Source organism: Anser anser (assembly GCF_964211835.1).
Source record: "Anser anser genome assembly, contig: SUPER_W_unloc_2, whole genome shotgun sequence".
NCBI classification, from domain to species: domain Eukaryota; kingdom Metazoa; phylum Chordata; class Aves; order Anseriformes; family Anatidae; genus Anser; species Anser anser.
The window spans coordinates 78,208-150,296 of NW_028154230.1; the positions used below are offsets into that span (position 1 = coordinate 78,208).

Here is a 72,089-nt window from a genome sequence, read left to right on the forward strand (position 1 = left end):
CAAGCAGATGAAGCCCTTTAGAGACAGACAGAAGCAGCCTCATATTTGCAAGTCCTGGTCCACATGGGCGACTTCAGCCACCCCGATATCTCTTGGAGGGACAGCACAGCAGGTCATAGGCAATCGGTGAGGTTCCTGGAATGCGTTCATGACAACTTCCTTCTCCAAGTGATAGAGGAGCCAACAAGGAAAGGTGCTATGCTGGATCTCGTTCTCACCAACAAGGAGGGGCTGGTGGGGAATGTGAAACTCAAGGGCAGCCTTGGCTGCAGTGATCATGAAATGGTGCAGTTTTGGATTCAGAGGGCAGTGAGGAGGGAGCACAGCAGGCTCGCTACCCTGGACATTAGGGGAGCAGACTTTGGCCTGTTTAGGAGACTGGCAGAATCCCTCGGGAGGCAGTCCTGGAGGGCAAAGGAGTCCAGAAAAGCTGGAGACTCTTCAAGAAAGAAATCAGAAAGGCACAGGAGCAGGCCGTTGCCACATGCCGAAAGATAGGCTGGCATGGAAGAAGAACGACCTGGCTGAACAGGGAGTTGTGGCCAGAGCTCAAGAAGAAAAAAAAAGGGTTTATGACCTTTGGAAGACCTTGGCCACTCAGGAGGACTACAAAGATGTCGTGAGGCTGTGCAGGAACAAAATTAGAAGGACCAAAGCCCAACTGGAGCTCAATGTGGCTATTACTGCCAAAGACAAGAAAAAATATTTTTATAAATACATAAACCATAAAAGGAGGACTAAGGAGAATCTCTATCCTTTATTGGATGTGGGGGGGAAACATAGTGACAAGAGATGAGGAAAAGGCTGAGGAACTTAATGCCTTCTTTCCCTCCATCTTTAGCAGCAAGACCAGTTGTTCCCCAGGTACTCTGACCCATGAACTGGTAGATAGGGACGGGGAGCCCTCATAATCCACAAGGAAATGGTTATCGACCTGCTACACCACTTAGAGGTATACAAGTCTATGGGGCCGGATGGGATCCACCCGAGGATACTGAGGGAGCTAGTGGAACTGCTTGCCAAGCCGCTTTCCATCATTTATCGGCAGTCCTGGCTATCAGGGGAGGTCCCAGTCGACTGGCGACTATCAAATGTGATGCCCATCTACAAGAAGGGCTGGAAGGAAGATCCGGGGAACTACAGGCCTGTCAGTCTGACCTCAGTGCTGGGAAAGCTCATGGAGTAGATTATCTTGAGTGCCATCACACAGCACTTAAAGGACAACCAGGTGATCAGGCCCAGTCAACATGGGTTTATGAAAGGCAGGTCCTGCTTGACAAATCTGATTTCCCTCTACAACAAGGTGATGTGCTCAGTGGACAAGGGAAAGGCTGTGGATGTGGTCTACCTTGACTTCAGTAAGGCATTTGACACAGTTTCCCACAGCATTCTCCTGAAGAAGCTGGCTGTTCAAGGATTGGACAGGTACACTCTTTGCTGGGTTAAAAGCTCGCTGGCTGGCCAGGCCCAAAGATTCGTGGTGAACGGAGTTAAATCCATGTTGTGGTTTAACTGGTCACCCGCCAGCCTGTACCGGTGCTTGGGGTTATTCCTCCCTAGGTGCAGGACCCTGCACTTGACCTTGTTGAACTTCATGAGGTTCCTCTCGGCCCAACCCTCCAGCCTGTCGAGGTCCCTCTGAAAGGCAGCACAGCCCTCTGGGGTATCAGCCACTCCTCTGAGCTTCGTGTCGTATGCAAACTTGCTGAGGGTGCACTCCATTCCATCGTCCAGATCACTGATGAATAAGTTGAACAAGACTGGACCCAGTACTGACCCCTGGGGGACACTGCTAGCTACCATACCCAGTCACAGAAGGAGATGAGATTGTTCAGGCAGGACTTGCCTTTCATGAACCAATGCTGACTGGGCCTGATTCCCAGGTTGTCCCGCATATGCTGCCTGATTCCATTCAAGGTGACCTGTTCCATCACCTTTCCTGGCACCAAGGTCAGGCTGATAGGCCTGTAGTTCCCCGGGTCCTCATTACGACCCTTCTTGTAGGTGGGTGTCATTAGCAAGTCTTCAGTCATCCGGGACCTCTCCAGATGACCATGACCGCTGATAGATGATGGAAAGTGTCCCAGCAATCACATCCACTAGCTCCCTCAGCACCCTCGGGTGGATCGCCTCTGGCCCCATGGACTTGAGACAGTCCAGGTGTTGCAGCAGGTCTCTAACTGTTTCCACCTGAACTGTGGGGGGATTTCTTCTGCTCCCCGTCCCAGACCTCCAGGTCGGGAGGCTGAGTACCCCAAGGATAAATGGTCTGGCTAGTAAAAACAGATGCAAAGGGGGCATTCAGAACCTCAGCCTTTTCCTTATCCTCAGTAGTCATGTTCCCCTCTGCATCCAGTAAAGAATGTAGATTCTCCTTGGCCCTCCTCTTACCATTAATATATTTATAAAAACATATTTTTGTTGTCCTTATCCATAGTGGCCAAGTTGAGCTCATGCTGGGCTTTGGCATTCATGATTTCTTCTCTGCATATGCTGGCAACTTCCTTGTACTCTTACCAAGTTGCCTGCCCCTTCTTCCACCGGACACACTCTGATCAGATCTGCCATTATCTCAAACCTTCGGGCCCCATGTTGGCCATCAAAAGGTCTGTAGAAGTTTAACTTGGCTGGCAGCTAAGCACCACTCAGCCGTTTGCTCACCCTCCCCCCTCCCTCTCTGGGATGGGGCAGAGAATCAGAAAAAAATAAATAAAATGAAAGCTTGTGGGTTGAGACAGATACAGTTTATTAGGGTAAAAAAGAAGGGAAAATAATAATAATGATAATGGAACTACTACTAATAATGTGTACAAAGCAAGTAATGCATAATGCAATTGCTCACCACCTGCTGACCGATGCCCATCCTATTCCCAAACAGCCAGTCCCCCCCACTCCGGAAAGCTACCCCGTATAATTGCTCAGCGTGACGTCAGATGGTATGGAATATCCCTTTGGCCAATTTAGGTCAGCTTCCCTGGTTCTTTCCCCTCTCAGCTCTTGCTGCAAGCCCAGCCTGCCCGCTGGCAGGACAGAGCGAGGCCTTGCAGAAGTCCAGGTATACGACATCGGTAGGTCTTCCCTTGTCGACTGATGCAGTCACTCCATCACAGAAGGCCACCAGATTGGTCAGGCACAATTTGCCCTTGGTGAAGCCATGCTGGCTGTCTAGGATAACCTCTTTGTCTTGCATGTGCCTTGACACTGATTCCAGGAGGATCTGTTCCATGATCTTTTCCAGGCACGGAGGTGACTACAAACTACTGGTCTGTAGTTCCCTGGGTCCTCCTTTCTACCCTTTTTAAAAATGGGAGTGATGTTTCCCTTTTTCCAGTCACCAGGGACTTCAGCTGACTGCCAGGACTTTTCAGATATGATGGAGAGAGGCTTGGCAACTCCATCAGCCATTTTCTTCAGGACCCTGGGATGCATGACATCAGGCCCCATAGACTTGTATCTATTGAGTTTCATTAGGTGGTCTCGAACCTGCTCTTTGCTTACAGTGGGAGGGCCTTTCCTCCACCAGCCCTTATCTACAGGTCAGGGAGACGAGCGGCGTGGGAAGTCTGACTGGCAGTGAAGACTGAGGCGAAGAAGTTGTTGAGTACCTCAGCCTTCTCCATGTCTGTCGTTATACCAGTTCACCCTTCTCATCCATCAGAGGGCGTACACACTCCTTGGCCTTTCTTTTCTGAGCAATGTATCTATAGAATTCCTTCCTGTTATTCTTTGCATCCCTTGCCAAGCTCAGGTCCATCCATGCCTTGGCTTTCCTGATCCCATCCCTGCACATTCCCTTTTTTTACGCAGGGGGATAGAGAGTTCTTGAGCTCTAAGGAAAAAATCCTTAAAGAGTTGCCAGCTCTGCTCATCTCCTTTGTCCCTAAGGACAGTGTTCCAGGGGAATCTCAGCTACTGGGTCTTTAAATAGCTTGAAGTTCACTCTTCGGAAGTTCAGGGTCCTGAGTTTACTCTTTGCCAGGACCGTATTCCTCGAGATCACAAACTCAACCAGGGCGTGGTCACTGCAGCCCAGACTGCCTCCAGTCTTGACCTCTTTAATGAGCTCTTCTGCATTGCTGAGCACCAGGTCAAGAAATACTTCTCCTCTGGTTGGCTTGTCTAATACCTGGACCAGGAAGTTATCCTCAGCATTCTCCAGGAATCTCCCGGATTGCTTACAGCCTGCTGTGTAGTTTTCCCAGCAGACATAAGGGTGGTTGAAGTCCCCCATCAGGATGAGAGCGTGCAAGCATGATGCTTCTTGTAGGTGAAGCAAGAATGCCTCATCCACAGGCTCCCCTTGATCAGGTGGCCTGTTGTAGACACCGACCGCAAGGTGTCCTTTATTGGTGTGGTTCTTAGCTTTCACCCACAAGCTCTCAACCCGTTCATGGCTGTTTCCCAGAGGCATCTCTTCACAGTCAATCCCTTACCTAATGAAGAGGGCAACGCACCTTCCCTTCCTTCCCTGTCTCTCTCTTCGGACGAGTTTGTAGCCCTCTATTCTAGTGTTCCAGTTATGTGACCCATCCCACCACGTTTCCATGATAGCAATCAGGTCATATGTGTCTAATTGCACCATGTTTTCCAACTCCTCCTGTGTGTTTTCCATGCTGCATGCCTTGGTGTAGAGGCACTTCATCTGAGCTATCGGTCACATCACATTTCTAGAACTCTTCCTGATTGCTGTCCTAGTTTCCAGTTAGGACAGAGTTAATTTTCCTCCTAGTAGCTGGTAGGGTGCTATGTTTTGGATTAGGATGAGAAGAGTGTTGATAACACACTGATGTTTTAATTGTTGCAGAGCAGTGTTTACACCAGGCCAAGGACTTTTCGGCTTCTCGCTCTGTCCTGCCAGCGAGCAGGCTAGGGGTGCAGCAGGAGCTGGGAGGGGACAGACCCAGGACAGCTGGCCCCAACTGGCCAAAGGGGTATTCCATACCATCTGACGTCATGCTAAACAATATATAGGGGTGGCTGGCCGGGGTGGGGGGGCCGGCTGCTCGGGGATAGGCTGGGCATCGGTCAGCGGGTGGTGAGCAATTGCATTGTGCATCACTTGTTTCATACACATTATTATTATTAATACTATTATCATTATTATTATTGTTATTATTATTTTCCTGTCCTAATAAACTGTCTTTATCTCAACTCACCGGCTTCACTTTCCCGTTTCTCTCCCTCATCCCAGAGAGGGAGGGGGGAGGGTGAGCGAACGGCTGTGTGGTGTTTAGCTGCCAGCCGGGTTAAACCACAACAGTGCCCCAGAATGCATTACTCCAGGTGGAATCTCACGAGGGCAGAGTAGAGGGGGACAAACACCTCCCTCGACCTGCTGGCCATGCTTCTTTTGATGCAGCCCAGCATATAGTTGGCTTCCTGGGCTGCAAACACACACTGCTTGTTTATATCGAGCTTCTCATCAACCAACCCCCCAGGTTCAGGGCTGCTTTCAATCCATTCACCACCCAGACTATATTTGTACTTGGGATTGCCCCAACCAAGTGGAAGGACCTTGCCCTTGGCCTTGCTGAACCCCACGAGGTTTGCACAGGCCTACCTCAAGCTTGTCCAGGTCCCTCTGGATAGCATCTAATCCCTCCAGCGTGTCGATCACACCACGTATCTTGATTCTATCCAAAAAGTTGCTGAGGGCATACTCAGTCCCTCTATCCATGTCACCAACAAAGACATTAAACAGCGCTGGTCCCAATACCCAGTGCCCTGGGGAACAGCACTTGTCACTGATCTCGATTTGGACAGTCAGCTGTTCACCACAGCTCTTTGAGTGTGACCTTCCAGACAGTTTCTTACACACTGAGTGGTCAATCTATTAAATCCATGTCTCTCCAGTTTAGAGACAAGAATATCATGAGGGACAGTGTCAAATGTTTTGCACAAGTCACAGAGTCACAGAATCACAGAATCACAGAATCACAAAATCACAAAATCATAGAATCATAGAATGGTTTGGGTTGGAAGGGATCTTAAAGATCATCTAGTTCCAACCCACCTGCCATGGGCAGGGGTGCCACCCACTAGATCAGGTTACCCAGGGCCTCATCCAACCTGGTCTTGAAAAACTCCAGGGATGGGGCATCCACAGTCTCTCTGGGCAACCTGTTTCAGTGCCTCACCACCCTCCGAGTGAAGAATTTCCTCCTAACCTCTAATCTAAATCTCCCCTCTTTTAGTTTAAATCCATTCCCCCTTGTCCTGTCATTATCTACCTGAACAAAAAGCTTCTTTCCATCTTTTTTATAAGCCCCCTTTAAGTACTGAAAGGCAGCAATGAGGTCACCCCAGATCCTTCTCTTACTTAGGCTGAACATCCCCACCTCTCTCAGCCTTTCTTCATAGGAGAGGTGCACCAGCCCTCTGATCATTTTAGTGGCCCTCCTCTGGACCCACTCTAACAGATCCACATCTTTGTCGTGCTGGAGGCCCCAGACCTGGATGCAGCACTACAATGGGGCATCACAAGGGCAGAGTAGAGAGGGACAATCACCTCTCTTGACCTACTGGCCGCTTGTCTTTTGATGCAGCCCAGGATGCAGTTGGCCTTCTGGGCTGCAAGCACTCACTGCTGGCTCATGTCAAGCTTTGGAGAGCTGGACCAGGAAGTTATCCTCAGCATACTATAGAAATCTCCTGGATTGTTTACAGCCTGCTGTCTGTTTTTCCCAGCAGACATCTGGGTGGTTGAAGTCACCCATTAGGATGAGAGAGACACTTCTTGTATTTGAAGCAAGAAAGCCTCATCAGCAGGCTTCCCTTGATCAGGCAGCCTGTAGTACACCCCAACCACAAGGTGTCCTTTATTGGTGTGGTCCTTAACTTTTATGCCCAAGCTCAATTTGTCCATGGCTGTTTCTCAGAAACATCACTTCACAATTCCAGGTAGATGATGTCAGTTGCTCTTCCCCTATCCACCAGTGCTGTAACGCTGTTGGAAAAGTGTATTGGATATATGTGGCAAGGTTTTGGTAGTGGGGGGCTGCAGGGGTGGCCTCTGTGTGAAGAGTCCAGAGGCTGCCCCATGTTAGATAAGGGCCAGTTTCAGACGGCTCCAAAAGGACCCACCACTGTCCAGAGCCGAGCTGATAAGTGACGTTGTTTGCACCTCTGTGAGAACATATTTTAGAAAGGGGAAAAAAACTGCTGCACAACAGCAGCTGGGAGAAGGAGAAACAGCCTTGCAGACAGCAAGGTCGGTGAAGAAGGAGTGGGAGGAGGTGCTCCAGGTGCCGGAGCAGAAGTTCCCCTTTGGTCTGTGGAGAGGACCATGGTGAAGCAGGCTGTCCCCCTGCAGCCCATCGTGTACCACAGCGGAGTAGATTTCCACACTGCAGCCTGTGGAGGAGACCACAGTGGAGCAAGTGGATCTGCCCTGAAGGAGGTTGTAGCCCATGGAGAGCCCCACCGGAGCAGATTCCAGGACGGAGCTGTAGCCCATTGAAAGAAGCCCACGCAGGAGCAAGTGACCTGGCAGGAGCTTCTGCCCATGGGGGACCCAGGTTGGAGCAGTTTGCTCCAGATGGATGGACCCTGTGGTACAGACCCATATCTGGAGCAGTTCTTGAAGAGCTGCTGCCTGTGGGAAGTCTATGCAGGATCACTTCGGGAAGGACTGTATCCTGTGGGAGGGACCCCATGTTGGAGTAGGGCAAGAGAGTGACCGTGAAGGAGCGGCGGAGACAAAGCATTACAGACTGACCGCAACCCCCATTCCCTATTCCCCTGTACCACTTGGGGGAAGGAGGTGGAAGAGGGTGGATGGGGGAAAGGTGTTTTGAGTTTGCTTTGTTAGTTTCTCACTGCTCTAGCTTGTTAGTAAGAGGTACTAAATTACATAAATCTCCCTACTCTGAGTCTGTTTTGCCCATGACAATAATTGTTGTGATCTCCCTTTCCTTTTCTCAACCCTTGATCCCTTTCCATCATATTTTCTCCCCCTTCCCATTTGAGGAGGGGGAGTAAGACAGCGGCTGTGGTGGAATTCACCTGTCCAGCTGAGTAAAACTACCAAAAAAAATTCACCAGATTTGTCAGACACGATTTGCTCTTAGTAAAGCCATGTTGGCTGTCACCATTCACCTCCTTATTATCTGTGTGCCTTAGCATAGTTTCCAGGAGGATCTGCTTCATGATTATGCCAGGCACAGGGGTGAGATTGACTGGCCTGTAGTTCCCCAGGTCTTCCTTTCTTCCCTTTTATAAATGGAGGTTGTGTTTCCACTCTTCCTGTCACTGGGAACTTCACCGGACTGCCACAACTTCTCAAATATTGATGGCAATGGCTTAGCAAGTACATCTGCCAGTTCCCTCAGGACCTGCAGATGCATCTCATCATGTCCCATGGACTTGTGCACCTTCAGGTTCCTTAGATGGTCTCAAACCTTATCTTTCCCTATATTTGCTGGTTCTTCATTCTCCCAGTCCCTGCCCCTGTACTCGGCTCTGGTGAGGCCGCACCTCGAGTACTGTGTTCAGTTTTGGGCCCCTCGCTACAAGAAGGACATGGAGGTGCTCGAGCATGTCCAGAGAAGGGCAACGAAGCTGGTGAGGGGTCTGGAGAACAAGTCTTACGAGGAGCGGCTGAGGGAGCTGGGATTGTTCAGCCTGGAGAAGAGGAGGCTCAGGGGCGACCTTATCGCTCTCTAGAGGTACCTTAAAGGAGGCTGTAGCGAGGTGGGGATTGGTCTATTCTCCCATGTGCCTGGTGACAGGACGAGGGGGAATGGGCTAAAGTTGCGCCAGGGGAGGTTTAGGTTGGATATTAGGAAGAACTTCTTTACTGAAAGGGTTGTTAGGCATTGGAATGAGCTGCCCAGGGAAGTGGTTGAGTCACCATCCCTGGAGGTCTTTAAAAGACGTTTAGATGTAGCACTTAGTGATATGGTTTAGTGGAGGACTTGTTAGTGTTAGGACAGAGGCTGGACTAGGTGATTTTGGAGGTCTCTTCCAACATAGATGATTCTGTGATTCTGTGATTTGCTTTCTACAACTTGAGTTATGTTTCTAGGGATCTTGCTGGTGAAGACTGAGGAAAAAAATGTTGTTGAGTACCTCAGCCTTCTCCATATCCTGAGTAACCAGGTCTCCTGTTTCCTTCCAGAGAGGGCCCATGGTTTCCCTAGTCTTCCTTTTATCACTGACGTCCTTGTAGAAGCCTTTCTTGTTGCCCTTAACATCCCTGGCCATATTTAATTCTAATAGCGCTTTCGCTTTCCTAACTTCATTCCTGTATGCTCGGACAAAATCTCTGTATTCCTTCCAGGCTATCTGTCCTTGCTTCCACCCTCTGTAGGCCTTCTTTTTCTTCTTGAGTTTGGCCAGGAGCTCCTTGTTCATCCATGCAGGTCTCCTGGCCTTCTTGCCTGACTTCCTCTTTGTTGGTATGCATTGCTGCTGAGCTTGGAGGAGGTGATCCTTAGCCAGCTTTCTTGGGCCCCTGTTCCCCCAAGGGCTTTACCCATGGTACTCCACCAAGTAGTTCCCTGAAGAGGCCAGAATCTGCTCTCCTGAAGTCCAGGGTAGAGAGCTTTCTGTGCTCCCTCCTTGCTGCCTTCAGGATCCTAAACTGCACATTTTATGATCACTTACAGCCAAGGCTGCCCTTGAGTTTCACCAGCCCCTCCATGTTGGTGAGAATGAGGCCCAGCATAACACCTCTCCTCGTTGATTCCTCTGTCACTTGAGGGAGGAAGTTAGCATCAATACACTCCAAGAACCTTTTGGATTGCCTATGCTCTGCTGTGCTATCCCTCCAACAGATACTGGAGTGGTTGAAGTCACCCATGAGAACCAGGGCTTGTGAACATGAAGCTGCTTCTATCTGTCTATAGAGGGCCTCATCCGCTTTTTCTTCCTGGTCAGATGGCCTGTAGTAGACACCCACTAAAATGTCACTTGTCTCTGCCCTCCCTTTAACCCTTACCCATAAGCACTCTGTCAGCTCCTCATGCATCCCTAGGCAGAGCTCCATGCACTCCAGATGCATCTCCTAAGCTAAATAAAGAGTTAATATTTTGTTTTTTCTCCCTATTATCTCCTAATACTCCTAATACATACAGATTATTCTAAAAAGTTTATATAAAAATTATAAACCAATAACTTCTAGGAAATATGTACATGAGGTAAGCATATAAAATGACACAAACATTGAAATTTATATCTTTATAACAAAAATTAGGTGCCCAAGCATGTAACTTCTACAAGCATTAACATATATTAATACTCTTTATAAGCTTTTACTTCATAGAATCACAGAATCACAGAATGGTTTGGGTTGGAAAGCATCTTAAATATCATCTAGTTCCAACCCCCCTGCCATGGGGAGGGACACCTTCCACTAGACCAGGTTGGTCAGGGCCTCATCCAACCTGGCCTTGAACACTTCCAGGGATGGGGCATCCACAGTCTCTCTGGGCAACCTGTTCCAGTGCCTCACCACCCTCAGAGTAAAGAATTTCCTCCTTATATCTAATCTATATCTACACTCTTTTAGTTTAAAGCCATTGTTCCTTGTCCTGTTGTGGTGGTTTTACCGTGCTAGGCAGCTGAACTCCACCACAACCACTCTCTCACTCCCCCTCCTTAGAAGAGGAGGGGAAGAAATAAAGGAAAGAACAACTCACAGGTTGAGATGAGGATAATTTAATTAAATGGAAAAATAATTATTAAGGAAAGATTATTATTAATTAAACGATTTAACTAAAGGGAAAAAAAGGAAAGGGGAAAAAGGAGGAGGAAAGGGAAAAAACAAAACAAAACAAGTAAAGGCTATGTGGAAGTGCAGAGGAAAGAAATTACTCTCTACTTCCCACAAATGAGCGATGCTTGACCACGTCCTTGAAGCAGGGCCTCAACGCACGTAGCCGGTGTTCGGGAGGAGGACAGACGTTTTCACAATGAGAGCCCACCCCTCCCCTCTTCCTCCTTTTTCCACCTTTTATTGCTGAGTGTGACATCATATGGTATGGAATATCCCTTTGGTTGGTTTAGGTGAGCTGCCCTGGTGATGTTCCTTTCTCATATTTTTGCCCACCCCTAGGGGGGGTTAGAGAGAGTCCTGATGCTGTGCCAGCACTGCTCAGCAGCAGACACAACACTGGTGTGATACCATTGCTGTTTTAGCTACGAGTGCAGAGCACAGCACTGTATGGGCTGCTGCAGGGAAAGTTAACATCCCAGCCAGACCCAGTACACCTATCACTACACTCCCTGACGAAAAGTCCCTCCCCAGCTTTCTTGTAAGCCCCCTTTAGGTATTGGAAAGTTGTTATAAGGTCTCCCGAGAGCCTTCTCTTCTCCAGGCTGAACAACCCCAACTCCCTCAGCCTGTCTTCGCCGGAGATGTGCTCCAGCCCCTTGATCATCTTTGTGGCCCTCCTCTGGACTTGTTCTAATACTTCCATGTTCTTCTTGTGCTGGGGGCCTACGGTGGTTTCACTCAGGTGGGCAACCGAGCTCCACCTCAGCCGCTCTCTCACTCCCCCTCCTCAGATGGAAGGGGGAGAAAATACGATGAAAAGGACTCAAGGTTGAGATAAGGATGGGGAGATCACTCAACAGTTACTGTGACGGGCAAAACAGACTCAGAGTAGGGAGACAGTAAGATTTATTGCCTATTACTAACAAGCTAGAGAAGTGAGAAACAAAGGAAAGAAACCAAAAACGCCTTCCCCCCATCCACCCTTTTCCACCTCCTCCCCCTGAGCGGTGCAGGGGAACGGGGGAATGGGGATTGCAGTCAGTCTATAGCACTTCGTGTCCGCCGCTCCTTCTCGGTCACTCTCTTCACCTGTTCCAACATGGGGTCCCTCCCATGGGATGCAGTCCTTCCCGAACTGGTCCTGCGCAGGCTTCCCACAGGCAGCAGCTCTTCAAGAACTGCTCCAGATATGGGTCCATACCACGGGGTCCATCCATCAGGAGCACACTGCTCCAACCTGGGTCTGTCACTGACAGCAGGTCCTTCCAGGTCACCTGCTCCTCCATGGTCTCCTCTCCACGGGCTACAGGTCCGGCCCAGAGTCTGGTCCATCGGGGGTCCTCCACAGGCCGCAGCCTCCATCCGTGCAGGTCCACCTGCTCCACTCTGGTCTCCTCCATGGGCTGCAGGGGGACAACCTGCTTCACCATTGTCCTTACCACAGGCCGCAGGGGAACTTCTGCTCCAGTACCTGGAGCACCTCTCCCCCTCCTTCTTCACTGACCTTGGTGTCTGCAAGGCTGTTTCTCACTCCTCTCTCTCTCCCACCTGCTGTGCCCCAGCATTTTATTTTTTTTCCCTGTCTTAAATATGTTCTCACAGAGGCGTAAACGACATTGCTTACTGGCCTGGCTCTGGCCAGCAGCGGGGCCCTTATCTAACACAGGGCAGCTTCTGGATTCTTCTTGCAGAAGCCACCCCTATGCCCCCCTACTACCACAACCTTGCCACGTAAACCCACTACAGGGCCCCAGAGCTGAACGCAGTACTCCAGGTGGGGTCTCATGAGAGCAGAGTAGAGTGAGACAATCACCTCCCTCAACCTGCTGGCCACACTTATTTTGATGCAGCCCAAAAAATTTGCGTCAAAATCATCAAAGGTCAAAATCTTGCCCTTCACTACTCAGCCACATTTTATCTACACTAGCCACTGATCTTGATTTTATTTCTATTTCCCAAACTGACAAAATGGATGTCTGAAGTGGATATGTAAGTTGGGGAAATGAAATTCAGTGAAAAGATAGAATTATAGAATCACAGAATGTTTTGGGTTGGAAGGGATCTTAAAGATCATCTAGTTCCAACCCCCCTGTCACAGGCAGGGACACCTCCCACTAGACCAGGTTTCTCAAAGCCCCATGCAACCTTGCCTTGAACACTTCCAGGGATGGGTCATCCACAACTTCTCTGGGCATGAGATGGCTTTCAGCTTTTTGCTTAATCTAAACAAGAATATATCTCCACAAAGAAACTGACTGAATCTGTATTTCATGGATTTTCTCTAGATGAAGATAATTTTTTTCTTGGTTTTAGTCATTATGATATTATAACCTAGGTTAGTTTAGCTATGCTAGTTAGCATGATGAATTATCTTTTTTTTTTGTAGTTTTTATCTCATGTCTATTTCTTTTTTTCTTCCTTTTAAATATGTACCTGAATCTTGTCTCTATGGGAAATAAGGACAACTTCTGTTCTCTGTAACACAAATGTAAAATAATCTATCCAAGTTCAAAAATGAAATATAAAAATTCATTTTCCCATTATTAAGTTATTAATTATTTTTTGACATTTGAAAATATAGTTGCAATATCTGATATTCCCATATTTAAATCTTGTGCCGTGCTTTCTTAGAAGTCTTATAATGCAGTAATTTTTTCCTTTATACACTTGGCTTGTTTTTCAGTGCACATGCACCTGCAGACATGCAACTCCAATGAAGCATCTCAGAACATCTTAAACCGGAGGCTACATTGCATCAGATCCCCATTCATATATGAGAAAACGAACCCAGACTTCAACTTCCATGAAGCAATATTAGAGCATGGAGAGATATAATTTAATAAAAATAACCCCCAAACATTTTTTGTTTTGTTTTGTTTTGTTTTTTCCAAAGGAAAATTAAAGCATTTCAGCAAACCCTGAAATTTTCAATGGTAAAGTTTTCCCATGAGATTTGTTCCCAATCACTTTGATTCCCATGTTCTTGTCTTTTGACCTGATTCTGAAAAGGCATAGTAAATGCCTTTAGTGAAAGTAAGAATCCTTCAATAATAGCTAGGTTAGAACCACATGTAACAAATATACAGTATATTTGTACCGATACTCTGCAGCTCAAAATTTAGGTCCCATGCTTGGCTGTTTTATCAGCACTACTCAAAGAGTTTAGATATCCACACGGTATATTTGAGTCTTAGGAGAAAAAAAAAAAAAAAAAGCAACTGCATTGCTCACTCTTAAGCTACTTCCAAACAATATTTACGATAAGCAAATCAGATACAAATCTTGCCATTTAAAATATGTCCAGGACCAGTTTATTAATATATACAACTCAACCATATCATAATAATCACAAATATAAAGTAGATTTGTTTGAATATTTTCATATTATCTCTAGTAAATTAAAGCTCAGGAATATTTTTTTCTTACTCTTGCAAGAGTTTACTGTGCTATAATATTTATCCCCCTGATATGTTATGATAAAGGGTTCAGCACTTCAAAAGAAACAGGGATTCTAAACTTGATTCACTTGTATGATAACACATCTCTCTGTCTCCATGGGGAGAACACTAGTTAAACTCTCTTGGATTGCTGGGAGAACTGAGCATACAATAAGAGAGCTAATTAGCCACTGTATAATGATTTGTTCATATTTATATAAATTTATTCATATTTATATAAATTTATTCATATTTATATAGATTTATATAAATTTATACCAGCATCAGAAGACAAAGAATTTACAAGGGGAAATGGAAGCACATCCCAGCTCTTCTGCTGGCAGTCAGCAGCAAATCTCCCACCCTTCATTTTTCCTTTATTTTTTTTTTCTATTGATTCTGTGGTTGCCATATACCTCAATATTTGTTGTGGTTTAACCCGGCCAGCAGCTAAGCACCACACAGCTGTTTGCTCACCCCCGCCCCCCTGTGGGATGGGGAAGAGACTCGGAAAAAAAAGTAAAACCTTGTGGGTTGAGATAAAGACAGTTTATTAGGACAGAAAAGAAAATAATAACAATAACAATAACAATAACAATAACAATAACAATAACAATAACAATAACGTGTACAAAACAAGTGATGCACAATGCAATTGCTCACCACCCGCTGACTAATGCACATCCCATCCCTGAGCAGTGGTTCCCCCCCACCCCAGCCAGCCACCCCATATTAATTATTCAGCATGACGTCAGATGGTATGGAATATCCCTTTGGCCAGTTTGGGTCAGCTTCCCTGGTTCTGTCCCCTCCCAGCTCCTTGTGCACCCCCAGCCTCCTCACAGGCAGGGCGGTGTGAGCAGCTGAAAAGTTCTTGGCTTAGTGTAAGCACTGCTCTGCAACAACTAAAACGTGTGTTATCAACATTATTCTCATTCTAAATCCAAAACACAGCACCCTACCAGCTACTAGGAGGAAAATTAACTCTATCCTAGCCGAAAACAGGACAATATTAAAGCTCAAAAAGAAATGGTAAGAATTCAGATGCAGATGAAACAAAATTCACCTGGCTAATGTACAAAAAGTTTCAAGAACTTCAGTATCTACTTAACCTGTGTATGCTGTTTTGGTTGAGTTCTTTTCCCTTCTTTACAGAATTATTCTCCCCAAACTTAAGAGAAGGAACTCTTACAATCATGTATAATTTATTCTAATTCAAGTAGAGAATTCTTCTGCTCTTAAAGGTGTAAAATCCTCAGTTGGGTCCCTGGAGATTAATCTAAAACATGTCAAACTTGAACTTGAACAGAACTTGAATTAAACTGTCAAGCTTATGAATAAGGTTGTCTTATGCAACATGAGAATGATTCTTCCCTTAAGAATTTTTTTTCTTGATTCTTGTTTTCAGAGATGAATTTCCTGGATAAACTTATCATAAGAGTTACGCCTCCATAGGCTTTGTATGATGGTCTAGTAAAATATGTGCTTGAACCTAGTAACAGGGAGATTCTAGTATGCAGTTATTTGCTTTCATATTTAAGTTATTCATAAAGTTGCAGCCTTTATCCTGAAATCCCATTTCAGTTGTGTGCCTTACTGAAAGGATAATGACACAAGTTTATACTCCTGCAATCACCATTCTGTCTGAAGTACTAACAAAACACTTTTCCCAGATGCCTTAAAATGAGATACACTTCAGAACAATCTTTGGGTTAAGAGTTCTCTGTCTGCTCCAATCAATTAGTGGAAAATCTCAAAAAGAAAAAAAAATAACCTCTGTAGATTTATTTCACTTGTTAATTTATCATGTTTTGCTAAAATAAGCAACATCAGGACTCTCCAAAAGTTGATGGTCTTTCCCATAAATATTGAAGATAAATATTTGAATTTAATTTTATCTTTAACTAAATTAATATCTAATTTACAAAAAAAAAGTGGATAGTATATTGCTATCTAAATGGACATTCAGATAATATTCTTGATGTTATTCGGAAGATCTTCAGGCTTATAATGCTCTGCCTTGGAATGGATTTCAAGATAAGATACTTTGAGGTGTTTTAAAAATCTTTTTGGATCAAATGAGTCACTGACACTCAAGTTTGGCCCCTGTAAGTTTATTTGAAACTTGCCAAAGTTAATTTATTTACTTAATCATTAATGACCAATTCAAACCATGAGTTTTGCTTTCTATGAATGTTTACCTACTAAGCTGTTGTGGTTTAACCCGGCTGGCAGCTAAACACCACACAGCCGTTCGCTCACCCTCCCCCCTCCCTCTCTGGGATGGGGGAGAGAAACGGGAAAGTGAAGCCTGTGAGTTGAGATAAAGACAGTTTATTAAGACAGGAAAATAATAATAACAATAATAATAATAATAGTGATAATGGTAATAGTATTAACAATAATAATGTGTAAGAAAACAAGTGATGCACAATGCAATTGCTCACCACCCGCTGACCGATGCCCAGCCTATTCCCGAGCAGCCGGCCCCCCCACCCCGGCCAGCCACCCCTATATATTGTTTAGCATGACGTCAGATGGTATGGAATACCCCTTTGGCCAGTTGGGGCCAGCTGTCCTGGGTCTGTCCCCTCCCAGCTCCTGCTGCACCCCCAGCCTGCTCGCTGGCAGGACAGAGCGAGAAGCCGAAAAGTCCTTGGCCTGGTGTAAACACTGCTCTGCAACAATTAAAACATCAGCATGTTATCAGCGCTCTTCTCATCCTAATCCAAAACATAGCACCCTACCAGCTACTATGAGCTACTTAACTCTGTCCTAACTGGAACCAGGACATAAGCAGTCCTTGAACTGAAGAACATTGAGCCTGCAGTTTCTTTATTTTGCATAAGTTGGACAACTGTCTTTCCTAGGCTGAAATATTAGGACCATAGAGATGAATATTTAGTTCTCTACAGTTCTGTTAAAGAATCTCTTGAAATGTTGCGTATATTATCTTTTAATTCAAAAGTCAAAGATACCTCTTCTTAAAATGTCTCAATTATTTGAATTAGCCAAGTTCTCAAAATAAATAAAAAAAATGATCAAGAGTCTAACTGATTAAAATTTATTTTCCTCTCTCAGTTGGCCTGCTTTCAATTCTTTCGCTCTTTTGATGCTATCATTCTACTAGCTGTCAAGTTGCCATAAGACTGTCTTCACTGAAGTTAAGCCAATGTTAATAATAAAAGGTGTCACCAAAATGTGCAGCTGAGTAAGCTAATAATATTTATAATAATATTATAATAATAGTTGCCCATATTCACAAAACTAAAACATATCATTTAAGAGCAAATACCAAACTGGCTCTTAAACAATGGTGAATATGGTTTTGTTCCATATATGCTTTGAGGTCATGCCTAAACTGGAGACTCATCTGTAAAGAAATTAAATCAGATGTTCTTAGAATCATAGAATCATAGAATATCCCAAGTTGGAAGGGACCCACAAGGATCATCGAGTCCAACTCCTAGGTCCCCAAAGGACCACCCAAAATATCAGACCATGTCTCTGAGAGCATTGTCCAAATGCTTCTTGAACTCTGGCAGGCTCAGTGCCATGACCACTTCCCTAGGAAACCTGTTCCAGTGCTCAACCACCCTCTCGGTGAAGAACCTTTTCCTGATATCCAGCCTGAACCGCCTTGTTGCAGTTTCAAGCTGTTCCCTTGGGTCCTATCACTGGTCACCAGAGAGAAAAGATCAGCGCCTGCCCCTCCGCTCCCCCTTGTGAGGAAGTTGCAGACCGCAATGAAGTCTCCCCTCAGTCTCCTCTTCTGCAGGCTGAACAATCCAAGTGACTTCAGGCACTCCTCATATTCTTCCCCTCTAGGCCCTTTACCATCTTTGTTGCCCTCCTTTGTACACACTCTAACAGTTTTATATCTTTCTTATACCATGGCGTCAAACAAATTGTACACAGTACTTGAGGTGAGGCCGCATCAGAGCAGAGTAGAGTGGGACAATCACTTCCCTCGACTGGCTAGCAATTATATGCTTGATGCACCCCTGGATATGGTTGGCCCTCCTGGCCACCAAGGCACACTGCTGGCTCATGTTCAGCTTGCTGTCGACCAAAACCCCCAGATCCCTTTTGGCGGGGCTGATCTCCAGCATCTCATCCTCCAGTCTGTACATATAGCCACGGTTGCCCCTTCCCAGGTGCAGAATCCGGCACTTGTTCTTGTTAAACTTCATATAGTTGGTGATTGTCCAGTTCTTTAATTTGTCCAGATCTCTCTGCAAGGCCTCACCACCCTCGATGGAGTCAAGTGCTCCACCCAATTTGGTATCGTCCGTTAACTTGCTCAAAAAACCTTCAAGTCCTTCATCCAAATCGTTTATAAAAACATTGAAGAGGACTGGTCCTAAAATGGGGAGCTGGGGAACCCCACTAGTGACAGGTCACCATCCTGATGTAACCCCATTTACAAGAACCCTTTGGGCCTGAGCCATCAGCCAATTGTTCACCCATCTTATTATGCTTTTATCTAACTGCATTCTGGTCATTTTGTCCAGAAGGATACCGTGAGAGACAGTACTGAAAGCTTTACTGAAATCCAGAAAGATTATATCAACTGTCTTCCTTTGGTCAACTAGATGGGTGATCTTGTAAAAGGAAATTAAGTCTGTTAAACATGACCTTCCCCTTGTGAACCCATGTTGGCTGTTACCAATGACTGCACTGTCCTTCAGGTGTTTATCGGTAATTCCCAGAATAATCTTCTCCATAATTTTACCAGGCACTGAAGTGAGACTGACAGGCCTGTAATTGCCAGGATCTTCTTTCTTGCCCTTCTTGAGAATTGGGACCACATTTGCCAGCTTCCAGTGAACTGGGACCTCTCCAGATTCCCAAGACCATTGAAAAATAATTGAAAGAGGTCTTGCGATGACATCAGCCAGCTCTCTGAGTACTCTGGGATGAATCCCATCAGGCCCCATGGATTTATATGCATCCAGGTGGAGCAGCAAATCCCGCACAAGTTTGGGGTTGACTGGGAGTTTATTGTTCCCGCAGTCACAGTCCTCCAACTCAAGGCAGCTGGGGTCCCAGAGCCCATTGCTGGTGCTGAAGACAGAGGCGAAAAATGTCCCTGTTTGTGAGGTGACCGTCCTCATGAAGTATCAGACCAATGTTTGCTCTGGTCCTCCTTTTCCTGTTAACATACTTTAAAAGGTCTTTTTTATTGTTCCCCACATTGCTGGCCAGCTTCAACTCTAATTGAGCCTTGGCCACACAAATTCTCTACCTGCAGAGGTGAGCAGCATCCCTGTAGTCCTCCCATGTTGCCCAACCTTGTTTCCAGTGGCCATACACTTTCTTTTTCCGCCTAAGCTCTTGAAGAAGATCCCTGCTCAGCCAGGCCAGCCTTCTGCCCCTCCTGCTTGACTTCCGACATTTTGGAATTGCCTGTTCCCGTGCTCTTAGAAGGTAGTACTTAAAAATCGACGAGCACTGCTGGAATCCAATGTTTTTAAAAGCAGTAACCCAGGGGACCTCATTACCTAGTTCCCTGAGCAGTCTGAAGTCTGCTCCCCCCCCACCCCCCACCCCCAATCCAGGGCTGAAGTTTTGGTGTCAGTTTTCCTCCTTTCACCGAAGATTTTAAACTCGACTACTTCATGGTTGTTATGGACAAGGAGGCTACCTATCGCCACTTCACCCACCAGACCCTCCCTGTTTACAAGCAACAGGTCTAGGAGGGCACCTTTCCTAATGTTCACTAGTTAAAGAATACTAATAACCTTCATAAGCTATAATGAACCTTAGCTCTTTACTTAAATATTCTTGCATAAATAAGTTCAAAGTTAGACATCTGCAATACCAACACAGTTGTACCAGTTACTGACTCAAGCTGATATCAACAGATACATTTCCCAGTGAAAACATAAGAATTTAGATTCTTCAAGGAAGGCAGGAAAAGAATTTATAATAATAAAAAATTAAAAACTTTATATAAAAAAAAACAACAAACAACAGTTTTCTCAGGCCTTTTAAAACTATGGAAAATTACTTTTTTTTTTTCTATCACTGGTAAAAATAGTGTTCTCTATCAAGTTCTAGTGAAAGAAAACATTTACAGAATAAAGATTTCCCTGGTTGGTTGGTTGGTTGGTTTTTTTTTTTTTTCAAAAAGAGCAGTCAGCCTCACAGCTGAATGTATCTTATTTTAAGATTAATTAATAAATGTGTATGAAGGATTTGACATGTGAAGTATCCTCTCTCTATATACGTATAGACACAAACACACAAACATACTGTACGTTATTATAAGGATGTTGTATTACTTGGAATGCGTTTCAATATTAAGATAGGAAAAACGGTTTTATTTTCATTCTAATTTGTATCAAGATCAACAGAGTGGAATATTTCAAAATTTTATATTTTAGAATATGTCATAATTTTCTATTTTTATTCAGCTATTATAAAATTACATTTCATGGAATATTCAAAATCATAATCAACATATACAGACAAATTTTAAAAGAGATCAGAATTCTTCTCATATCATAACTAGTTATGATAGAAATTGTTATTTTTCACAGTTATTTTTCCACTTTTGTGAAAAAGCCTTAGGGTTTTTTTGGTGAAATCTTGATTATTAATTCTTCTATAATTTGCCTCCAATTTATTCTATATAAAGGTTCATTATTAATTTATAGACAGTTTTTATACCTAATTTGAAGTAAGACAATGTAGCAAACCCACAAATCATGTCATATTTTTATTTTGTTAAAGTTACTCAAGTTACTCAAGAAAAGGGAAAAGATATTTCTTTACTTACTGGTTAAGTTTCATACCTCAGTGTTTTAGAGCAACAGTTAGAGATCTCTGCAAGCTTTGTTGTAATAACACCTTTCTAGTCACATTCACAATAAATTAAATACAATTTCATCTGGACTTTTAACATATATCTAAGAAAAATAAATTTCATAAATACATAGCAGAATAAGTTTTCATAACAAAATTATAAATTTGATTTCTTATTGTCAATCACTGTTGAGACATGCTCGATTATTGTATACATTTTATTCTTAGCTTTGAAATGCTTTACATTCTGACTGGATGAAGAGTTTTGAATTTGTATAATAACTGCAGTTACTTCTCTTTAGGTGTATACCATTCAAATGCAGGCCTGCTGTTTGGCAGAGTTCACCAGTAAATGAAGTAGGATTTGCATAATCTCTATGAGGTTATCTTTCAACAATCATACCTTCTACCATCAGCTACTATATTTCTTTTTAGATTAGTTCTGGAATACAAACATCTCAAGCTCTTGGCTTCAGTTTATTGCTTATTTAAATACTGCAAATATGCGTGAAGGAGGAAACCTGTTCCCATTGGAATAAAAACAAAAGCAAAACGAGGCTGGCAAAACTCTGAAAGAACGATACTTGATTCTGTTTTCTCATTTAAATCATAGCAAAATCATATTTAATTCTATTAACATCAGTGGAGATAAACGATGTTAAAAGGTCAGAATATGCCCTGGTTTGTATAGGTTGAATTCTATCACTAATGTCCATAATGCAGCATACTCTTCTCCGGAATCTTCTTCTTGCATCCCTCCAGGGGTAACTGCACCTGCTGCTTCCCTAAAGTGCCTGTATACCAATGCGCGGAGCATGGGAAATAAACAGGATGAGCTCGAGATCTGTGTTTGGTCGCAGGGCCACGATCTTGTTGCAATCACAGAGAGACATGGTGGGACAGCTCACATGACTGGAACGCTGTCATGGAGGGCTATGTCCTTTTTAGGAAAGACAGGCTGGGGAAGCAAGGGGGTGGGGTTGCCCTTTATGTGAGGGAGTAATTAGAGTGCACCCAGCTCCACCTGGGGGAGGGTGAAGAAAGAGTGGAGAGCTTGTGGGTGAGAATTAAGGGGTAGGCTGGTATGGGGGACACTGTTGTGGGGGTGTACTACAGGTCACCAGATCAGGAGGAGGAGGTCGATGAGGCCTTCTACAAGCAGCTGGTAGTAGCCTCGCAGTCACGAGCGCTGGTTCTCATGGGGGAGTTCAATTATCCAGACATCTGTTGGGTAAGCAACTCGGCCAGGCACGCGCAGTCCAAATGGTTCCTACAATACGTTGAAGACAATTTTCTGACGCAGGTGGTGGAGGAGCCGATGAGGCGGGGGGTGCTCCTGGACCTTGTCCTTACCAACAGGGATGGGCTTGTTAGGGATGTGAAGGTTGGGGGCAGCTTGGGATGCAGCGACTGTGAGATGGTGGAGTTCAAGATGGAACTTGGTGGAAGAAGTAAGGCTAGTAGCAGGATTGCTACCCTGGACTTTCGAAGAGCCAACTTTGACCTCTTCCAGGACCTACTTGGCAATATCTCATGGGCTAGGTTGCTAGAAGGCAAGAGTGCTTGTGAGAGCTGGGCTACATTTAAACAGCACTTCTTCCAAGCTCAGGATCGGTGCATCCCTAAGAGTAGGAAGTCGGGGAAGGGGGGCAGGAGACGTGCGTGGATGAGCAAGGAGCTCATTGGTAAGATCAAAAGGAAGAGGAAGGTCTATGAAATGTGGAAAAAGGGCCTGTCCTCTTGGGAGGAGTATAGGAGTGTTGTGAGGGCCTGCAGGGACATGATGAGGAAGGCTAAAGCCCACCTAGAGATGAGGCTTGCAAAAGAGATAAAAGATAATAAGAAGGTTTTTTTTAAGTATGTAAACAGTAAAAGGAAGACTAGGGATAATGTGGGTCCCTTACTGAATGAGGGGGGTGTCCTGGTAATGGGAGACGCCGAGAAGGCGGAGATACTGAATGCTTTCTTTGCTTCAGTCTTTGCTTCAAGGACTCCCCCCCGGGACTCCTGGACCCTGGAGGGAGAAGAAAGGGGCTGGGAAATGGAGGGCTCCCCCCTGGTTGAGGAGGGAGTGGTTCGGGAGCATCTGAGTGGGATCAACACACACAAATCCATGGGCCCCGATGGGATGCATCCACGTGTGCTAAGGGAGTTGGCAGAGGTGATTGCTGAACCGCTCTCTATCATCTTTGAAAGGTCCTGGAGAACAGGAGAGGTGCCTGAAGACTGGAGGATAGCCAGTGTCACTCCGGTCTTCAAGAAGGGAAAGGAAGAGGATCCGGGAAACTACAGGCCAGTCAGTCTCACCTCTGTCCCTGGAAAGGTGTTGGAACAGCTTGTTCTGGATGCCATCTCCAAGCAATTGGAAGAGAAGAATGTTATGAGGAGTAGTCAGCATGGATTCACCAAGGGGAAATCGTGCTCGACCAACCTCGTTGCCTTCTATGATGGCATCACCAGCTGGGTAGATGGGGGGAGAGCAGTGGATGTCATCTACCTTGACTTCAGCAAGGCTTTTGATACTGTCTCCCATGACGTCCTGCTAGCAAAGCTGACAAAGTGTGGGATAGATGAGTGGACGGTAAGGTGGGTTGAGAACTGGCTGACTGGCCAAGCTCAGAGGGTGGTGATCGGCAGCGCCGAGTCCGGCTGGAGACCTGTGACTAGCGGCGTTCCCCAGGGGTCGGTGCTGGGTCCGGTCTTGTTCAGCATCTTCATCGACGACCTTGATGAGGGAATAGTGTCCACCCTCAGCAAGTACACCAATGACACAAAGTGGGGAGGAGTGGCCGACACGCCAGAAGGCTGTGCTGCCATTCAACGAGACCTGGACCGGCTGGAGAGCTGGGCAGGAAGAAACCAAATGAAGTTTAACAAGAGCAAGTGTAGAGTCCTGCACCTGGGAAGGAACAACCGCATGTATCAGTACAGGCTGGGGACGACCTGCTGGAGAGGAACTCTGAGGAGAAGGACCTGGGGGTCCTGGTGGACGACAGGTTGACCATGAGCCAGCAGTGTGCCCTCGTGGCCAAGAAGGCTGATGGGATCCTGGCGTGCATAAAAAGGAGCGTGGCCAGCAGGTCAAGGGAGGTGATCCTCCCCCTCTACTCTGCCCTGGTTAGGCCTCACCTGGAGTACCGTGTCCAGTTTTGGGCTCCCCGGTACAAAAAAGACAGGGATCTCCTGGAAGGAGTCCAGCGGAGGGCCACAAAGATGATAGGGGGCCTGGAGCATCTTCCCTGTGAGGAAAGGCTGAGAGACCTGGGTCTGTTCAGCCTGGAGAAGAGAAGACTGAGAGGGGATCTTATTAATGTTTACAAATATCTTAAGTGTGGGAGTCAGAGGGATTTGGCCAACCTCTTTTCAGTGGTTTGTGGGGATAGGACAAGGGGTAATGGCCAAAAACTGGAGCACAGGAAGTTCCGCACCAACATGCGAAAGAACTTCTTCACGGTGAGGGTGACGGAGCGCTGGAACAGGCTGCCCAGGGAGGTTGTGGAGTCTCCTTCTCTGGAGATATTCAAGGCCCGTCTGGACACCTACCTGGGCAGCCTGCTCTAGGGAACCTGCTTTGGCAGGGGGGTTGGACTCGATGATCTCTTGAGGTCCCTTCCAACCCCTTCAATTCTGTGATTCCGTGTGATTCTGTGGTACTCTTCTATTATACTCTTCCTTGTTATCCTTAAAGACAGTAACATTTTTGTCCTAAGAGTAAAAGCTATGTATTTGCTTGTTTTGTTTATTTACGATAACAGAATCCTTCTCCCTTCTTTCCGACAGTTCTGAAACACAGTGTAAACAAATATGTCTTGCTGGTCCTCAGGACCTGCAGTTGTAAGGAAAGACAATAAATGTGGAAAAAAACATAAGAAATGATAATAGAAAAAGAAAATAATGGAAAATAGAAAAGAAATGAGGAGAACTGGGGGGGGGGGGGAGTTCTGAGGGCTAGATCCTATAAAGAAACAAAAACCTAAAATCACTGAAGTACTTGCTTATCTAAGTTGGTGTCCTGAAAATTGTCATGCAACTGCAATTTAGTCCTGAAGGCACTTAAGCTATGCAGGCACCTTATATTTTTACTTTACATTTCCATAGCACTCTAGGCTATACCCAAAACTGTACCAAGCCTTTGTTATTTAATTCATGCCTACATCCAGCCGGGATCCTGAAACTAGGCATAGAAGTATGCCAGTCATTAGAGCAAATAAGATTATATGAGAAAACATGGAAACGTTCTCTAGACTCAGGATTAGAATCTGGGTCTCCTCAGTGTGTGCTCAAACCCTTGAAATACAGAACCACTTGACTCTGTTCTGTTTTTCTCTGCCCAACTGAGATTCCAGTTATTTCCCCACACAGTGGCATGGCACAGCTTCACCCAACTAGCGGCTGATACCTAAGACACAGATGTAGCAGAGGAAGGAATTGAACCTTTGATTGCAATTTTCTGAAATTTCTCTCTAATTTAGCAAACAATCACAATAAGAAATTCTACACTAGGGGTAAACTAACTATATGTATATGTATAAACTGTATATGTATAAAATACTGTATATGTATAAAATACTTGGCTTGTTATTCTGTCAGTGTCTGTCCATAGACAATAATTTATAAATAGTTTGAGACTCAATCTTTTAATTTCATACAGACATTCATAAAGAGATGTTGATCTTGCACAAGCATCAGTCATTGATTTCCATGGAAAGATACAAGAGTATTTAAAGGAAAATGCAAATTTTCCTGACACTGATATTAAAATATATCTATCTAAAAGCATTTTATTTATAAACATCTTATATATTGATGTCCTGGTTTTGACTGGGATAGAGTTAATTTTCTTTCTAGTAGCTGTTGTGGTGCTTTGTTTTGGATTTAGGATGAGAATAATGCTCATGACACACTGATGTTTTAGTTGTTGCTGAGCAGTGCTTACACTAAGTCAGGGACTCTTCTGCTTCTCATATTACCCTGCCAATGAGGATGCTGAGGGTGCACAAGAAGTTGGGAGGGGACAGAACCAGAACAGCTGACCCAAACTGACCAAAGGAATATTCCTTACCATATGATGTCATACTCAGCGATAAAAACTGGTGGGGAGTTGGCCGGGGGGGCCTGCCGCTGCTCAGGGACTGGATGAGCATTAGTTGGCTGGTGGTGAGCAATTGTTTTGTGCATCACTTGTGTTGTTTCTTTTTCTTTCACTGTTTTTTTTTTTCCCCTTTTTCTTTCTTATGAAACTGTCCTTATCTCAGCCCACGAGTTTTTGGACTTTCACTTTGTTTTTTCCCCATTCTCTTCTCTATCCCACTGGGGGGTGGGGGGTAGGGGTGAGCAAACGGCTGCCTGCCGTTAAACCACAACATTTGCTATAGAATATAATATAATAATGCATAACGTGATATATTTGTAATTCACCTGTGTATTGGATTTATGTGGCAAGGGTGGCCTCTGTGAGAAGAGTCCAGAGGCTGCCCCATGTTAGATAAGAGCCAGTTTCAGCTGACTCCAAAAGGACCCACCGCACAACAGCAGCTGGGAGAGGGAGGAGTGAGAAACAGCCTTGCAGACAGCAAGGTCAGTGAAGAAGGAGCGGGAGGAGGTGCTCCAGGTGCCAGAGCAGATTCCCTTTGCAGAGCAGTTCCCCTTTGGCCTGTGGAGAGGACCATGGTGGAACAGGTTGTCCCCCTGCAGCCCATGGTGTACCACATTAGAGCAAATTTCCATGCTGCATCCCATGGAGGAGACCATGGTAGAGCAGGTGGATCTGACCTGAAGGAGGCTGCGGCCTATGGAGAGCCCCTGCTGGAGAAGACTCCAGACTGGACCTGTAGCCCATGAAGAGGAACCCATGCAGGAGCAGGTGACCTGGCAGGAGCCGCTGCCTGTGGGGGACCCAGGTTGGAGCAGTTCTTGAAGAGCTGCTGCCTGTGGGAAGCCCATGTAGGATTGGTTTGGGAAGGATGGCATCCCATGGGAAGGACCCCATGTTGGAGCAGGGGAAGAGAGTGACCATGAAGGAGTGGCGGAGACAAAGCATTATGGACTTAGTGCAGCCCCCATTCCCCATTCCCCTGCACTGCTCAGGGGGAGGATGTAGAAGAGGGGGGATGGGGGGGAAGGTGTTTTTAGTTTTTTTTGAGTTTCTCACTGCACTTGCTTCTTAGTAATAGGTAATAAATTAAATAAATCTCCCTGTGCTGAGTCTGTTTTGCCCGTGATGATAATTGTTGAGTGACCTCCCTGTCCTTATCTCAACCCTTGAGCCCTTTCCATATTTTCTCCCCCTTTCCCTTTGAGGAGTGTTTGTAGTGGAGCTCTGCTGTGCAGCTGAGTAAAACCACCACAAATGTCTGGAGTCATTGTACTCATTCCTGGATGTCTTTCTGGTATTTCTCCAGTCCACCGGATTTTGAAGTGTGTTTATGTAAATTTTTCACTGATAAATAAATTACTATAATTGTAGTTGAAATACTACTAAAAATTTTAAGACCATTGCATCTAAGTAATATATTATGAATTACTTATTTATCAAGACTAATTCAAAATTGCTGTAGGGCAAAGCATAAATTTCTTCTTAAATAGCCTTTTTTTGCAACAGGTACAAAAATGTTCCAGATGTCAAAAAAAAAAAAAAAAAGAGAGATCAAAGTTTCCTTTATTAAATGCAAGACTTATATTTGGATTATTAATATTGTTACAGTGATGCTATTATATTGTGACCATGTAATCAATGTCAGTCAATATATACAATTTATATTAACAGGATTACAAGAAGGGAACAATTAATGTGGGTGAAAAGTGAGTGTATATAACAGTAACATTGTTAACTTGCACTGAGAAATAGCGAGGGGCTGGCAAGATTTTGTGCGGCTATAGATTTAGCAGTAAGAGTCAGAGAGATATAAAACATTGCAAAATTAAATTCATGGGCTATGTGTATTTTAAATGTAGCATCCAATGCTAAATGTGAAGTCTCAGTGAACTGACTGGTGGTTATTAGCAATACTCGAGTGCTTTCAGGGAGGCCATTTAACTGTACTTGTCAAAGAAAGAACTTTTTTTTAAATCTTGTGTAGTTTCTACTTCTAGACTGGGTTCCAATCATCATGTAGAAATCATCATAGGTATCATAAGTTTGCAGTGTATATGCAATAATTTTTATTTTTCCTTTTCACAGCAGACCTAATGAAATATTGATTGCAGAAAACCTGCAAGGGCATATTTATTGTACCAGATATAGTAAACCCCATTTGATCCATTAGCATTTATCCATTTTATGCAAATTTAGTGAGAAAATAAATCATGTATATGATTTAATATGCATCATTGATAACTCATAGCATCCTTATAAGAGGAAAGAAATTTAAAAAATAGAAAACTAGACTAGTGTTCCTACATGGTTAAACATTATTAAAGCATTTTTCAGTGTTTTACTTACAATAGTGTTCTCATCATGGTGCCACTATTTCATGACAAAAAACACAGAGGAGAAAACATTCAACTTAAAATGTCTGCTAACACATATCACTAGATTTGTATGTCACTAAATAATGGATGAGCATATATTCGAATACCAATTGTTTAATTAGCACTTTAACTAGCCATACATAGAAAATACTTCATTTACATGCATCATGCTTAGTGATTACGCCGATAAAAAGCTACCAATATTTTGTTTAATGTATGTAGCATTCTAGTGTGCCATCATAAGAAAATCAAAACACGTTATTATTTTAAAAACCTTGATATTCAGAAATTTAATTAAAACATGCGAAGTCTTTATATTTCTCTTAGTGATTTATTTTAAGTATGTAGTTTAACCTTAAGGTTGCCATAAAAGCTGGATACTAATAATTAAGAACCTCAAAGGGCAACAGAAATCCTCTAACAGTCCTCAGTTTAATTAAAAGATATTATTACAAACCTCTTCAACTTACAGTTACAATTACTGACAAATGGTGACTTGTAAATGCTGCATTTGGAAGATACCACTCTTATTCTAAAAACTGTTGATAGATGATGCTGAAACAAAAACTCCCCCAGTGAAATAGTATATTCTGAACATAAATGGAATACATTTGTGAAGCATTTTGCTTAGAAATATTAATTAACTTTGTTCATGCCTCTCAACATTTGCACAGAAAAGAATATCATTGAAGGAAAAAAGTGAATGCCAGTTAATGTAAAAGAAATTCAGCCATTTGAGCACATTTTGCTAATAATGTACAGTATAAAGACAAACATGCTTGCTATACACATGATAAACATAAGATATAATATTTAACACATGTTGAATTTGTTACATTTAGTTTACAATATTATTCCACACTGATCTAAGAAAAACTAAGCTTTGGTGTATTTAACTAGTGTTTTTATAAACAATATACACTAAAGTATCCATAGGAATGTGGTCCAACATACCTGCCAAATCAAAAGACATTACTTATGTATAGAGTCCAATCCTGTAAACTCCCAGTTTTTCAGGTAGTCATTATTTACATGAAGTGTTTCCCTGGTTTAAATGTGGCAGCTCCTATAAATAAGAACTACTAAAACAAATAGAGGCCTAGGTTGTACCTATCATACAGCAAATTAAAATTGCTCATTAATGGATATAAGTTTGTATGCTGCGTTTTCAAACTGCTTTTGACATTTTCTTTCTGTGTCTTCATCCCTGTGGTTTTGTTGCTTCAAATCAAGCCCAAGCCTGTATTTAACTATCCATTAATTGCACAGAATGTTAAAGACCAGATGATATTTGAAGTCTCAGGTGTAATATGACCAGTTCACCTAAAACTGAACAAATATATATCCAATTTTAACGTTCTAATAAATTTACAAATGAACAATATCATTTTTTTTCCAAAAATGCTTGTATAATTATACACACTAATGATTTTAGGGAAGTTTTTTTATTTGTTTATGAATACTGAATGTATAATCTAATAATTTGGAGAGTGTAAATGAAACAGCTCAAGTTACTGTATTTGGAAATGCTGTAGATACTTGTGAGAAAAAAAAAAAAGAGAAAGAATTTTTAAAAATCTAAAATAAAACAGGTTAGTAATATTTTCTGTAAACCAAAATGTAAGAACTAATATGGAAAAAGCTACAAAGTAATGGATGCCTAGGGAAAAAATATCTGAAACACAAATATTCAATGGAAATAGATGCTAAGTAATAGCAAGAGACCTAAGGGTGAAAGTGGGCAGAAAATTAGATACAAAGTTAAATATGATTTGTTAAAAAAGTAGCAACAATAGTTTGTATGCAGGATATATGAAGGCACCATACTGGGAATTGATAATCTCTATATGACATTACATGACAATATATACATGACAATACCAAGAAAACAGCATGTAGTTCAAAAATCTGTAATGAGTCAAATGGATGAGATTCAAAGGTGTACTGGGTATATGCGGCAAGGTTTTGGCAGCAGGGGGGGGGGGGGGGGTGCAGGTGCAGGGATGTCCTCTGTGGGAAGAGGTTGGGGCTGTCCTGTTCCAAATACAGATGATTCCAGCGAACTTAGCAATGGACCCACCACAGGCTAAAGCTGAGACAATTTGATAAAATGTTTTCTAAAGATAAATCTTGATAATTCATTTGCACACTGGTTTTGAGAAACATATATGATAGAGACCTATTTTGATAGTACTTGATGCCCAGGTATCATGATGGAAGTAATAGGAATACAAACATTGGCTTGAAATATAAATTTAAAAACCAGAAATTAAAATGGTTGGCTCATGATACACAGCCTTATGCTGAAGATCCCAAAGTTATACTTATATAAAGGCACATAGCTTCCTTTATTTGACAGAGAGATATCTAATGCCTTTGCCTTTTTCACCATTTCCTGTCAGACAGTAACTGAATTAGTCTTCTCTGTAAACAGGTTGTGGTGGACTCAAGGGTTGAGATAAGGACAGGGAGATCACTCAACAGTTATCATCACGGGCAAAACAGACTCAGCAGAGGTAGATTAATGTAATTTATTACCTATTACTAACAAGCAAGCGCAGTGAGAAACTCAAAACAAACTAAAAACACCTTCTCCCCCATCCCCCCTCTTCCATGTCCTCCCCCTGAGTAGTGCAGGGGAATGGGGAATGGGGGCTGCACTAAGTCCATAATGCTTTGTCTCCACCACTCCTTCATGGTTGAACCTGTAGCCCGTGGAGAGGAGACCACAGAGGAGCAGGTGACCTGGCAGGAGCTGCTGCCCATGGGGGACCCAGCTTGGAGCAGTTTGCTCCTGATGGATGGTCCACGTGGTATGGACCCATATCTGAAGCAGTTCTTGAAGAGCTGCTTCCTGTAGGTGGATGGGGGGAAGGCATTTTTGGTTTCTTTCCTTTGTTTCTCACTTCTCTAGCTTGTTAGTAATAGGCAATAAATCTTACTATCTCCCCACTCTAAGTCTGTTTTGCCCGTCACAATAATTGTTGAGTGATCTCCCTGTTCTTATCTCAAACCTTGAGTCCTTTTCATCATATTTTCTCCCCCTTTCCCTTTGAGGAGGGGGAGTGAGAGGGCGGCCATGATGGAACTCGTCTGCCCACCCGAGTAAAACCACCACATATATTTAAAAAAATTAGTGTTTAGGATGAGTGAATAAATTGCCTTCATCATTACCTTCCAATGTTACATGCCTCAGATTTTCGTAAAAGCTCAAGGAAATGAAAAAGATGCACAACAGACAAGAAACCACCTATATCTAGATGAATAACCTCAATCTTGCCCTGAACTCTATGCATCCCATGATTATTTCTACATTAAATATGTTTACCATTCTGTTATAAATTATTTTACAAATACCTCTATTTACCTCTGTCTCCCATAACATCCTCATAGGCAAGCTCAGGAAGTGTGGGATGGATAAATTGACAGTGAGGTGGATTGAGAACTGGCTGGATGGCAGAGCTCAAAGGGTTGTGCTTAGTAGTGCGGAATCTAGTTGGAGGCCTGTAGCTAGCAGTGTCCTCCAGGGGTCAGTACTGGGTCCAGTCTTGTTCAATTTATTCATCAGCGATCTGGACGATGGAATGGAGTGCACCCTTAGCAAGTTTACAGATGACACAAAACTGGGAGGAGTGGCTGATACCCCAGAGGGCCGTGCTGCCATTCAGAGGGACCTCGACAAGGCTGGAGGGTTGGGCAGTGAGGAACCTCATGAAGTTCAACAAAGGCAAATGCAGGGTCTTGCACCTAGGGAGGAATAACCCCATGCACCAGGACAGGTTGGGAGCTGACCTGCTGGAAAGCAGCCCTGTGGAGAAGGACCTGGGAGTCCTGGTGGACAGCAGGCTGACCATGAGTCAGCAATGTGTCCTTGTGGCCAAGAAGGCCAACAGTATACTGGGGTGCATTCAGAAGAGTGTTGCCAGCAGATCAAGGGAGGTGATCCTGCCCCTCTAGTCAGCCCTGGTGAGGCCTCACCTGGAGTACTGTGTCCAGTCCTGGGCTCCCCAGTACAAGAGGGATATGGAGCTCCTGAAGCAAGTTCAGAGGGGGGCTATGAAGATGATTAGGGGACTGGAGCATCTCTCATACGAGGAGAGGCTGAGAGAGCTGGGCCTGTTTAGCCTGGAGAAGAGAAAACTGAGAGGGGATCTCATCAACGTATACAAATATGTGAAGGGAAGGTGTCAAGAGGATGGGGCTGGACTCTTTTCAGTGGTGCCCAGAGACAGGACAAAAGGCAAGGGGCACAAACTGAAACACAGGAAGTTCCGGCTGCATACGAGGAAACATTTCTTTACTGTAAGGGTGACAGAGCACTGGAAAAGGTTGCCCAGAGAGGTTGTAGAATCTCCTTCTCTGGAGATATTCAAAACATGTCTGGATGCAATCCTGTGCAATGTGCACTAGGTGACCCTGGTTGGGAGGGGGGTTGGACCAGATGATCTTCAGAGGTCCCTTCCAACCTCAACTATTCTGTGATTCTGTGATTAGATGTATCCCAGATTTAAAAAGAAAAAAAAAAAAGGAAAAAAAAAGAGTTCAAAGGCAAGAGGTTATAGATGTAAAATTGAACAATGTTACAAACAGTTGGGGTAGCAAAAAGTTGCTTTCAAAAATGCTACTTCTTATAAGATGCTGGAAGTCTACTACTGATGCAGTGAAGGACCAGCAGCATTTCCATTGTATCAAATATTGCTGCAGAGTTAATTAAAGTGAAACACTAGCACAGAAAAATTAACCCTCACTATCAGCCTATCACAGAACCCTTAAAAAAGAACAATTCTGAAACCTGTTGGAACTGCTGCTGTTTTTATCTATGAAAGAAAAAAAAATAGCGATGTCTTGATCCTGGGGATCAATGATCTTGAGCCTTGCTCCGTGCAGACAAGAAGGCAGGTGGCTGTGTGCCATACAAAGGTGGATTTAGCTCCACCTTAAAGAGTTAATGAGTTAAGATGGTATCATTAGCTGGGCACAGCATGATTTCTCTCTTATCCTTTCTGGAACTTACAACAAGTTTAAATGTCCATGCATGATGTTATTAACTGGCTTTAGTAAGCACTCGAGACTTTTTTTTTAAAAAAAAAAAAAAAGCAACCTCTAGACACCTTATTTCTACTGAGAAGGACTTGCTCAGCCTTTTTACAACACACTGGTCAGGAAGCAGCTCTCCACAGCCCAGGAGGCTCCCATGAGGTGCGAGAGTGGGAGGAGGGCTCCTAGCCCCCCCCCACCCAACTCCGCATGCAGTGATGATGCAAACTTTTACAAAGGCACACCAGAGCGATTAACAGTCTTTAGTGTCTCCCTTGGCGCACTGTTCTCAAGGTCTTCGTGGATGGGTTTTCACTTCATCCACAGAAGGAGTTTTACACGTGCAAATGAAAAGCACTGACATTACTACTGACAAATCAGTAGTAATAATTACTCAATTACTTTACAATATGATACCTGGTATAAGGGGGCTTGCTGCTTTTATAGGTTGTTCATGTGAGCTGGCAGACATGAATGACTGCCTCTTAGTAATGGAAGTGCTGATTAATAATCACTAATAATTAATAGTTGTAATTAATGATGCACAGTTTGTAGCCCAACAGATTGAGGAACCTAAATGATTAATTGCAAGCATATATAAATATATAAAGTATATAAGCTAAATATATATGCATGTAACTATATATAAGACTATGGCAGGAAGAAGCTCTGCAGCCATGGGGGCATGAGGAAAGCCCCAGCACAACTAATCTGGCCTGGCAGAACCTGAGAGAGCCTGGCTGTGACCACAAGTCTCCCAGGAAACACTAATCAGCACCCTGTCTGTGGGTGGTGCGCCACGCTCCAGCTCCACCGGTAGCGGTCTGCCATCTCAGTAGAGCAGCAGAGCTTGGCGGTGAGAGGTCGTGGGGTTGTCTTCAGTCCTGCGCGAGTGCTTCCCGCATGTCCCTTGCTGCAGGCAGAGGCGACCAGGGCGATAAGTGAGTTCCAGCACCGCAGCTTCAGCTCGTTTCTGGTTTAATTCAGTTGGTAAAGCTGTTAAGGATAAGGTGCCCCATCCCTGGGTGGCCTGCAGCCTGGGTAACCCTCAAACTCACTGAGGGTGGCTGGGCCCCATGCGGCCCGCAGCTTCCTCATTTTTTAGAAGGGAACTCTCACACATAGACTCTACAGGGCCAAAGCACAGGGCTTTTCCTTCGTTAGGGTCCCAAAGAAGCTTTCTTGTCTCCTGCTCCATGTGTTTGTCCACTGCGGACAACAGATTGGGGGGACAGGTCCAGAGCCCCTTCCTTGGCAAGCTACACTTTAATAATAGATTTCTCCAATTAAAATTGTCAGATATGACACAAGATCAAGACCCAAATCTATAAAGACTAATTATAGTTATTTTATTGACCTGTTCTCCTTCTGTTCCAAAATCAAATCAAATCACACTGTCTTCAACAGAAACAGGAGTGTGGACAACCACAAGTCCAAGCTTTCTTTCGGTGGCAGTTCTGTGAACAAAAACTGCAAGATTTGGCTCATTAATAGCTTAGTTTTACTCATATCAAACTGGGGGGGGGGGGGCAGATTGCATTAGCTTTAATGACAGACTGAACACCCCACTCCCCTTCCTTTCTCCTACTATATGTATGTATATAAATCTGCTAGACAACAATCTGGTATGAGACTCATTCCTGTTCCCAGCAAAGCCAATAGCACAATTTCATCAATATTAGACTCTGTCCCTTGCAGATAATCTTCACACCTGCTTTACACCACACACTATAAATGTATAGGTATTTATATATACATGTACATATGTATATAGCTAAATAAGTGTGACAGGTTCAAGAAGAACACAACAGATTATTGTTAGTGGACAACTGCAAAGCCAAAGGGCTCTTTCTCCTTTCCCAGAAAGCCTTTCTCTTCATAAGGAGCCACATGAATAGGACAAGGGGCAGTGGGTACAAGTAGCACCAGGAGAGGTTCTGTCTCAAAATAAGATATTTTTTTTTTACAGTGAGAATAACCTGTCACTGGAAAAACTTCCTCAGGGATGTGGTGGAGTCCTCATCACTGGAGGTTTTCAAGATATGATTGGACAGGGTGCTATGCTAGATAATCTCATCTAGGGTCCCTTTTTCCACAAAAAGGTTGGACCAGATGATCTTTCAAGGTCCTTTCCAAACCGTGCTGTTATATGATTCTATGATTCTGTTCTATTATATTAATGGCAACTTTAAGAAGGGGTAGAATACAGTCATTAATATTTCCATTTATACAACCAGCAATGCAACAGCCCCATTTTCTACCTATCATGAATGGAATTTAAATGTGTCCTCATGTCATTCTGCTCTTTGTACTTCAAGCTTGGATTATTCTAATTGCTATTATTGTTCTTAATTTACAAGTCGCTACATGAGAAATTAAGAAAATACAATTTTTCTAACATTAGCTTTTCACAAGACACTCTGAGTGGTCTCTCTGTCAGTATTACAAAATAAAATTATTAATGTGAAATGCTGCACATAACATTCCTCCTTAGAAATGTACCAGGTAATGTGGTTGGCACAGATGTATTATTCAGCAGAAGAGTAGTTACTCTTTTTTTTTTCAGTTTTATGCTAAGAACTGTATGACACTTTACAAAACACTAACAAAATCACAATTAAATTTAAAACAGACATTCTACTAAAATATAAAACTAACTCCTTGTAATGTATTTGGACTGTTTCTTTTTCTTAGTCTGCATTGTGTACACTGCCAATTGATATATGAATGCTAGAGGACTAAATTGAACCGCATTTATAATATAAACTATTATGAAGTTAAAAAGAAAAGGCAATAAAAACTGAGAGAACTGGAAACATTTCTGGTACCTGGATCTACACTGAGATGTATTATAGATTTCACAAAAACCTAGAGAAATATATTTCCCACTACTTTGTTTATCGGCTTCAGCCTTATTTCTTCTGAATATTCAAAGAGAAATCTTTCCCTAGGCTCAACACAAAAGCAACCCACATAATATGGAGTATGCTTATTAACGTTTTATCAGTCCCAAGCTAGAGAGTTGTAATAGTTGCAGGATACAAGCTTGCTTACACAGTTTATTTTCTTAATCACGTAAGGTTTGTAACTTGAACTTCTCAGGAAATGATTAGCCAGTTCTATATGCTGAATTCAAGTTCCCATAAGAAAATTAAAATGTTTATCTGACAAAAATAACTTGTAAATGAACTAATTTTTATCTGAATCTTTTATCTGTATTTTGAGCATTGTATACCCTAGCAATGATATTAGTTCTAGTGTGGGAAAATATTATAACTGAGATCTGGTAAGTTATTTGCATATTTCAAGTTTTTCTTTACACTGTGCTGACATTTACTACAGCCCCAGTGAGGAAAACAATACTGCCATTCATGGCTCTAGACATAGATTTCAATTGACTTAAGCAGGCACAATGGAACTTGGTCATTCACTGGTTACTCATACTGTGTTCTCAAATTTTCTCTCAGCAAAAGTATAATGACTCAGTATTGTATGGTTGCATAGACAAGGGCTCAGAACAAGAGACAATAGTTTTGTCTGATGGTGTGAGAAAGTTGTGAAGGGATCTTTTCTTCCAGATGGTGTTAAATTCAGCTGCCTTTTTAACATTGGCCTTGCACAGCAATCTGCTGCTCCCTTTTCACAAAGAATAAGCCTGGATTCCTACTAGTTAACATGCATGCTCACGCAACCTGCAACTTCACTCCAGCTGTTTTACAATGGAGTGGTATGCTAAATAAACTTGATCTCTCCCAGTGCTAAAACTAGCCTTCAAAGGACTGTTCAACTGATATTTACACTTCTTTTTACTTAAAGCTATATATTGTTTTATTTTTTTCAAGTTTTAAGGAAACAGCATCTATCTTACAGGTAGATAATTTTATAGAACATTATTTGCTATGTGAGTCTCTTAAAGCATAAACTCGGAGGACATGCTACTACATTTTAACATACTCTCTTTTCCCAAGTCAGATGTACAGGACAAAAGGGGGAAGAAATAGGACATTTTGCTTCTAAGCTATGAAGGAATAATAATAACATAAAATGTATTTCATTGATTGATAGCCATGTAACATCAGTAAGGTACAAAACAATTTAATATGACAATGGCTAACTATTATATTATTGATATTTTTCTTCGGTGTTTTTCTTAACAAATTTGCATAAAAGACCAAGACACAAGCAAAAGTTTAAGTAAATTATCTCCACTGAATGCCGAAGTAAACAATAGGTTTCCCCAGAAAACAGCTTATTGCCTTAATTGAAGGTCTTTGAGAAAGAAAACTTTGTAATGTAAATGTTAACTGTAGTAAACACTGTCTCTAGGTAAATAGCACTCCTGGACAAGCAGTAAATGAAAGGCATGCAGGCACTCAACAATGAAAGACTGGTCGCAGGGTGGTTCAAATGTAAATAAACAAGGGTCTTCTCATCGGTCACTACAGTAGTAAAACTTTGGCACGTGTACAGCAGCCAAAGTGGGAATTTATGTAAATGCAGTCTGGCTAGGGTACTAGATGAATCTCAGTAAAAAGCCAAAAGTAAAGTAAGCCCTTTAGACTGAAAATTCTGTACAATATTTTGCAACTACTTGGAAGATGAGATGACTTTGGAAGCTAATTCTTTATTTTAAATCAACAACGCTTGTGTTGTTTCTAGGACCTGTTTTCTGGTTCTCTGCTCCCTTCCTCGCAGAGTAAGTAACACAAAGGTAAATATTTCCATTATAAACCTCCAAACAATATTTTGTGAGCCGTCCAATTCCGAAGTTAAAATCTAATATTAAAAAAATAAAAATCAGCCTGTACAAGGTTAGCCCCTCAATTTATGAAGAACGCTGAGAACTGTTCCTTTATCTCTGATCTTATTTTAATCTACCTTGGAAATGTTCAATTTCTAAGATAGTATTATACACTAGTGTGCCTCTGGGAAGATGTTTAGGTCAAGTCCAAAGGAAAATGTTACCCTTAAAAATTAATCCTGCTCAATTTCACTGTAAAAGGTGCCTAAACTGCAATCATTATAAACATGGACAGCACCTAAAAAAGTGTTTATTAAAAAACGTGGAATGTTTGCAAGGCCAAAACATAATGTCTGCTATTTTTTTCCATCAGGTAAGAGATGTACAGTCTCCATAGCTGCATCTCACCTCTGTCTCGCCTCTCCTAAATCATCTGCGAGACTTGAGCCGCGGAAAAAAAAAAAAGACGAAACTTGCTCCCGGGAACTTGCAGAATTAACAGAAATCGACAGTGTGCAGCCAGAGCAGTTGGTGTTCTCATTTAGGAGATGGCTGTGGGTGGAAAATGCCTCTATTTACGAAGGCAATGAATATGGTTATGGCGTAGTGCACTTGATGTGGTTTTTTTTGATCCCCCAGCAGGACTGTCTGTCATGGGCTGCCGGGGCATGGCATTGCCACTTGCCCCGAGCGTGGGAATGGGAGCGCCCAGCCGTTCACATCTCCTACAAGCCGCTTAACGGAATCAATTAGGCAAGACAGACCGTCAGCATCCCCACCCCCTTTCCATTTCTGTCAGGTCTATATACGTCCTAATTATTTCAGTTTGGGAAGCCAGAGCTGTTTCCTGGATAGATGTGATCATCCTTAAACAAAAAGAGAGGAGACGCACACGTGGATTTGGATTAAGTGTCACTTTCATTTCCAATGCTACGTGCAGAGTAAGACAAAACATTTTTAACACCTTGACAAGGGGGGAAGCGATCTCGTCTCCATCATGTTTTTCTGCTTCAATAGCTTCCTCAAAGAAACCTTCTCGGAACGGAGAAGCATCTGTGCTCGCGTTTTGAATAGAAGAATGAAAATTAACCATCATTTTTTTTCATCTTTGTGCAGCTCCACCGAGTTCTCAGTAGATATTAATTGTTAAGCTTGCCTACACTTCAGTGTAAACTATTTTTGAAATACTATCTTCGTATTGTTTGAAATATCACCAAGCTTTGTCTAAGATGAACACAGACTGATTTTTTTTCAGTTCAGTCCACACTGTATCATCATTACCACCACCATCAACCATCATCTTCATCATAACCAAATAAGAGCTTTATTTTTAAGGCCATTTCATTGCAATGAAACATTTTGCAAAATGAAACAGCATTTCGAAATAGGTTTCTAAAAATCGTCTAAGCCTAGTTACACATTAAGCGATCTGGGTTTCTCTTTATTTATTTAACAGTAATAGTCGCACATGTATTGTTCATCATCAGGACCATTTCCTAGTTGCAACATTTAGCTATCCATTCTGTGGTATCTGATAACTTCATATTTTGTAATAAGTATGTCATTTAATTCCCTCCACTCCCACCTTTACCTGTAAAAAATTGTAGATTTAATAAGCATTTCTGACCTTTCTCGTTTTTCACTTTCTCTTGTAGTAGTCTTTCATTGTCACACGCTGTACGATGATCTTGAAGGAGTTTTTACTTTCGGTTATCTAGCTTTATGAAGACCAAAACACTCATACAGCTAGATAACCAAAGATAACAACTCGCTTCGCTCAAAGCTGTTTCTTTTTTGCTTGCTAGAATCCAGATTTTTCTGATAAACAGACGTGTAGTTTCCTTCAAGAGTATTAGTACTGCTTTAAAATATTCATCCTTTTATGTAATTGTAACCTGACTTGTGTGTGCGCGCACAACTAATAACATCAAAAAGAGATCTGTTGCCTTCAAAGTTTATTCCGAACTTTTTCTTTCAGCCAGTAATTTCCGGCAGCCAACAATTTCCGATAGTCAACAATTCACCTGTTACTATAAGAAAATAAAATCAGCATTAAGGTGCATCAAGCTGTGATGACTGAAAAGCATCCAACCCTTCACAAGCTTCCATTTGCATTGTAAATTGCTTCATTTTCACGAAAGACTCTTTAGACTATATATTTGTAAAGCCATCGGCAATTTGTAGTGCAGTATAAGGAAGAAAAAAAAATCCATTTCAGTAGAAAGTGACATGATTCGAGGATCCGATTCTTGATCCTTTTAGATTATGCATGGTATAGAGCTTTTTACCAAATGGTGGCAGCTTGATTGCAAATATTTTGCATGTGTGTGTGTTTTAGGGGGAAGATCCTCGATTTCTCAGTGCTGAGAAGAAGTGTTGGTCTGTCTAGCCTGTTGCTGCCTCCGGTCTGAAAGAAGACAAAAAGGGCCATCATTGGAGGGCTTTCAATACCAAAACGTGGACCAGCCCGGCAAGGTCAGAGGTCCTAGACTGCGGGAAGATGATGATGTCATGAGAAATTTCAAGTACGCACGGTTATTAATATGCATGAGTAGACCAGCGATCTGCCTCTGCTGCCAGCCCAGGACCAAGCCCAATGTCGCTTTCAACATCACTTCCTCTAGCACTCCCGGATGCAGGAAAATTCCCCCGTCACCTACCTTCTTGATAGTACAGATGGCTCTAATATCCAAAGACTGGAAGAAATATCTCTTTAAGGATAAATAAAAGCGTTTCAGGTCTGGGGAATGTCTTTGCCTGCATTTCTCTTTTGGCAGACTGCTCATACAATGAGATGTGAGACACTTTGCTATATCTTAAACCCGGGTTTTACTTTCTGAGACTGAGAATCAGGTGCGTGATATGCAGTGAGTCGATGTGCAGTTATACTGACAATTTGCTCTGCTGTGATGTTTTTAATGGCTTCGCATCTAGGTCACGTTCAGTGTCTATAGTGATTTACAGGTATTTACACCGGGAGGACTGTGCAACGCATTTTCCTATATATGTTTATTCGGAATGCTGCAATCAGCAGGCTCTGGCTTGGCTCCAATGTATTTTATGGCACCTATACTTTCTCCCCCCCCGTTCTCTCCTTTTTTCCCAGCGTGGGTGGGGTGGAGTTTGTGTGTTAGAATGCAACGCAGGTGAGTAAACACCGCAACAAATGGTGAAATGCTTTAATAAAAATGTTAATGTATTATTTTTTTAACTTCGTAGTTACAGTGAAAAAATGCATACTTACATTAATCAAGAAATCGATGAAAGCGAGTCTTTCTAAATTGTTACAATGCATTGTGTACAGTTTTAAAATTTAAGTCTTTCAATTCCCCCTCCCCCACATTATACTATAAATTATTTTAACACTGATTTGTATAGAATTTTTCTAACTCTGAGGTGTAAACAATAAAGGTCTCTCGACTATATGTGATACAACGAATCTTCAGACTGAAATATACAATATTTATTGTTGAAATTAATAAATGCACTTCAGTTCATACACACTGTGGTTGGTATAAGGTGCATATTGAAAAATTCAGCACAGAAATGGACTGCTCTGCACTTCTAAAGGAATTATGACTGAATACATCATGCTTTATGTTCCTATATAGTTATAGGGAATACATCTCACTGCATTTAAATATATTTGTTTGTAAATTTACACTGTTTGCATATAGTAATATTTTAAGGGGAAATATTTAAATGTATGGAGTTAAATTGAAATTATTTTTGTTCTATGCTGACTATATAGCCTGCTCCCATAATAAAGCATATGTGTGCTTGTGTGTACATAGGGGAATCATGTATATATGTGTAGGTCTAGAGGTGTGTGTGTACATATTTGCATTTAATTATATATATGGTTACACTGTAAAATTGCAACTATATAAACCAGTCAATTTTTTATAAGTTACTATTACAGAAGTATAAAACTGTGAAAGTAATATCACTTATTAGAGAAGGCCCAAAATTAATACCAAGAAGTACCACAAACATGGCCAATGTGCCAAATTCTGAATTCAGTAGTGATATTTTTAATGAGGTCAATCGTTTGTGCTTTCAGCTTATCAGCCTCTGAAATTGCCATTTTAATTTTTTTAATGCATGTTAGATACTTCTGGTATAAGGAAACACTGCAGTTTGCTACCAGTGCTTGGTATATGAGACATATGAACTACTTGTGCCAGTGTTCTTTGCAGATTATACAGACTCTCATAAAATGGTTAGAATTCTTATAACACTATTATTAGTAACTATACTTCTTCATTGCCTCTCAGGAATTTCAAATACAACAGGGATGACAAATGGTCATCTGATACATTTAAATGCACATGACAATTTTAGTATTATGTCAAATTCTACTGAGCTTGAACTGGCAGATAGGAAGTTTTTTTTTTCTTGCAATAACTAGAGGCAGAAGTATTAGTGGTTAGGCATGTGTTACATACAACAGGACTGTGAGTTTATGCATTATGTTCAGTCAAAGCATGAAAATTCAGATATTCCTTGTGTATATGTGTGTAGGTCTATACTTATGTATACAATACAAACACAGACATAGGCATGGGTGTATGCAGGTAAAGCATGTTGCTGTATTAAAGAATTTGTAGTTAAATGCAAGGCAGTTGATTGTAAATTATTATGTTTCAAAATCCCAAGTATGCCTTTAAAACATCAAGCTTTGTTTTTAAGACCATCTTACACACTGGCTTAAGAAGTAACTGCAATACACTTGTCACATTTTGTTGATTAATCATTAGAGCACCAGAAAGTCAAGAGCCAATGTGACAATTATAATCTAGCTGTTCATTAGCCATATTACCAATTTATTTTTATAACTCTCATCTAGTAGGGCCTTGAAACCAGCAGGTGTCCAGTAAGACTACACAAATATATTTTCTTATTGTGAATATCACAAAAAAATATATACATCAGTTATTAATATATATTTTCAGGACTTTAGTGTTGTCTGGCATGTGAAAAGTTAAAACAATGTGTATGGAAAAGATACAGAATCCAAACATTTATTCTTTCATCCTAACTCCCTAATGAGTTCATATTAATGGCCTTTAAATTAGTATATGTAGATAATGTAAATTATCATCCCTTTAAAAGAGGAATGCTTATGATTGTATAATTACTACAGAGGCTTGTTCTAGTACTGGTATCCCTATCTTCTGTATGGAATACACATAGGAACCTTATTTAAACTACTATGAAATGCATAGTATAACATTATATGAATCCTCTTTTCATACTAAATTAGAATAGAATTTGCATAGATGTAAAACATGTAATGGCAATACAATCCAAGCAAGTATTTCCTGCATAATATCAATTTCCTTACAGCCAGGTAAGCCAGGTAAGACTGGCTTGCCTTATAATAAAGGTGTCATTTCTTCTGTGGCTACAATTTAATTTTAATTTTACAGGCAACTGAAGATTATAGTTCAATGAACATACGGTATACAAAAGGTTATCTAATACAAATCCAAATTACTAAATAAGTAAAGGCAGACTATCGAGAATTGAAAATCTTGAGGAGGGGAGGAAAAAAAAGAACAGTAATTTCACATGGAAGCACTGTGTGCTGTTAAAGAAAATGTTCTATTATCTGGCTTTTATTATTAAACAAAAGTAAATAAAAAAATTACCGTTTCTTGTCATGATTGTAATTTCCCGTGGTATTCTTACGTTGACTGAAGCTGAAAAATAGTCACAAAAAAAAGCAAAGAATGATAATTTAAACTTTCAATGTTTTATTTTTGTTACTATGTGAATATATAAATGTATGTATTCAGAAGCTCCCGTGTATATGGACATTTGAAGAATATTAAATAAATTAATAAAATACTTTACTCTAGATTAACCAGGGAAATAACTAGCCTCATTTCTTGCATGTGATCTAATGATATAAACCACATATGAGTTTTATATTCCAGTAGCTGCAGGGTTAAATGTGGTAATTAATACTTACAGAACATAATATGAATAATAAAAAAACCAAATTCCATAATTACTTCTGGAGATTTATGATAAAAACTAAAAATATTTGGGGATGCTAAATAGAGAGTCAGAAAGCTAGAGGCAGATATAACGTTTGCATACTATAAACCGCAATTTACCTAATAAAGGATGGAGGCTCTACCTAATACTCAGTTCAATACATGTAAAACGTTAAGATAGTATTTGCCCGATAGAATTTCTGAGTCTTTCAAATCACACATGTTCTGAAATTAGACATGGCCTATATTTACAAAGCTGTTACTATATAAAGAATTGTATGTGAAAATAAATATAATCTACTCACTCTCACTGCATCACATCGATTATATCAGCATTAGTTAAAAAGCATACTATTTCTTACAAAGTAACTGTGTTCTATTGTATGATAAGTTATTTCTCCCATTTCACGAATCCTGGGCTAGAGTCTCTCTTGTAGAGAACTACAAGAGTACGCTACTTATTAGGTGGGTGAGTGGGAAAGAGGGCTAAAATAGAAGCACTATTGCATAAATCCCGCGCTTCAATTATGCTTTCTGTCTACCGGCACCTTGGAGGGGCCGGCTCGTACTAAGGATAGAGATAGTCCCCGCGGCGACCAGGACTATGCCATGCCGCGCCGCAACGGCCCTTTCCGGGTTCCGGAGGCAGCAGCACCTAGAGTCGCGGCGTGGCGTAGCCCTCCCCCGCCAAAAATAAATAAATAAATAATAATTAAAAAAAAAAACTGTGCATTTGAGCCGGGCTGAGCCTACACCTGACACATCGCAGCTGCCCCTGCCGCCTCGGCCAAGATGAGAATAATTACAAATTATGAAACATGTATAAAACACCCCCGCTCAAAGGGATATCTATCTGCATTTTTCACAATCCAAGAAATGATGGTTGTTTGCTTGAAGTGACCCACTAAGCAAAAAGGCAGACTAAACGTTGTCGATCTCAAAGATACGCGCTTGGCCTTTTCTTTTCTTTTTTCTTTTCTTTTTTCTTTTCTTTCAAACAGCTCGAAAATGTAGAGTCAAGAGGAGTTAGTTCCATATGCTAATTTAAAACCAGGTGAAAACCGTTGTTCCTATGTCTATATGCCTTCGAAGGGTACCTAGGCACCAATAAAAAGTTTCCTCTCTGCGTACTTAAACGTTATCACTGCTTTTACGTAATAAATAAATAAATAAATCTGCGTAATTAACAGTTCCCACGCCTAACCACCCGCAAGACCAACAAGTTTAGCATCAGACATACAGAATCATCTAACAATATAAGCCGTCGTGTTAAGTCATAAAACCTTGCCTTATCAATCAAATTGCGGTCTCCTGTGGAAGTTCTTGGAACCCTACCAAGACAACCTGTTCTGGCTGACACGGCGAGGCAGCCCCTACTCCTGAATCTGACACAGAGCCTCTAACTGAGCTCAGGTTCATACGCACCCACTCTCTCAATCAGAAAACACAAACGAGCAATGAAGTTCAGCTCTCTCCTTTTTATAAGGACTTCAGGTTCTGTATATGCTCCTCGAGATACTTACATTTATTCTTTATATAAAGATACATTTGACCCCAAATCTAAATGGTTAGATGAATCTCCAGTAGAAAACAAAGATTCCCCACCACGGTCAAGCCCCCTTTAAAGCACAGAAGGTGAGTTTTTTCATATCTCCAAAAATTCAAATCTTTTCCTTCGTCATCTCTATTTTAAAGCGCCGCTTAGTTCTATTGTGTAATTATTGTACGATTGGTTCTAAAATAGATGGAAAGCTTCCACCACCACCCATAAAAGGCGGGGGGGGGGTTGAAGAAAGACAAAATGGTGCGTTTAAAAGAGAAATCTTTTTCCATATTGCATCCTAAGCCCCAGAGTAGAAAACGAAGTGTTGTATGTGAGGCTTTGCAAGTTTTTTTTTTTTTTTTTTTTTGGGGGGGGCGGTGGTCAAGGTCTAGTCCAACCCTCTCTGCTGAGGAGGACGTGCTCTGAAATTCAACCAATTTTCCCAGTGCTTTTGTTGCTGAGGAATTGAAGCTCTATTGTTCATCCATTGCCACGAGCTTTTTCAGTTTCTACTATACGATATGCGTTGCTAGAGATAATGATTTTGCACCAAAACCTCTTAGTTCCATTTTGACAGACAGAACAAATAGAAATGCCTAGTCTAAAGAGTATTGACTACATTTTCATAGAGAAGGAAAGCGCTCATTTCTTTGGAAACTTAGAAATGCACCAAATTGTTGAATTTTCTAAGGTGTTTTCCTTCAGCTAACTTCTGAAGGAGAGTTTCTTCTGATTCCTCCTTTTGGGAGGCACTACCATTTTGTGTAAATTTTGTCAAAATTAATCAACCGGTTAACAACATCAATAATAATACCGACAAAAAGAATCTCTTCCAATTTCTGTTATCATGCAGACTCATAGCACGACTTCTCGTCAACAGTGATCGCTGGAAGGAGATTTTCTTAACACTTGGTAGCGTCCTTCTTTTCCTTATTCAACACTTCAGGTTCAAAAACAGTGGCACAGAAACATTTCATCCATGACGACGCTAGCTCGTTTTATTTAGGGCGCAGGAACCGGGAAGAATTTCATGGAGCGTTTGGGTGTGTGCCTGGGCACGGGGGGGAGGTGGTTCACGGCAAGGTAGGGAGGCAGGACGGCTCTTTGGTATGTGCCCCTGCCCGCGAGGACGCAGCGGATGGGGTGGGATCGCCGTTTGGGGTGGCTGCAGGGAAGCAGCGCCGGCGGATGAGCCCCGGAGGTGGTTCGGGGAGGGCCAGGGGTTGGGGGGGTCTGCCAGCCATCCTGCCCCTGTCTGGGGCGACTTTGCACGACGTCCGCACATGGTGTTTTCCATACGGTGCTGTGTGGGCAAGTGTCAAGGAGTATATGTGTGAAGTGTGTCTGGAGAGAGGGGGGGTTGCGAAGACTGTAAGCGGGTGTTATTATACGTAATAAAAAAAATGTATATCTATATATATATGCGGCATACAAATATGACATATGTCATCTGGATGTCCCGTTCGGAGTACGGCTCAAGGGAGAGGGGAAGCGGTCCGCAGTGGCACGGATTACCCGCCAACGACTACCGGGAACAGCGGTCCGGCCACCCCGTCCTGGCCGCGGCCCTTCACCGGGCCCCGTCGCAGCCCAGGCACGCACAGCGTCCATGGGTCCCCCTGCTAACGCAGCCCTTGGGGACCAGACAGACAGAGAGAACTCTATAAGAATAAAAATGTAATCTCTAAACTAACGAAATTCAGGAAAACCCCGGCTACACAAAACTGCTGAAAGGATTTATAAAAGTCCGGATCAGTTTTTCAAACAGAAATACACTTGTTTTTCCAGTTCCTGGTTTGGCTATTTAAGTTTAGCTAAGATGTTTGAATAGAGAATCAGTGCGCGTGTGTAGCCGTAGCTTGCAGCTAGTTTGCTCTAAGAGAGACGCGTTCTAGAATGTATCAAAACAGACAAGCACGAGAAAAAGAAAAACTTAGATCCTAATAAAGAATACCCTTCATTTTCAAAATATCGATTGCGTTTAATTCTACAGCCTCACCAGTAAAATTCCCCTAGCGCTGAAAGTTCTCCAAACATCATTATAAACCGAAATGTTTCTAAAGGGAGAAAGGGTACAGGGAAAGATATAGAGGAGACAACTTTAGAAAACTGCTCACATTTACCCTCTTCTACCTCGGTACCAACAATGAAATACATCTTTCCGCAATCAGATATCCGAGAACCCTTTAATACTGCTTCACTTTCCAAATGGGAGAAATCAGTACAAAGACGGGAGTGGTTTTGAGTTGCAGATCACAGCAGCTGGAGGAACGACCAGCTGGGTTTGTAAGGCTTTCGACTACAGCCTAGTGATTTTTCCATTCTCTGCCTTTACTTCCTCAAACCGGCATTTTCTTCTTCAAACCAGCGAATCCTTTTTATCAAACCTCTAACACTGGATCGATAGAGTCATTTGAAATTATGATTTACCTGCATTTAGCGGGAGTGGGTGGGCTTTGTTTTGCCGCCCTGAAGGGAGAAAGGGCGGGTGAACAGTGTTAATATTTATTTTATTGGGCGTAAAACAGCCAACGCAGCTGTGGACGGTGCCTGCCGGCGGTCTGGCCCTGCTCGGTGCAGAGTGGCTCCGGCGCTGCGCCGCCGTGTCCCCCATCCTCGCTTCACGTTCAAGGTTTAACAGCGAGGTCACGTCCATTGACGTCAGATCGAGGTTTACTGTACGTCCAACTATATTTACATACATCAAGGAAATGAGGGCATTTAAAAATATGCAAATCCTCCTTATTGGAGAAGAGACTGTAGATTCCTGGAACGATCGCCCCTATTATTGAAGATCGTAATTAATGGAACAAATACTCCGGGTTCCCCCCAGCATTAACAATAACAACAACAAAGTAAAAAAAAAAAAAAAAAAAGGAATAATAAATATCAGTTAGGCACGGGAAGGCTGCGGCGAACCGAACCGGCTCTGCGTCGGCTGTGATGCGGCATGGAAAAGAACCCGACTCAGAACAGGCTTCCTACGCATAATCAAAGCTTCACCGCTGCGCCATTCTCCTCTATTCCTCCTCTTCTTGTTGGTTCCACCATGTGTTATTTTTAATATTGATGCATATGTAAAGCTATATTTGCGTTTTTAAATGTACTGAAAGTTAGAAGCTATCGCATTTTCTCTGATCTTTCCTTCCTTTACCCCCCTCCCTTTTCTCCCCGCCCCGCCCCTTTTGGCAAGACTATGCTGTATATGTATATTTGCATATTTTCCTCACTGCTTCTGTTTGTATAAGGTTACCAAATATGCACAGTGCTAATAATACAAATAAAGGTGCACAACATGCTTATTGGTTCTTAAGAGAAGAGGCGTATACATCATTGCCATATTCAGTTCTAATACCACAGGTTGAAACTAGAAATTTGGTCTCTTAATTAACTTAATTTTAGGAAAAAATACCGATTTAAGGTATAAGGCAACATAGGTGATGCGTGTAATAGGGACTGTTCCAAAGGATTTATATTTCATTGCAGAATTACGACCTTACAAATGCACTTATAACTCTATTGACTTCAGGAATCTTTTATTTCATAATATTCTCTTAAAATGCATAGACCCAGGTATGGAGAGCTTTCTTTAAGGAAGACATTTTGTAGGTTCTCTCTTAACTGCTACATTATAAAATGTATTAAATTTCATTTTAAGTTGTAATTTTAAATTGACTACCCAATTCTTTACTGAAAAGGCATTTTAGAGGTTATTTAAAACAATGCCGTTATCAATACAGTTACTTTATCTAAAAATACATAGACTTGAATTACATGAAAAGCAATGTTAGCTTATTTCGATTTACCTTAACGGGGAAATTTTTATACAAGAAAGAGTAGTTAAAATCTGATTAAAACCAGACGATTATTCACTTTTTATATTCTAGAAATATAATATTTTAAAACTACGCATGATGTTGGGGACTCAGCCCACGAAAGGAACCCTATTATTTTAGCTGCTTTAAATTAGCAGATGTGAATTGCGTTCCTCTATAGAACTGCATTAACATATGTGGAGAGACGCACAGAGGTGAGTGCCTAGACCAGTTTCGGGTGTGTGCACAAGTTAGCAGACGGCACAGAGGGAGAGCGGTGTAGGTGTTGCTGAACAGTGAATGTGTTATATAATGCCCCTCTCCCCGCGGCACACCACACGTGCCTGTCTCTCGTGGCAGTGTAGACCTGGCCGCGCCTCCTGTCCACCGGCCGCCTCCCTGCCCCCGGCTCCCTCGGTGGCGCAGGGTGATAACCCCACGCCCCTCCCCTCCCCGTGCTGCTTACCCCCACCGCTGCCTCGCTGCGCGCCGCCGCTATCCCCAACGGCACCGCACCCGGCGGGAGAGCACCCGGCGGGACGGGAAGCGCCGCTGCCGGTGCGCTCTGCCCCAGCTGGGCTGCCTCAAGAGCAGTGCCTGAGCACCCCCCCAGCTCCCCTCCGCCTCTTCCCCCGCCGCCGCGGCCATGCACCTGCCTACCCGCTCTGTATTACCATGCGGAGGCCGGGTCCCCGCGAATCACAGCGGCAGCGGGCGGCATTTGAATAAACCTCGCAGCCGGCACTAGCACCGGCTCCTGCAGTGGCAACGCTCTGCTCGGATCGCTTCCGCAGCCCGCCCGCCCGCCCCTCCCCCGCTCTGTGCTGCAAGCAGCGTGGGGACAGTTGTCTTATCTCAATTACTTTAACGCTAACTTGCCGAATATAATATTAACAATAAATACCTCCCCACCTCTCCAAACTCGTTACCTAATAGTCAGCCTTTTAAAGCTAAAATACAGGCGCGTATATCTGGCTGCACATCTGCACAGCTCACATGTTTTTAAAATTCCACTGAAGTCACGATTTCAAAAAAAAAAAAAACACAATAATACTCAGATTCGGGGTAATCGTTACAGCCAGGGAGATAAGATAGGGCGTCAGGTTGAAAATAAATACAGGAAATAGATCCCCTCCCTCGTGTATTTTTTTTTCCTAACGCTTTTAATAGAATCATCTAAGTATTCAACATGTTACACTTAGATTTTTCCCTCTTTATCTATCTTTTAATCAAGCCATAAATAATCAGATCTGCACCGATATTCTGTAGGGTGAACATACATGTTTTGGCATTACATACTATTTTAGAAGAAGGAAGGTGCAGGAACAGAAAAACGTCTTTTTTTTTTTTTTCCCGCAAGACTTAAACCTTTGAACGAAACCATATAATTTTAGGCAGAATAACCGAAACTTGAAATGAGAAATACATTTTTTTTTTTTTAGTAAGGAAAAGGCTGATTTTAGTGGTTTTTGCCTTCAAAAAAATCATATTTTGGACTTCCTTAAACAACAGTTTCCAGTGTAAATACACCTCATAATGCAAATTCTTTGGGAAAAAAAAATCGAAGGCACACCAATCCCTGCTTAATAATGTTTACACTGATTAGAGGTATAAATGTAGAAACTAAGAGGAGCATCGGGGGAAGAAGGGGCTAGAAATTTAATATTCAGGAATTTTAAAAATATTTAAAATAATTGCTAAATTATTTCCAGGTAGGAGAACGAGGGGGTGACGCACAGTAAACTCTGATAGAAACGTTTTAGTGAGCATTCAATACATTATCTTCAGCATCAGTCTAGGATAAGTAGCCAGTGCCGTTGAGTTTCCATACATGAGATATTTATGGTTTTAGCACTGACGGAATTAGCCAAATTATCCCGATGACTTTTCTGCTGTTTTGTTTTCATAAACAAATTGTACCTTAGCATAAAATAACCCATCAATAAACTGAGGCTTGAAACGAACCGCTATTATGCTGGTTTCCATAACGCTGGCTCACGGGGAGGATTAAACCTGTCGTTTTTTTCTGTTTGGATTCTTTTTTCCCTTTACATCAGCTTGGCTCTCCAGAGCCCACTCCTGATCTCCTGGAGATCAAGTGGATCAAATGGAAAAGGTTGGCAGGGCATGGGCGTCCCTTAGCTCCATGACTCCTCAAAAGGAGGTTTCCGACCGAAAGTGCCCCCTTGGTACTGTTCTGTGGCGGCTCCACGGAAGCTTTGCCCGACGGTGAGATCAGGGTAGTGGTGCCGCCGCTCGAGGTCGACAGCCTGCCGTCCAAGCGGCCTGAACCTGGCCAGGGTGCCCCAGACGGCGCAGTGTTCCAGCTTCTGCGGTGCTCGCGTCCGGCAGAGAGACAGCGTCACCTACCGGTGTCCCGTATGGTCCCGGCGGGCGATCGGCGAGGCTAGGGCGCGAGGAAGGGCCGCACTGTGCTTCGCTGTCCCGAATTAGCAAAATTCCTCGCAAAACCAAGCGCGATTTTTACTCACTGCAACGCACCTTCCGAAATAAGTGGGACTGATGTCCTTGCCACCTCCTTGGGACGGTAGTCCCCAGCTACAGAGGACGAAATCCTGCTCTCCCCCACCCTTCCAGGTACACACACGCTCCCGCCTTCAGATCTGGGCTGTATTTCACAAAAATTAGAGACATGACCACAATAATGATAAACGCCTCACTGCGGACAAAGTTTTCCCAAATAAAGTGGTGAAGGATACACTTTGCGCTGAGAGCAAAGAGCAGCACCTGTGCGCTTTCTCTGCCGCTGCCGTCTCACCCCAGACTCTCTCCCCTTATCTGTATTGTCTTATACACCAGGAGGCAATATTCCATAAACGCATTTCAGCAGGAATAATCGCCTCCTCCTCCGCGCTTTGCATTTTAATCGCCGGAATTAAAATACGGGCTCACTTTGTGGATTCCTGATTGAAGAAAAGCATGGTTTACAAATAATGGAAGGGAGGACGACAATAACATCGTAAGCACTAAGTATAATTTTAGTATTTGTCCCTACAGAATGGCTCCCTTCTTTATTTGATTTTGTATTGATACTGTGTGGAAAGAAGTTTTTCTTCAGAACACTTCCGAGCTGATCGTACTACTCTTTAACTTATCCCTATTCTCCTTTCCTCTTTTTATTTTTTTTATCACTGAAATGAAAGGGCCAGTTTTTTTAAAAGTACAAATGGCAGTGAATAGCATTAATGTTAGATTTTTAGGAGGAAGAGAATCAAATTGGAGGCTTCATTTGATTGGATTAACCACCACTTTCTGTTGTTGTTATTTTAGTAGTTCATTATCCAGGTGTGCTTTGATAATCGATTTCTGAAAATGAGTTCGTCGCTAATAGCATCACAAGTCCAAAAGATTCCTTCTTAGAAAATGCATGTCTATTAAAAGGAACCAATATAACATCTGAACAACGATCTCGCTTAGAGTGAAGGAAAAAAGTATTTAAAAATGAAAAATCAGCTTGCATCCTCAAGTACTGAAGTACTGGTTAATCACACCTAGTCCAATATCGAGAATAAGACACAGCACTGACATTTTTCTGGCTCATTTTCTCTGAAAGGTATTGTTCTCTTGTTTTAGTAACTCCAGGACTTGGTGATGATCACTTTGACATTAAAATAATAGTAATAGGTCTCTCGTTTTTCCCTTGACACGACGACGTCCTCCCATTCCATCCCACCCCGCCACATCTCCAAACTCTAAGAGACAGCAGTGGGCCGAGCTAGCGGACGCGCACCTCCGTGCCGTGCCGGCAGGACATACGGGCGGACTGACGGGGATTCGGCCCTGTAGCTGACTAACACTGCTACTTACACACGTTCTCACGCTCTAGGAGAATCCCTTGAGAGAGGATTGCAGGACCTTCATTAAACGCTTGTCATTTTGCTGAGATCCGTGCACATGCCTATTTGGCAAAAAGTTTCAGACATCTCCTAATATATTTATCTCTCGTGTCTGTTAACACAAAGACTACTTATTTAACAAAACACCACAGGGCATTAGACAGCCCAAATGCACAAAATCATTATAGTCCCTTGACCTCCAAGCCCCCCCCCCCCCCCCGTTTTCTTTCTCAGCTTTTTAGTAACAATTAATGAATTAAGAACTAGAGCTACTGATAAGCAGCATATTCAAATAAGAAAGAATCAGAATCAGGACATGCAAACCTATCATCTTCAATCGTCAAGTTGTGCTGGCTGAAACAGCAGCCCACAGCAGTAGGCATACTGCAGAAACCCTGGGAATGGCTAGCAAAGGAGTGCAGTTTGTAGCCAACTAATAGACTCGTAGAGTGGGATAAAGGAAGGTCGCTTACCTTTCCAGCGCGTGCCCCCCAAATTAAACTCAGCAAGAATAGAAAGAAGTCTATCTATGGATTTTAAAACCTGCATATTCAATATAAAATACTTTCTGAAGCTAACTAAACAGATCTTTTATTTATTTCCTTCTACCTGTCTCCCTCACATGGACTGTACTATTTGCCCAATAGCATTTCCATATTTTCTAACTAATGGACAGAAAACCAATTGTCAGTCTTATACACCCAGACCAATCAACAAAATAAACCCTCCTACCTCACCCTAACCAGCAGCAAGCCCTTATTTATTTTGATTATTTGTCAAAAGACACACAGCTGGGAACTTGACAATATGCTCGCACCCGATTGCTCGCTCGCTCTCTCACACGCACACAAATGTGATGTGAAGCGACTGTTTGTGTACATATTGCCGTGAATACAAATTTCGTGAATACAAATATCGACGTGAATACAAATTTCCCTACAGGTGTTGCTGCTTCTTGCTCGATGAAGTCCCCGATAGATGTGTGTTTAACAAATCAATAGCTATCAGATGATCAGGCTTGCAAATCAATAAGTTTTTGTTCGGTTAAATAAAATCTGTCATTAACAGTTAAAAAAAAAGGGGGGGGGGGGGGGCGGACAAAAGCCGGGGGGGAAATCCCCTTCTTGCTCCGGAGACATAGTCTCGTCAGTTTGTTCTGCTGCCGTTTGAAGTTACTGCGTCCATCGAAACCTACTCGGCTGAGCACTAAACTTTCAGGAGACTAAAGTGCCGTAAGAAGTCAACGAGGGGTCCGAGGAATCATAAGGCAGCAGCAGGATGTAAGAAAGGTGGGAGGGGAGCTGTCCCTGCTGAGCTGCACTGTAGCTTCCCCCTTGCTTTCGTCCTGGCTTTTTCCACCTACTCACCTCCTTCCTCCCGCTCAAAATAAGAAAGCCGCAGGGGAGACGTCGACACGTCGGCTTCACGCTGACCGCTGGGGCTCCGGCGGGAGCGCTCCTTCCACACCGGGGAACGGGTGCTGGCCCTTGGTCTTGCCGCAGCGCCTCGAAGACTCTGCCTGTGGGGTGCAGCACCTAGGGTAAAAAAGAGGGAGGAAAGGACTGGAGAGACCTCGAGACCGAGGAATGTCCATCCGCCCACCTGTGGGTCCCACGCCACACTTCGGGCGTGCAGAGCCCCCTGGTGCAAGGCTACTGCCCAGAACAGAAGTAGGCTGCCGGCTCTGATGGACACCGCCTCCCCTCCTTCCTGTTGTTGTTATTCATATAATTATTATTCCTAACGATACTAATGATTTAAAACGTCTTTGCAAATGTAAACTGAAAGTAGGTGCTGAGGAGCAAGAGTAGCAGTTTTAAACAATAGATTAAGACACTAGAAAGTGTCTCCACAGGGAATGGAGACTTTTCACTTCGTCAAAAGTAGACTTTGCACGACAAAAATAAACCCGCTCTAATAATTTGGTGGAACCGCTTAAAAGGCCGTCTGCTTACCAACACAGTAACTCCGTCAGTTCCCGTATAAATACGATAACGCAGGGCCTCATGGTTAATTATATAGGAAGGTTTATGAATTGTTTTCCCTCCCTCTTTCGCAGACATACTTGCAGCACGCTTATGTCGACTCAGTCAAAAGTTTCAGTATTGCAGTCATATTTGCCTTGCCGATTTCTTTTGTAAAAGATTTGTCGAATTGCATATTTTTTCAAAAGATTCATCGACACAGGAAAACGTGTTTGCATTTATATCCGCCGGAGATGATGCAGCTTAAAAATTCCCGAGTATACATCGTCTGAAATCAAATCCCCGCATTTTTATTTTTTACATATACCACAATTTGTTAGCAATTTGCACACCAGAGATGGCATAGTTTTAAGCTTCCTTTCTTATGTAATGTAAATTATGGCAAAATATGATTTGCCATATAACTAGTCGGAGCAGAGTAAAGTACATCATTAAGACTGGTTTCTATAGGGTTATGTTAGTTTCATATTTATACAGAGTGTAAAATAGCATTAAAACGTTAATTAATTTTGTTGAAGTTGACAACGTGTTTTAGGATGCTTTTACCTGATACTTACAATATCCTAAAAAACAAAATATTTTAATGAGAGACCATGTTAATGGTATTGAAGTAAAATGAATAAGTAAGATTTATATTTTTAAAATGGATTGCACTAAAATAAAAATGTCTTTGATGCTTTAGGATAAACAGCCTCCTCCCCCGAATATATATTGTAAAAATCCTGTATTTTGTTTAGAAACATAAAGTTATCTTTAATGTTGTATCAATTTTGGTGTTATATAAAATGATTAATAAAATAAATAGAAACAGTTGCGTCAAACTAAGTAGACAGTTGTTATTATTTAAATTATCAAAATAAAATCAATGTTTTCCATTCTATTGAGCATGGAAATATTTCTAATTTATTTATTTTCAAGATGCATTAAAACATGTTGTTACTGACTTCCTTTCAAATCAGAACACTTAATATTAGAGCAATTGTCTGCATAATCCTTCTATAACATGCCATTACCTGAAGCACATAAATACAAATATGCAAGCTCTGGAATTTCCTTTTTTTTTTCTTATACTGTCTATAAACATTGCTATGTGATTACATGTACTCATTTTCTCGTATGGACCATCCATTATGTGGTGTCTACACCTTTCAGACTGTAATCACACTCAGGTTTATTCTTCTTTAAAGCAGTTACTAGATATATGATAACAATCACAGAATCATCTAGGTTGGAAGAGACTTCCAAGATCACCTAGTCCAACCTCTGACCTAACACTAAGTCCTCCACTAAACCATATCACTAAGCTCTACATCTAAATGTCTTTTAAAGACCTCCAGGGATGGTGACTCAACCACACATAACGTCAACGTACATAGAACATACACAAAAATTGCTTTCGATCTTCAAAAACCAGCTCTGGGCAAGTCAGTTCCAGTGATATTAGGCAGGATTTGCTGTCGAGCTCTAATAATTAAAGCAGGAGAAGTGTATTAAAAAGTACGGAATAATCACCAAATTGGTTCTAAAGCCATTGAAATCAGTGGAATTGATTTCCAAGAAACAAGATTTGGCCCAGTTGATCAGGTTATAAGGGTTTGTAGCTATTGGTATAAAAATGTAGTTTTCAAGCCCATCTCTTGTTAAACTTACAGGCTTTATATATAAAGGTGAAGGCAAGCTATTCAGTAGAGTTTTCACATGAATTTAAGGAGGGAAAAATGCTGAATTTAAAATTATTTACTCCTCAAATTCAGTAAACTGTATAGCATCAACCTCTTGGCAATACTTTTTCTTCTGAATATTATATTTTATACAATTTCTACTACTGGAAAAACAAATGGAGATTAAACAATTTAAATACTGTTTAATTATTCTGGCAATGTGTAATGCTTTAATGCCATTTCCATCTTTTCTTTAATGACTTTCTCTCCTCAGAACTCTCCCTGCAAATAAGATACCTGAATTTGTGAGCAGAAAGTAGGCCACACTGAAAATTATCTGGCCAAGCAGTGAAAGTACCAAAGCCAGAATCACAGTCCTCAGTCAGTACATGCCTTGCCACAGGAACAATGTGTCTTCAGGACTCCCTATTGAAGCCACTGGAGAATTCAGCTTAAAGAAAAAAAAAAAAAAGACGCAATTTTCTATCTCTTCACAAGACTAAACCACTTGAAGTGTAAGATACATTGTTTTAGCATTAGTTATTTGAAAAAAATAAGAAAGACTTCAGCCCTGCAATTCATACTCACAAAAAATAGAATAGTCTCAAAAACCAAGATAGAAAGTTTAGCGTGTTCTTCGGAGGTGTGTTTTTTTTTTTTAAGTTTGAACGTGACATTATTATTAAAAAGGTATTTAAGTAATAAAATGAGATCTTCTGAGCATGCCTTGACTGTACGTGTTTGGTTTTCTTAAACTCTGCAAAATTAAGTATGGTAAGAGTCTGTTGCCACTGATGTAAAATGCAAAATCCTATTGTTTTCCATGATAGTAAGAAGGGCCCTTAAATTGCTTTTGTTTACACACAGACACAATTTGGATATAATTTGCGTATCTCTCCGAGTCACACCTGAAAGCCAGGACTCTGATATGTGTACTGAGTCATGCGGGATCTCCACAGCAGAAAGGATGAAAGGATGTTATGTTATCTTTATTTTTTCTGTATGAACGAAGAAGGAAAGTAATGAGCTTAACTAGCTTCAAAAATTAACGTGCTTTTTTTTTTTCAACTAAAATTGTATCAACCAATTCATTCTAATAAAAAATGCGAGAAGAATCAAACGATTATTTCATGAGCTTCATCACTGTCTTATTTTAGCCAAGATTGTTATTCTTATAGGAGGAAAATGAACAGTTATATGAAGTTACTTAATCTTTTTTTTTTTTTTTTTTTTTCCAGGGGTACCGGAACATGCCTTTCCAGGCATGTTTAAAGAGGATTGTTTTCCCCAAGTGGTGCAGAAACGACAGGAGTAATTTTCAAAAGATAGCCTGCTGTTTTCCTACTTTTTTTTTTCTTCCCCAAATGAACAACTAGACTTAATCTTAAAGAATATTTAAAGCCTTCAGGTGTATTGCACTTGGACTTGAGGGCAATGAGATACCTGGAGGATGCAATCAACAATTTGTAGGGTTGAGCCTGCAAACCCACATTTAGATTTCATATGATGCTGCATGAATTTTGTGTCTGTAGAGCTACAGATACCCATATAACATGTAATATGCATATAATCTCTGTGATTATATATATGTATATGCTATTATAAAAACATGAAAATATATAATAAAAACTGAGCACCTAGATTATAAAAAGCAAAACTGTATTGAGAAAGGACTCGAGGCACTGTAAGGAAGTTCCTGCTAAGTAAGGAAACCCGTACGTTCTGCACCGTGAGCTTCTCTTGAGATACACTATATCAGAAGTCAGGAGAACTTGCTTATTTTCTCCTGGGCCAAGAAAAGGCCTTTTATCTTGTACACTGCTTCCCAAGAAACTCTGATGAGAAGGACTGCAGAACATACTGCTGAAAATAAGGTACGTAACTTCCAGGGTTGGTGGTATCATTTGTTTCATTTGGTAAGAGCTAGGAGTGGAATATCCAGGAGACAGTGCCATCCAGAGCAGACATCTGTGCAAGAGAGTGCCCAGCTCCTTTCACGCTTGACTTTCACTTGGATGTGTTGGGTCTACAAGGCAGACCTGAAATGAAGAAAACACCATTTAACCAAATTACCCGTGCATATGTGGTACATACATCTCCATACACACATGCTGCAAAGAGCCTCTTAGGCGCTATTGTTAAACCGTTTATACCTACGTGTTTATACCTCTATCTCATTGCCTCCAAGACTGAGAGGTAGAGGTATCAATTAGACTTCGCTTTGGAAACTTTAGCAGAGTGAAAGGAATAACGTTAAAGAAACAGAAAGAAAAAACAAAAACAAAACAAAACCCACATGACTCTCCACGCTCAGTTGTGAATCTGTCCCGTACTGAGCCTCTTTGCTGACCCTGAAGTACGGGCCGTTCCCGAGAAGGAGAAATGGCACGAAATGACCTGACCGGGTGTTTGAAGCGGCACCAGTCCGGGACTGTCATCCCAGGTGGCAGTTTGTTACCGCTTCCTCTACTCACACGACCCCTACGCACAAGGCAGCCCAGACCAACTTTAAGACGCTTTTTGGACAGCTGGCTGAGGGAGCCCCCCGAGAACAAACAGATCAAACCTCTTCTGAACCCTCAGGAGCTCAATAATTCCGCAAACTCAGGCATGCACCCACCGCACCGCACGCAAGCACGCAGAGAACCGTGCCCACTTTCCTTTGCCGTTCGGCCGGCCTGGCCTGCCCCACCGTCGCCCCTGGAGGGTCCTGGGCACCACGCCGAGCCGCGGGGACTCTGCACGGCGCAGATAGCTCTACGGCCAGGAAGGCAGGAAGGGCAAGCTCCCCTGCCGGGGCCTGGGCCCGGGCGAACACCCGCGCAGTGACCGTGAGGAGACATAGGCAAGCCACAACACTGTACCTTGCCCCGGTCGCTCAGGCGCGCGCCTCCCATTTTACAGGGTGTGACGGGCTGTAGCCCGTGGAGTGTGCGGAGATGCACGCGCAGTGGAACCAACCAAGTTACACGAACCCAAGAACGGTCGCGGCGTTAATTGTAGTCATGCTAATTTGAGCTAGAGGCGGTGAGCGTGCAGGCGGAAGGGTAGGGGGCTGGGGGGTGGGGGGGGGTGGGGAGAGGCGTAGCGCGGTGCTGCTGCCCCCTGGCGGAGCTTTGCAATGCCGCGCCCGGCTGTGCCGTGCCGTGACATGCCATGCAGGACCTGCCCCGCACACGCGGAGCCCCGCTGTACTGGTTGCGGTCTGTCGACGCGCTGTGCAAGGGGATACGCAACCTGCAGAGCCCCGCGATGGACAACTCGAGCTGCGCAACCCCCACGGACTAGCGCGCGGGGCCCTCAGCCCACAACACCAAAGTAATTTCTGCTCTAAGCTGCTGGCCTGAACCCCACGGTGTGGGGATGGTGCTAAGGGCGGGGGCGGCCTTCGGCCCCCGCCTTCAGGGTGGCTCGGGTCAGTCCAGGACGTATGCGTGTCCATGAGGGGCTACGGCTACTCCCGAGTCCTTTGCAGAGGGGAGCTGAGGCCCCAGCACTTCCTCCCCGCGGGGCCGGGAGACGTCCAGTGGCCGCCAGGGTGTCCTGGGACCTAGACAAGACCAGCGAAATGTCTCCAAAGAGGAAACCATAAGAGGCTTGTATTAATGATTCACTGGACATGTAAGCAAAACGGCATTTTTCTCCTTTTGCCTTTATTCATGTTGTTTTACAAAGATAAGTATCAAGCAGCTGTGGGACACAGTCAAAATTAGTAGTTCGTTTAAAGCTAAGCCTACTTACCATCTCTTTCTAAATATTTAACGTTGCCCAGATTTGTCTCTGGATTTTTTACAAGTTTTTTCCCCACTGCTTTCGGTGTCGTAGTGAAGGGATGAAAGGCACGGACTCCTGATGGCTCTTGAACAGGAGACATTTATTGCCCTTTCTCACTACTACATATACTTTCCCCGTAGCCCCATGTGCTGTCCACGTGCCTGAATCTGTCATACAATTGGTTAGAGACCCTCAGACACGCGCCTCGAGCCAGCCAGCAATTGGCCACTGCCCAAAGCTCATCTTTAACACTGTAGCCAAGTTACTTTATCTCAACCTTGCTCAAGTTTTTGTTTCTACAGCTTGTTTCCTCATTATCATTCAAATGATAATTTGAGTGATAATGGGATTTGATTTCAAATGGGGCCCCAAGCAACAACAAACCATTGAACAAATTAAATGGGAGATAGTTCATGCAGTAGCCCTTGGGCCAGTGCAAACAGGACCAGATGTAAAGAATGTGCTCTACACTGCAGCTGGGGAGAATGGCCCCACCTGGAGCCTCTGGCAGAAAGAACCTGGGGAAACTCGAGGTCGACCCCTGGGGTTTTGGAGTCGGGGATACAGAGGATCTGAGGCCCGCTACACTCCAACCAAAAAAGAGATATTGGCAGCATATGAAGGAGTTCGATCTGCTTCGGAAGTGGTTGGTACTGAAGAACAACTCTAACTGGCACCCCGACTGTTGGGACTGGGCTGGATGTTGTGGTGGTTTTACTCGGGTGGGAAGCCAAGCTCCACCACAGGCACTCTCTCACTCCCCCTCCTCAAAGGGAAAGGGGGAGAAAATACAGTGAAAAGGACTCAAGGGTTGAGAAAAGGATGGGGAGATTGCTCAACCCTTATCGTGATGGGCAAAACAGACTCAGAGTAGGGAGGTAGTAAGATTTGCTATATTTAACTATACTCTCACAGAGGCGCAAACAACACTGCTTATTCGCCCGGCTCTGACCAGCAGCGGGGCCCTTATCTAACATGGGGCAGCTTCTGGATTCTTCTCGCAGTAGCCATCCCTATGGCCCTTTGCTACCAAAACCTTGTCACATAAACCCACTACAGATGTTCAAAGGAACACATCATGCAACTGATGCTACATGGAGTAAGTGGGTTGCACTGATTACACAGCGGACTCGAGTAGGACACTCCAGTCGCCCAGGAATCTTGGAAGTGACTGTGGATTGGCCAGAAGGCAAATATTTTGGGATATCACTGGAGGAGGAGGTGGCCCGTGCAGAAGAAGCCCCACTGTGTAACAATCTACCAGAAAATGAGAAGAAATATGCCCTTTTCACTGTTGGGTCCTGTTGTATTGTGGGAAAGCATCATGGCACCCCAGAAAGAATTGAGTCAGACAATGGGACTCATTTCCAAAACAACCTTAGAGTCACTTGGGCCAAAGAACATGGTATTGAGTGGGTGTATCACATCCCCTATCATGCACCAGCCTCCGGGAAAATCGAGCGGTACAATGGATTGTTAAAGACTACACTGAAGGCAATGGGTGCTGGGGCATTCAAAATTTGTGATATATATTTGGCAAAGGCCACCTGGTTAGTCAACACTAGGGGATCCGCCAACCGAGTTGGACCTACCCAATCAAATTTAAGTACAATAATGTCCCTTTAGTGCATGTAAGAAACATGCTGGGTAAGACAGTCTGGGCTATTCCTGCCTTGGGAAAAGGCAAACCCATTCGTGGGATTGCTTTTGCTCAGGGACCTGGATGCACTTGGTGGGTAATGCAAAAGAATGGGGAGGTCCGGTGTGTACCTCAAGGGGATTTAATACTGGGTGAGAATAGCCCATGAGTTGTATTGTATTATGTTAATTATTATATAATACTGCATGTCATCGCTACTATGATTGCTGTATGTCAGTGTTCTATTAATGGTATCACAGTAACAGCCTCGCAAATAATGACAAATGAATTTTTATGTAACTGAGCAAGCACAGCAGTGTGATGGAACCAGAACGGGCTTCAGCATGCGACAGTCCAACATCACACACCATCTTGACCTTTTTAATGAGCTATTCCACGTTGGTGAGCACCAGGTCCAGTAATGCTTCTCCTCTGGTTGGCTTGTCTAATACCTGGTCCAGGAAGTTATCCTCAAAGCACTCTAGTAATCTCCTGGATTGCTTACAGCCTGCTGTGTAGTTTTCCCAGCAGACATAAGGGTGGTTGAAGTCCCCCATCAGGGTGAGAGCGTGCAAGCATGATGCTTCTTGTAGGTGAAGCAAGAATGCCTCATCCACAGGCTCCCCTTGATCAGGTGGCTTGTAGTAGACCCCAACCACAGGCTGTCCTTTATTGGTGTGGTCCTTAACTTTCACACACAAATTCTGTCACTACAGGGTCAAAAAAGTTGCCAAATCTGCCCAGTCATATTCAGGAAATAGTATGAAAATATAGAAAGAGAAATCTTTCACATACAAATGACAATAAAATAAATGTTAGGGAAGATATTCTGTTCTGGGCTCATCTTTTCTTTACAGTTTGCAAGCTGCAACACACACTAAAAATAGCAAGGGAAGATGAGCTAGTGAGTGCAGAACAGACCTATAAATTAGAAGCCCTGGACCTTCTCAATTTCCTTTGTAGTTCCAAGGTCAATGTAGCACCCAGTATTTCACTTTTTTTTTTTTTCATATGTGAATTGGGGGTTACAGCTCTAATAAACGCATAATGGAAAAAAATTTAATAAAGTCTTTGAGGCGGCCATAAAAATAACAGTAAATGACAGCGAACCTGTTTTCTAGTTTAGATAATGAAGTGTGCCCAAACATTGCTACCATTAAATCATATTTTCAATCAGCAAGTGTATTGACAAATTGTATTAATCAGATCATCGAATTTGATCAAAGGCTATTAAATACAAAAATGCCTCTTTGGGCTTTGGAAGATCCTCAGTCATAAAAACTAGGACTGGGACACAGGATCACTAAGTGCTTGACTCTCGTATTCTTTGGGTACCTGCTATTAGCCAGCTGTCTGTCCCAGAATGCTTATTCTTATGCTTTTACTTATAATGATCTTCTGAAGGGATGAAAGGCACGGACTCCTGATGGCTCTTGAACAGGAGACATTTATTGCCCTTTCTCACTACTACATATACTTTCCCCGTAGCCCCATGTGCTGTCCACGTGCCTGAATCTGTCATACAATTGGTTAGAGACCCTCAGACGCGCGCCTCGAGCCAGCCAGCAATTGGCCACTGCCCAAAGCTCATCTTTAACACTGTAGCCAAGTTACTTTATCTCAACCTTGCTCAAGTTTTTGTTTCTACAGCTTGTTTCCTCATTATCTCTAGTTCAGGGATGTGTGAAACAGTGCAAAGCCACCTGCGAATTCCTTTCCCACAGTTCCCCCTTTTTTATTTTCAACCAACCAAACGCTTTCTACAGATTTTTCTAAGCACTGCAGACATTGCAATAAGCAAGCAACAGAGTGAGAATCACAAGAAGAATTACGATTGTAAAGTAGCGTGCCTACTAGAATCTACATCAGTCAACAAGCCACTAAGCGCTAGGGATGTTGCTTCCCAGCGATGCTGCGTCTCACTCGCACAGCACACTCACACAATCACGTAAAGAGGCCTCTTGCACTTCTCATTCATACCACAAGAAAATATCACTGAAAATAATTTATCCGCGGCTTCAGGAGGTCCTTGTCTACTCCTGTGGTGAGCGGCTGAGAGGGGAGACCCCTCCGAGGAAAATGCTCGGGGTGCACCTAGGGGCGTCCGCTCCACAGTCGATCCCACAGCCGAGCAGAGCGGCTCCTGGCGCAAGGAATGATGCTATTATAGTTTTGTATAATTACACCAAAGAGATGCATTGCGATAAGGAGCGAGTGTGGCGTTGACGATTTGTTTCATGGTTTGGCTTTTGTCCCCTTAATTGAACCTTATACATGCTGTTGCTGTTACACTTCCCAGGATATCTAATTCCTGTGGCTCTAGGGGCGCTTGCGTTAAGTAGAGAGTCCAATCTTTGTTATCTGCCGGGTTCCCCACCAGACATATCGTAAACGGGTCGTTAGCAGTAGCCAGGGACAGGCACATCGCTTCTTGTCCTGTCATGTTGGCGAGGGTGACCCAGATGTTGCGGCGTGGTTGGATGGAGACCCAGGGCTGGCAATAACCGACGACAGCGGCAATTGTGAGGAGGAGGCCAACCATGGCCTTACTCCCCTTGCTGGTACCCATCTTGGTCTGTGACCTGTGGAGACACAAGCATACCCTCGACCCCAAGTTATTAGAGGCTGGGGTCCCTCCCAAAGACCTGTATTTTTTGCCATTACTAAGGCCTGCTCTGATTGTGGCACCTGTGACAGCACGGAATTCATATTTTTGTAATGTTTTATTATGGGCGGTACCTCTTCGTGAGGAAATGGTAATGATAGGTGATTCATTACGTAAAGTGCCTTTCCCAACCTGTTCTGTGGTGTTTCCTGGGTGTCTCCCCCTTTGTGTTTATTTAGCAGTGTTTTCAAGGTGCGATGTGTGCGCTCAACAATGGCTTGACCCGTGGGGGAATGAGGAATGCCTGTGATGTGTCGGTTACCCCAAATTTGAAAAAAGGTTTGAAGGGAGTGACTACCATAGGCGGGGACATTGTCGGTTTTTATTTCCTTTGGGATGCCTAGTGCTGCGAAAGCGACACAGAAGTGAGCCTGGACATGGCAGCTAGTTTCACCCGCTGCGGCTGTCACCCAAATAGCATGAGAGAAAGTGTCTACCAATACGTGAACATATTTCAAGCGACCAAATTCTGGAATATGCGTTACGTCGGTCTGCCATAACTATAAGGACCATAGACCTCTAGGGTTTACCGTTAAAGACGGGGTCGAAACATGTTGTTGACAGTCAGGACATGTTTGGATGATCAATTTGGCGTCAGTGATCGATATAACGAATTGTTTCGCCAAGACTTTGGCGGATTGATGGAAAAAGGCATGGGATAACCGTGCTTGCTCCAGCACCTTAGGCACCGGGGCAGTCAGGGTCATATTAGTTAGCTGGTCAGCGCGTGCATTACCCTCTGAAAAAATACTGGGTAACATGGTGTGGCTCTGCATGTGAATAATACAATATGGGTGCACTCGCTGCTCTACCAAAAATAACAGCTCTTTAAATTTTAGAAACAGGTTTTCCTTTGGGATATATCTCAAATGTGACCTCTCAACGCGACACGTGAGCGACACCTACAGCATATTGCGAATCCGATACAATATTCAAAGGTACTGGTTTTTTTCCTCTTTTTTCCCCTTTTTTCTTATTTTTCTCTTTTTTCCTTTTTTTCCTTTTTTCTCTTTTTTCTTTTTTTCTTTTTTTCATTTTTTTCTTTTTTCTCTTTTTTTTTTTTTTTTTCTGTCTGCAATGTCCTCGATCACTGCATTGATTCGTTGCAAATCATGCAGTAATCTCCATTTCCCGCTCTTCTTCTTGATGACAAACACTGGTGAATTCCATGGGCTGTTTGTCGGAACAATATGTCCTTGTTGGAGTTGTTCTTGAACCAACTCCTGCAGACTACTGCTCGGAAAACAATCAGTTGAGCAATTCTAGTTCCCTTTGGTATTGACAATGGTGGAGACGGTGTCCAAGCCATAGCTTGGATTTGTCCATTATAATCGGCATCAATTATCCCCGGCAAAACAAACAATCCGGTCAAAGTTGTACTTGATCGTCCTAGCAGCAATACACTACAGTCATTCCCGATTGGTCCTTTGATGTTCAATGGAATTTTATGAACGCGAGTATCCCACAAAGTGGCGTCTGTTACTGTGGAGACATCCACTCCGGCACTCCCTCTGGTTCTTACGGAGAGGGTGTCCACGGTGGTAACCGTGGCAGTGGGGCTGCAGCGCGGAACCCTGCTTCACCGTGGTACTCCATGGGCTGCAGGAGGACAGTTTGCTTCACCATGGTCCTCCCCACAGGCCGCAGGGGACTTCTACTGTGGCGCCTGGAGCACCTCTTCCCCTCCTTCTTCACTGACCTTGGCGCCTGCAAGGCTGTTTCTCACTCCTCTCACTCTCCCAGCTGCTGTGAAGCGCAGCGTGTTCTTTTTTCTCTTTTGTTTTTTTTTGTTTTGTTTTCCTGTCTTAAATATGCTCTCACAGAGGCACAAACAACATCGCTTATTGGTTTTGGCTCTGGTCAGCAGCGGGACCCTTACCTAACGTGGGGCAGCTTCTAGATTCTTTTCACAAAAGCCACTCCTATTGCCCCCTGCTACCAAAACCTTGGCACTTAAAACCACTACATTCCACCCCTCGCCTCTGTGAAAAGCATATTTAAGAATAATCAGAATATACTCTTTACAATCATCACAATCTTCACAAACCTCACTTACATCAAAAAGAAAAAGAATTCCCCACACCAAAATAAGCATTACATCATCACAACACCGACGAGGTGGACAATTTACACACACACCACCCCGCGTCCCTTCACCACACTAATATGAAACATATTCCTCACAATTACTGCTTTCTTAAATTCTTCACAACTATTACATTCATAACAATCATCCAGTCCACGTATTGCCCCTAACTTCTCTCAACTATCATCCTTATCTCAAATTCCTAGAGCCCCATGTTGAGCGAATAAAAGCAGTAAGTTATCACAGATTTGGGGTAGGAGGTTTGAAGAAACCAATCTTCCGGCAGTATCGGACAATAAATGGCACAGAAACTATAGTAATGCTGATTTGTACTGGAGCAAACAGTTTGTGAATAGCATATGCCAACACAAATGTGCCTGTACCAGCAGCCCTTTTAGATTGCAGCGATGATTCACTGAAACCAAGTTTGAAGAGAACTGCAGTCATATCCACACCACTTGACACAGCCAGGTAGAAGATTCCTAGAGATACTAATGAAATTCCAACGTGGAATGAAACCCCTACAGCACCATATTCTTTGAAAACTTTTTTCAGCTGCTGGGATTTACTGAGTTTCTTGTTTTTACTGCTGAGATCTGTGGCTGCCTTTTCAGGGGATCTGTGATGTATAAGAAATGTTTGTTCATTATTTTTCGTGGCTATATTAAGAAGGGAACAAAAGGAGTTGCTCAAGCGGCGGTAAAAACCTTGAGACATCCTGCCTGTTGATGTCTCGGATATACGGTTAAGAGAACTTTGTGTAAACAGTACAATTGCCAACCCGATAACCCACTTCCCTATCTTAAGAAATACTAACATGACCAAATAAGGAGGAGAAACGCTGCAAACTAAGCAGAGGAAGACTACTGCCTTCATCCGCGCGACCACCAGAGGGACAGAGACGACCCCCTAGCACCAATCGACGCAGCCGCAGTACTAGAAAGGGGCCACGTAACCCCGGAAGAACCTGATGATAAAAGGCGACTGCGAAAGGGGGAGGGTGCGCGCCGTTTGGTGGAGCATGGACTCCCCGGCCGCCCAGCGCTGTCTTGCTTGCTGATCGCTTACTCAATAAACTAATCGACTTACTATAAATTCTTTCTGGCTAAAGAGTAATTTATAACAGGATCCACCCACATCCTTGGCCGAGCTGCTGGCGGCGGCCCGCGGCGCCAGCAGAGGAGCCGGCGGGCTGAGGGGAGGCCGGCCCGGGGTGGGGGTTGAGGGGGATGTTGGGGGGGAAGCAGCCGCGGTGGCGGCGGCGGGCGGCGGCGAGCGGGGAGGCGGCGGCGGCGCTTGCGGCCGTGCGGGCTGTCGCGGAGCGCGGGCGGTGCGTGGCTCTGCCCGGCCACGCAGGGCGGACAGAGCGGGGGCCCGCGGGGCGGCGGGCCCGGGCGCAGCAGCAGGCGGAACATGGCAGCGCCCGGTGCGCGCGGGCGGGCGCCCAAACCGGAGAAACGCAGCAGCCGGCGGCGGGACGGGCGGGCGGGTGCCCGGAGCTGACAGCGGGGCGGGCGGCGGCGCTGGCGGCAATCGTACGGCACCAACAATTGACCAGTCATAACGTTTTCTAACAATGACTGAGTAAATGGTGCGTGTAATCCATATGTAGTCACAGTCTTTCTTAATTCTTTAATTAGGTCCCAGTGGAAGGCATTATATTCATTTGGACCGTTGGGTCGCACCTGCACCGGGAAAGCCATTCCTACCGGGTCCCCGTCCTTTAGCGCTTCCCGGCACACCATCGTTCCCGCGGGTCGAAAGCTCGGGCCCGCAGGGAGGCATTATCGGGGGTAGGCAAGGCGGGAGCCGAGGGGGTCAGCGGGGAGGGGCTCTGCGGCGGCGGTCCGCGGCCCTCTTCCTTGTCATCCCCCAGGTCTATCAAATTGCACCGCTCTGGTGACCTTGCAGGCTCTGATCTCGGTTCGGCTGCTGTTATTGCCTGGGCAGCGGCGTTCTGTACTTCCTTTTCTGCCTGCCACGATCTTAAAGTCTCAGTCACCAGCCGCCACGTAGTCATCACCTCAGCAGCATTAGTATCCCCACTGGACTCTGCTTCCCATATTTTTTCCCCCGCTTGGTCCCAAGTTTTTACATCAAATACTGTGAAAGCCATTGAGGGGAACCCTTGTTCTTGCAAAAATTTCAATAATAGCTTTATCTTAAATGGATCAGATTTTACTCCCCTGTCTATTAGGAGTTGCGTTAGTACAGAAGCACAGAATCACTGAATCATCTAGGTTGGAAGAGACCTCCAAGACCACCTAGTCCAACCTCTGACCTAACACTAACAAGTTCTCCACTAAACCATATCACTAAGTGCTACATCTAAACATCTTTTAAAGACCTCCAGGGATGGTGACTCAACCACTTCCCTGGGCAGTCCATTCCAATGCCTAACAACCCTTTCAGTAAAGAAGTTCTTCCTAATATCTAACCTAAACCTCCCCTGGTGCAACTTTAGCCCATTCCCCCTCGCCCTGTCACCGGGCACGTGGGAGAATAGACCAATCCCCACCTCGCTACAGCCATCTTTAAGGTACCTCGAGAGAGAGAGAAGGTCTCCCCTGAGCCTCCTCTTCTCCAGGCTGAACAATCCCAGCTCCCTCAGCCGCTTCTCATAAGACTTGTTCTCCAGACCCCTCACCAGCTTCGTTGCCCTTCTCTGGACTCTCTCGAGCACCTCCATGTCCTTCTTGTAGTGAGGGGCCCAAAACTGAACACAGTACTCAAGGTGTGGCCTCACCAGAGCCGAGTACAGGGAGACAATCACTTCCCTAGACCTGCTGGCCACACTGTTTCTTATACAAGCCAGGATGCTGTTGGCCTTCTTGGCCACCTGAGCACACTGCTGGCTCATATTCAGCCGACTATCAGCCAGTACTCCCAGGTCCTTCTCTGCCAGGCAGCTTTCTAACCACTCATCTCCCAGCCTGTAGCTCTGCTTGGGGTTGTTGCGCCCCAGGTGCAGGACCCGGCACTTGGCCTTGTTGAACTTCATACAGTTGGCCTCAGCCCATCGGTCCAGCCTATCCAGATCCTCCTGCAGAGCCTTCTTACCCTCAAGCAGATCGACACACGCACCTAACTTGGCGTCATCTGCAAACTTACTGAGGGTGCACTCAATCCCCTCATCCAGATCATCGATAAAGATATTGAAGAGGACTGGCCCCAGTACTGAGCCCTGGGGGACTCCACTAGTGACCGGCCTCCAACCAGATTTGGCTCCATTCACCACAACTCTTTGGGCCCGGCTATCCAGCCAGTTCTTAACCCAACAAAGCGTACGCCAGTCCAAGCCAAGAGCAGCCAGTTTCTTGAGGAGAATGTTGTGGGAAACGGTATCAAAAGCCTTACTGAAGTCAAGGTAGACCACATCCACAGCCTTTCCCTCATCCCCTAAGCGCGTCACTTTGTCATAGAAGGAGATCAGGTTCGTCAAGCAGGACCTGCCTTTCATAAACCCATGCTGACTGGGCCTGATCGCCTGGTTGCCCTGCAAGTGCCGCCTGATGACACTCAAGATAATCTGCTCCATGAGCTTCCCTGGCACTGAAGTCAAAAATATTGATAAAGGTAATTGACAAAACTAAAATTTTCTAACACGTTTCTTTGAGAACAGAGACTAATAGCCAAATTCCTGTGGTCTGCTTACTTTATTCCTAAATCAATACAAAGTAACCTTTGTCCTGGTTCCAGTTCCTTGTTTTCTTACACATTATTATTGTTAATACTATTATCATTATCACTATTATTATTATTATTGTTATTATTATATTCCTGTCTTAATAAACTGTCTTTATCTCAACTCACCGGCTTCACTTTCCCGTTTCTCTCCCCCATCCCAGAGAGGGAGGGGGGAGGGTGAGCGAACGGCTGTGTGGTGTTTAGCTGCCAGCCGGGTTAACCACAACACCTTTCAAAGCTTCAGCATGAGTTTCAAGTGCCTTTTTGACAGTTTCAATTTTGCTACAGATGCTTCACGCAAACATCTACGTGAAAAGATAAAAGGGGAGTTTTATCTTCTTTATCTAAGAAGAGACAAGAAAGAAAAGATAACTTTATCAAGGATTTCTTCTTAAGTTGTTTTATGATACGGTGTCAGAATCAGCATATATATAACCTTGGTTTACAGTGCATAAAATGGATATTCTGTTTTTATGTACAGTTCTTTTTGAGAGCAGCTAACCCAGTAAAATATACTCTTTACAATCATCACAATCTTCACAAACCTCACTTACATCAAAAAGAAAAAGAATTCCCCACACCAAAATAAGCATTACATCATCACAACACCGACGAGGTGGACAATTTACACACACACCACCCCGCGTCCCTTCACCACACTAATATGAAACATATTCCTCACAATTACTGCTTTCTTAAATTCTTCACAACTATTACATTCATAACAATCATCCAGTCCACGTATTGCCCCTAACTTCTCTCAACTATCATCCTTATCTCAAATTCCTAGAGCCCCATGTTGAGCGAATAAAAGCAGTAAGTTATCACAGATTTGGGGTAGGAGGTTTGAAGAAACCAATCTTCCGGCAGTATCGGACAATAAATGGCACAGAAACTATAGTAATGCTGATTTGTACTGGAGCAAACAGTTTGTGAATAGCATATGCCAACACAAATGTGCCTGTACCAGCAGCCCTTTTAGATTGCAGCGATGATTCACTGAAACCAAGTTTGAAGAGAACTGCAGTCATATCCACACCACTTGACACAGCCAGGTAGAAGATTCCTAGAGATACTAATGAAATTCCAACGTGGAATGAAACCCCTACAGTACCATATTCTTTGAAAACTTTTTTCAGCTGCTGGGATTTATTGAGTTT

The 72,089-nt window shown here is 43.3% G+C and overlaps 1 protein-coding gene across 4 annotated transcripts; it reads right to left on the bottom strand.

The window, feature by feature from the left end:
• Positions 1–39,864: 39,864 nt before the first annotated feature.
• Positions 39,865–60,112, bottom strand: LOC310888844 (uncharacterized protein). Of its 4 annotated transcripts, none has more exons than XM_083852458.1 (5): positions 59,943–60,112; positions 58,940–59,117; positions 54,800–54,967; positions 43,867–43,917; positions 39,865–40,619 (listed from the first exon to the last, which is right to left on the bottom strand). In XM_083852458.1, the coding sequence occupies exons 2-5, from the start codon at positions 59,031–59,033 to the stop codon at positions 40,570–40,572; spliced, it is 363 nt and encodes a 120-aa protein (XP_083708584.1). In that variant the 5' UTR covers positions 59,034–59,117; positions 59,943–60,112; the 3' UTR covers positions 39,865–40,569. The 4 variants fall into 4 exon arrangements, 1 of the variants encoding a protein (XP_083708584.1); XR_014576206.1 differs by lacking the exons at positions 39,865–40,619; positions 43,867–43,917 and adding exons at positions 50,658–52,499; positions 53,404–53,494 and having other exon boundaries at positions 53,906–54,967; positions 57,376–59,117; XR_014576207.1 differs by lacking the exons at positions 39,865–40,619; positions 43,867–43,917 and adding exons at positions 50,658–52,967; positions 53,404–53,494 and having other exon boundaries at positions 53,906–54,967; positions 57,376–59,117.
• Positions 60,113–72,089: the final 11,977 nt, after the last annotated feature.

Excerpts from the sequence above, each read along its gene's own strand:
- LOC310888844 (XM_083852458.1), bottom strand. The coding sequence starts at position 59,033 with ATGGCACTGTCTCCTGGATATTCCACTCCTAGCTCTTACCAAATGAAA. Across the intron at positions 43,918-54,799 it reads TTTTGAGCGGGAGGAAGGAG|CTTCAGTCAACGTAAGAATA; the intron begins GTGAGTAGGTGG and ends ACTATTTTTCAG. Across the intron at positions 40,620-43,866 it reads TACAATCATGACAAGAAACG|ACCGGAGGCAGCAACAGGCT; the intron begins GTAATTTTTTTA and ends GTCTTCTTTCAG.